The sequence below is a fragment of the Hypomesus transpacificus genome, chromosome 10 (assembly GCF_021917145.1).
Source record: "Hypomesus transpacificus isolate Combined female chromosome 10, fHypTra1, whole genome shotgun sequence".
NCBI lineage: Eukaryota > Metazoa > Chordata > Actinopteri > Osmeriformes > Osmeridae > Hypomesus > Hypomesus transpacificus.
The window spans coordinates 13,391,077-13,461,520 of NC_061069.1; the positions used below are offsets into that span (position 1 = coordinate 13,391,077).

At 48.0% G+C, this 70,444-nt stretch overlaps 4 protein-coding genes across 4 annotated transcripts in view; 2 read left to right on the top strand and 2 right to left on the bottom strand.

Moving 5' to 3' along the window:
• Positions 1–4,728: 4,728 nt before the first annotated feature.
• kcnn1a (potassium intermediate/small conductance calcium-activated channel, subfamily N, member 1a) lies at positions 4,729–33,201 on the bottom strand. The gene is made up of 9 exons (XM_047027895.1): positions 32,030–33,201; positions 17,954–18,400; positions 16,794–16,889; positions 16,145–16,563; positions 9,112–9,253; positions 7,823–7,933; positions 7,494–7,621; positions 5,312–5,381; positions 4,729–5,025 (listed from the first exon to the last, which is right to left on the bottom strand). Exons 1-9 carry the CDS (start codon positions 33,152–33,154, stop codon positions 4,729–4,731), a joined length of 2,835 nt encoding a protein of 944 aa, XP_046883851.1. The 5' UTR covers positions 33,155–33,201.
• A 15,157-nt stretch (positions 33,202–48,358) lies between these two features.
• Positions 48,359–51,388, bottom strand: si:rp71-39b20.4 (potassium voltage-gated channel subfamily V member 2). Its single transcript, XM_047027188.1, has 2 exons — positions 49,926–51,388; positions 48,359–48,655 (listed from the first exon to the last, which is right to left on the bottom strand). The coding sequence occupies exons 1-2, from the start codon at positions 51,231–51,233 to the stop codon at positions 48,359–48,361; spliced, it is 1,605 nt and encodes a 534-aa protein (XP_046883144.1). The 5' UTR covers positions 51,234–51,388.
• Positions 51,389–53,299: 1,911 nt separating this feature from the next.
• On the top strand, positions 53,300–54,665 carry rps28 (ribosomal protein S28). The gene is made up of 4 exons (XM_047027779.1): positions 53,300–53,375; positions 53,677–53,724; positions 54,110–54,235; positions 54,582–54,665. Exons 1-3 carry the CDS (start codon positions 53,337–53,339, stop codon positions 54,230–54,232), a joined length of 210 nt encoding a protein of 69 aa, XP_046883735.1. The 5' UTR covers positions 53,300–53,336; the 3' UTR covers positions 54,233–54,235; positions 54,582–54,665.
• Positions 54,666–63,979: 9,314 nt separating this feature from the next.
• angptl4 (angiopoietin-like 4) overlaps positions 63,980–70,444 on the top strand; it is an 8,510-nt gene continuing 2,045 nt past the window's right edge. The window contains exons 1-5 of the mRNA XM_047028441.1: positions 63,980–64,549; positions 66,421–66,531; positions 66,702–66,783; positions 68,263–68,379; positions 69,876–69,971. Of these exons, the coding sequence (XP_046884397.1) occupies positions 64,070–64,549; positions 66,421–66,531; positions 66,702–66,783; positions 68,263–68,379; positions 69,876–69,971 (886 nt within the window). The 5' untranslated portion in view covers positions 63,980–64,069. The remainder of the gene's footprint in view (positions 64,550–66,420; positions 66,532–66,701; positions 66,784–68,262; positions 68,380–69,875; positions 69,972–70,444) is intronic.

Here is a 70,444-nt window from a genome sequence, read left to right on the forward strand (position 1 = left end):
CGATCCGGGGATCTCAGCTAGGATTGAGGCCTGCCTCGCAGACATCTCCGCCTGGATGACTGAGCACCACCTCCAGCTGAACCTTGCCAAAACGGAACTTCTCATCATCCCGGCCAAACCCTCCATCTCCCATGACTTCTCAATCACCCTGGGATCTGCGACGGTGACCCCCTCATCCTCTGCCAGGAACCTTGGGGTTACCATGGATGACGAGCTCTCCCTCACGGCCCACATTGCTGCGGTCTCCCGGTCGTGTAGATTCTCCCTCTACAACATCCGGAAGATCAGGAGATACCTGTCTGAGCACTCCACCCAGCTGCTTGTCCAAGCACTTGTCCTCTCCAAGTTGGACTACTGCATCTCGCTGCTCGCCGGTCTCCCATCATGCGCAACCCGCCCTCTTCAGAGGATTCAGAACGCAGCGGCCCGTCTGGTCTACAATCTACCCAGACGCTCCCACGTTACCCCGCTCCTCATCTCCCTCCACTGGCTACCCATAACGGCCCGCATCAGATTCAAGACCCTGGTACTGACCTTCCGAGCAGTGAACGGGACTGCGCCCGACTACATCAAGTCTCTCCTGCAGCCTTACACCCCCACCCGCCACCTACGGTCTTCTTCAGACAACCGCCTGGTGGTCCCACCTCTCAAGACCGCCCGGTCCCAGCACAAGCTCTTCTCCTGCCTGGCACCCCAGTGGTGGAATCAACTCCCCACCTCCATCAGAGACACGGACTGTCTCTCCACCTTCAAGAGAAGGCTCAAGACACACTTGTTCCGGGAGTACAATGGTACTTAGGAATGGTTTGCTGAACCCAACGCTAGTTTCCTCAAGGTTTACAATGACTTTTGCTTAGACTGTTGCTCTTGTTGGTTAGTGGTAGCTGATTTAAACTGTTGTATTCTTTTTCTAGTTAATCCTATTTTTATTGCTTTCCTACAGGTACACCTGCACTTAGAGATTAATGTTGTGTAATTTTTAACTTGTTTAACTACATGCTCTTATGGTTTCTTCCCTTTAGCACTATTTTTTGGTTGTTCACAATATGTACTTCTTGTTTTTGACTACCCGCAATGCTGTGGGGCTATCTTGTTGTTATTATCAGTGACCTATGCACTTTGTGAAGCTCTCTCTTGGAAGTCGCTTTGGATAAAAGCGTCTGCTAAATGAATAAATGTAAATGTAAACCAACAAGAGCAACAAGTCTCTAAGCAAGAGTCATTGTGATCCTTGAGGAAACTAGCATTGGGTTCAGCAAACCATTCCTAAGTACCGTTGTACTCCCGGAACAAGTGCGTCTTGAGCCTTTTCTTGAAGGTGGAGAGACAGTCTGTGTCTCTGATGGAGGTGGGGAGTTGATTCCACCACTGGGGGGCCAGGCAGGAGAAGAGCTTGTGTTGGGACCGGGCGGTCTTGAGCGGTGGGATCGCCAGGCGGTTGTCTGAAGAAGACCGTAAGTGGCGGGTGGGGGTGTAGGGCTGCAGGTGAGACTTGATGTAGTCGGGTGCAGTCCCGTTCACTGCTCGGAAGGTCAGTATCAGGGTCTTGAATCTGATGCGGGCCGTGATGGGTAGCCAGTGGAGGGAAATGAGGAGCGGAGTAACGTGGGAGCGTCTGGGTAGATTGTAGACCAGGCGTGCCGCTGCGTTCTGAATCCTCTGAAGAGGGCGGGTTGCGCATGCTGGGAGACTGTCGAGCAGTGAGTTGCAGTAGTCCAACTTGGAGAGGACAAGTGCTTGGATAAGCAGCTGGGTGGAGTGCTCAGACAAGTATCTTCTGATCTTCCGGATGTTGTAAAGGGTGAATCTACATGACCGGGAGACCGCAGCAATGTGGGCCGTGAGGGAGAGCTCATCATCCATGATAACCCCCAAGGTTCCTGGCAGAGGATGAAGGGGTCACCGTCGCTGATCCCAGGGTGATTGAGAGGTTGAGGGAGATGGAGGGTTTGGCCGGGATGATGAGAAGTTCTGTTTTGGCGAGGTTCAGGTGGAGGTGGTGCTCGGTCATCCAGACGGAGATGTCTGCGAGGCAGGCCTCAATCCTAGCTGAGATCCCCGGATCGGTCGGGGGGAACGACAGGTACAGCTGCGTAGCAGTGGTAGGAGAAGCCATGGGAGGTGACGATTGGTCCAAGTGAGGTGGTGTACAGAGAGAAGAGGAGGGGGCCAAGGACGGAGCCCTGTGGGACACCAGTGGAGAGCTGGCGAGGGCCTGACAGTTTGCCTCCCCAGGAGACCTGGTAGGATCTTCCCGACAGGTAGGCTGAGATCCACTAGAGTGCAGTGCCAGTGATGCCCATCTCAGAAAGTCTGGAGATCTGGATCTGGTGGTTAACCGTGTCAAACGCTGCAGAAAGGTCCAGTAGAATGATGACGGATGACCTGGAAGCCGCTCTGGCAGACTGGAGGGCAGAGGTGACTGAAAGAAGGGCAGTCTCTGTGGAGTGGCCAGTCTTGAAACCCGATAGGTTGGGGTCAAGCAGGTTGTTCTGAGAGAGAAAGTAAGACCGTTGGTTAGATACAGCACGTTCAATTGTTTTTGAGAAGAACGGTAGCAGTGATACCGGTCTGTGGTTCTGGAGGACGGCAGGTTAAGGGAGGGTCTAGAACCTTAGGTTTGAACCACCACTGTCTAAAACCCCAGGTATGAACCACCACTGTCTAGAACCACAGGTAAGAACCACCACTGTCTAGAACCACAGGTATGAACCACCACCGCCTAGAACCTCAGGTATGAACCACCACTGAGGGGGTACATAGGTGGATATGCAGTATATATATACAGAAAGAGAGAGAGAGAGGTAAGTCTTCATTTCTTTATTTGTATTCTTCCAGGATACATTTTTTTTTATAGAGATTTTCTTCACGTAATTTTAAAACAGGGAATGCATCGTCATACAGCATCACATTACTGCAACTCTAGATCAGCAACTCTAGAAATCCTAGGTTCCTAATAAAAAACTAAATATCAGTAAAAAAAACAAAGAAAAAACAAACCAACAAATGTAGCATCAAATCTAAAAGTAAACTCCTCCAGCCATCAAGAGGGCTACACCATTGTCACAGCGCCCTGTTTCCACGGCACCCCGTTGTCACGGTGCCCCGGCCATGCAGGGGCGAGGCTCGTGGTGTCTCTCCTCAGTCCTGTACCTGAAGACAAGTGGAAGCTCCGGTTTGTAGTGGTGGAACGGCAGACTACAGATTTCATAGCTGTGTGTGTCTGTGTGTTTGTGTGTGTCTGTATGTTTGTGTGTGTTTTTGTGTGTGTGTGAACAAAAAGTTTAAGTGAACACATCCTTTTTTCCTCTATCGCTTGCTAGTCTTATACTGATTTCAGTATTTTTTGTGGTTGGTATAAATAGAAAAAGACAAAGAAATTTTGAAGACATTAATAGAGATACTGTGTCATGGAGGCAATGTTATGCATTACATTAAGACATTTTCTTTGACATTTTGGAGGAATGTATCTGAAAAAGGAATGCAATGCTCTTATTCAGAGTGTTAACATCGTAAAAAACTTGCTCTGAAATTAGTCATTAAATAACCCTCTACTATTTATACATTCAGGCACTGAAAAATCACGTCATTATGTAACTAAAAAAGATAGTTGCTCTCGTCGTTCCCTTGGTAAGAACAGGGAAACTGAAACTTTAAGTTGGCATTTGTGTTAATTCCTACTCAGTAGTAATGTCATGTGCACCCCCTTGTCCCTCTATAGTGTGACCTCCCTTCCTCCCCCTGCCTCACCCTCTCCCTGAAATGTATTTCTCTACTCAACAGACAGCTGAGTTCTTTGTGGCCATTTTGAAACCTTGAATATGGGGACACACACTGTCACACCAGTCCTGTAAAAAAGGACTCCAGCACAGAATCAGGTGTAATCTATCATACCTCAATCCTATTTGTCCCTCAATACCTCTCTTTCTCTCCCTCCATCCTCTCTTTCTCTCTCCATCACCTCTCTCTCCCTCCATAATCTCTTTCTCCATCACTTCTATCTCTTTATGTCCTTCCAGCTCCTACTCTCTCCTCTGGCCCTGATTCCCCCGCTTTCTCTCCATCTTCCTTCCTTTTCGCTCTTTCCCGCCTCTCTCCCTATTTCCATCTCTATCTTCCATCTTCTCTCTTCATCTGTATCCCACATGTTCACGTCCAGCTGCTTGCCTCCTTCTGTACTGGTATCTTTCTTTTCTTGCCCCTTCTTCTTTCACTCCATCTCTACGTTACCTCTATGTCTCTATCTTCCTCCACCGCATTAAGTGTCCCCAAATGTGATGTTCGTACTTTTCTCCAGACTGAAATCACAGAACTACACAAGGGCTTTTACAAAAAAAGCTAACTTGGACAGCCATACAATGGCCAAAACATAAACCATATCTCAACTTATCTCCGTTTAAGTCATTTTAAATCAGACACTCTAGGGTGAAGTGTGTCCTTGTTAGCTGTGCCTCCTGCTCCAGCCCAGGGTCCATCGGGGGGCAAGGGGGCAGAGGTCATATGATGAGAAGCTCCAAAGGCAGAGTCACAGGGGTGGTGGGAGAGATAGAGGGGGGGGGGTCTGGCCACTGTCGGAGGAGGTGTGAGGAGCGGTGGAGGGGGAAGGGGGGGGGGGCTAGCCACTGTCGGACTAGGTGTGAGGAGCGGTGGAGGGGGAGGGAGGGGGGGGGGGGGGGCTAGCCACTGTCAGAGGAGGTGTGAGGTGGCCGTGGAGGGGGAGGGGGGGGGCTAGCCACTGTCGGAGGAGGTGTGGGGAGCGGTGGAAGGGGACCGTCGCCGGCGGGCCGTGGAGGTCCAGGAGCGCTCGGAGCGCTCGGAACCCAGCGAGGCGGGCCGGAAGCGGTGCAGGAAGCTGTCCAGGAAGTCCTGCTGCTGCTGGGAGACGGCCTGGGAGATCAGGCAGGGCAGAGCTTGCAGGCTGCCTGTCACAGAGTCCAGCTTTTCTTCCAGAGTGCCGATGCGCTTGTCCAGCTCCTCACTCCTCTCCTGGAGCTCCGACACCAGATCGTACATCACATTCTGGGTCTAGTGGGGAAAGGTTAGAGTTAGTTCTTCATCTAGGATTGGATAGACAGACTCTTAACTCTTAACCCTAACCAGTCATGGGGATGGGAGGGTCTGGCAGGACAAAGCAAACATACATTAAAGCCAGAGCTTCAGAACCCCTTTAAAAAGACACCTGCAGTGCAAATGCCAGCCACATCAATGGCTACCATCCCTTTGAACAACCCCTATCATCATCACTCCCAGGCCCCCAGCCCCCCAGTTCCCCAGCCCCCCACTCACCCAGCCCTCCAACCCCTGTCCTTACCTTAGCCAGGTCTACCAAAGTGTTGGCCTGGTCATTCAGCTTCCTCTGCTCCATCTTCACACTGCGCAATCTGGGTGACAGAGAGGTGGAGGAGGAGGGGAAGAGGGAGGATAAAGGGAGGAAAAGGGGAGGAGGGAGGAGAGCAAATATCTGTAGTCAGGAGAGCTCTCTCTCTGAGGTGGGGCGGGCGAGAGAGAGCCTGCATGCACGTAGATCTGGTCATCGCCATAGCAACACATGCAAACACTAACAGAATCTATGAGTCAAATCAAACGGTTCAGTCTTAGAGTGGTGACATGCCCTTTGTGTGTCTGTGTCTCCATGTCTTTCTTAGACACATTCAGAAACACCAGTCAGGGAGACAGATCTCTATGGGTTTGCAATCAGGGACCTGTAGCTCTAAAAAACACAGATGTCTGGGCAGCAAATCATGATGCATCAGTGTGGGGGACTGAAACAGTTGTATCGGTCTTCGCTTATAATAACGTTAGTTACAGGAACAGTGTGGTTCTAGTTAGAGGAGCAGTGTGGTTCTAGTTACAGGAGCAGTGTGGTTCTAGTTAGAGGAGCAGTGTGGTTCAAGTTAGAGGAGCAGTGTGGTTCTAGTTAGAGGAGCAGTGTGGTTCTAGCTAGAGGAACAGTGTGGTTCTAGTTAGAGGAGCAGTGTGGTTCTAGTTAGAGGAACAGTGTGGTTCTAGTTAGAGGAGCAGTGAGGTTCTAGTTAGAGGAGCAGTGTGGTTCTAGTTAGAGGAGCAGTGTGGTTCTAGTTAGAGGAGCAGTGTGGTTCTAGTTAGAGGAGCAGTGTGGTTCTAGTTAGAGGAGCAGTGTGGTTCTAGTTAGAGGAGCAGTGTGGTTCTAGTTAGAGGAGCAGTGTGGTTCTAGTTAGAGGAGCAGTGTGGTTCTAGCTAGAGGAACAGTGTGGTTCTAGTTAGAGGAGCCGTGTGGTTCTAGTTAGAGGAACAGTGTGGTTCTAGTTAGAGGAGCAGTGAGGTTCTAGTTAGAGGAGCAGTGTGGTTCTAGTTAGAGGAGCAGTGTGGTTCTAGTTAGAGGAGCAGTGTGGTTCTAGCTAGAGGAACAGTGTGGTTCTAGTTAGAGGAGCAGTGTGGTTCTAGTTAGAGGAGCAGTGAGGTTCTAGTTAGAGGAGCAGTGTGGTTCTAGTTAGAGGAACAGTGTGGTTCTAGTTAGAGGAGCAGTGTGGTTCTAGTTAGAGGAACAGTGTGGTTGTTGTTAGAGATGGAGAGTGAAGGTCACCTAAACAGCCCAAAACAACAATAGGGAGACAGACATGTGGCCCAGACCGTGACCCTGGGCATGAGACTGCAATGCAGGATAATATAGCCAGGACACAAGCTATATTAATCAGAGATGGATGGACTGTGTTGGCCAGACCAGAACCTCTCACCAGACCAGAACCCTTAATCTGGATTCATTCAGAGCATGGGTGTAGATGGAGCACGGCCAGCATCCAGCATTTCATCAGGATTCATGCAGTCAAAGACATGGAAGTAAAGGGAGGAGGAGAGGAGGAGGAGAGGAAGAGGAGACAGAGGGAGGACATAGAAGACTCAACTTACTTCTGAGCTCTGCAGTGAGAGAGCAAAACAAAGACAGAACACAGTACAGGTTTAAACCCACAACATTCACGAACCACTCAACCATTACACCTTCCACCGTAAGCACAGGGAAGGGAGGAGGGGGGGGGGTAAGGTGGGGATAGAGGGTAAGAGTAGGGTAGAGGGAGGACAGGGGGAGGGAGGGGAAGGACAAGGGGGAGGGAGAGAAGGGAGGGGGATGGGATGGGAGGGGAGGGGGGTGAGGGAGGGAGGGAGGGAGGGGGGGGGGGGGATGGGAGGGAAGGGGGAGGACAAGGGGGAGGGAGGGGAGGGAGGGAGAGGAGGGATGGGATGGGAGGGGAGGGGGAGGACAAGGGGAAGAAAGGGGCAGGGCAGGGTAGGCTAGGGGTATTATAGTGCACTGTTGATAAAGTTTACAACAATGTGTTTGTGTATTATATAGAGAGGGAGAGAAAGTGTGTGTATCTTATCCTATTATAATTACAGGAAATAGTTGACAGAGGTAAAGGAAGTGACACTAGAAAAGTTTGTAATATTGAACAGTGCAGCTCATACAGCTGTAACAGCAGAGCCGGCTGCAGACTGAGGCAGTAGGGAAGGAGACTCACTGGTGGATAGCCTGGAGGAACTTGCGTTGATGTTTTCGCACCTTGGCGTGGTCGATCTTCTTTACCAGTTTGGTGTGTTTGTATATAAGCCAAGTTTCCCTGAGTACATTGGCAGCTGTGTTCTTGACCTGATGACAATAAAAGAGCCACTATGAACCAGGAACAACATTCTCATACACACAGACACACACGCGCACACACACAACATATTCACACATACAGACACACATGTCTATTCTGCTAATTCTCCCATCATTACTAAAATGGATCCACAGAACATTAGTGAGCTTCACTGTGACTATGCTGCCACCCATGAAAGGAACACCTACTCGTTTGCAGAGCTGAGTGTCCATCATGAAGTTGTGCACATGCTTCTCAGCCTTGGTCAGCTCCAGCTTCCTGGCTACCACGGCAACCACCAGGGCTGTACATCCAGCTCCCTGTTGGACACAGACATGGTTAGAACACTAGAATTTGTGTTCAGGGTTGAAGCTTGAACCCCAACCCTGTTCATATCTGCTCCCTTACCTGTGATGCTATCCCTGTTCATCCCTGCTCGCTTACCTGTGATGCTATCCCTGTTCATTCCTGCTCCCTTACCTGTGATGCTATCCCTGTTCATTCCTGCTCCCTTACCTGTGATGCTATCCCTGTTCATCCCTGCTCCCTTACCTGTGATGCTATCCCTGTTCATCCCTGCTCCCTTACCTGTGATGCTATCCCTGTTCATATCTGCTCCCTTACCTGTGATGCAATCCCTGTTCATCCCTGCTCCCTTACCTGTGATGTTATCCCTGTTCATCCCTGCTCCCTTACCTGTGATGCTATCCCTGTTCATCCCTGCTCCCTTACCTGTGATGCTATTCCTGTTCATCCCTGCTCCCTTACCTGTGATGCTATCCCTGTTCATCCCTGCTCCCTTACCTGTGATGCTATCCCTGTTCATCCCTGCTCCCTTACCTGTGATGCTATCCCTGCTCCCTTACCTGTGATGCTATCCCTGTTCATCCCTGCTCCCTTACCTGTGATGCTATCCCTGTTCATCCCTGCTCCCTTACCTGTGATGCTATCCCTGTTCATCCCTGCTCCCTTACCTGTGATGCTATCCCTGTTCATCCCTGCTCCCTTACCTGTGATGCTATCCCTGTTCATCCCTGCTCCCTTACCTGTGATGCTATCCCTGTTCATATCTGCTCCCTTACCTGTGATGCTATCCCTGTTCATCCCTGCTCCCTTACCTGTGATGCTATCCCTGTTCATCCCTGCTCCCTTACCTGTGATGCTATCCCTGTTCATCCCTGCTCCCTTACCTGTGATGCTATCCCTGTTCATCCCTGCTCCCTTACCTGTGATGCTATCCCTGTTCATCCCTGCTCCCTTACCTGTGATGCTATCCCTGTTCATCCCTGCTCCCTTACCTGTGATGCTATCCCTGTTCATCCCTGCTCCCTTACCTGTGATGCTATCCCTGTTCATCCCTGCTCCCTTACCTGTGATGCTATCCCTGTTCATCCCTGCTCCCTTACCTGTGATGCTATCCCTGTCTATCCCTGCTCCCTTTAGCTATGGATGTATGCAATTGGCTCCATGTGGCCAAGGTTTACGTTGAGATACTTACCATGATGCCGGTCAGTAGACACACCCCTTTCCCACAGTAGGTGTGAGGGACCATGTCTCCGTAGCCGATGGAAAGGAAGGTGATGGAGATGAGCCACATGGCTCCTAGGAAGTTACTGGTCACCTCCTGCTTGTCATGATACCTACAGGAAGGAAGAGAGAAACAGAGGGGAACAAACATCAGAGACACAGTACACCGTAACATGACCTTGCATGCTGGAGAGGGCCATGAACTAACACAGAAGGGTGGGAAAGAAAGAAGGAGGAATGAAATAAACATGTGCATAGTGTTTCACCTGTTTCAACATGCCTGGCTGAACAGCGCGCCTAGTGGAACCCAATCTACTGTGAGAACTAATGGGGAAATGCAATAGCAGGAGAGAAGAAGCACCAGATTCAGATCTACCTTTGATTTGTAGTTGTTTCTCAAGAGGGTGAATGAAGATACACATTCACTGGGCAAAGAAATATACATACTAGTGTAATGTAAACATGTCAATATCTATGACTGCATTACATATAGTCATTTAGCAGACGCTCTTATCCAGAGTGACTTACAGTAAGTACAGGGACATTCCCCCCGAGGCAAGTAGGGTGAAGTGCCTTGCCCAAGGACACAATGTAATTTGGCTCAGCCGGGAATCAAACCGACAACCTTCTGATTAATAGCCCGATTCCTTAACCGCTCAGCCATCTGACCCCCATGTATGTGTATGTATGTGATATCTATAAAATACAATTTGATTCTGTAGTGATGGTAATCCACTCCTCGGTCAAACATGTTTGTCCAGCAGCATGGAGCATGGATGACATGGCCCAGAAATGAAGCCTATTGAATTAGCATCAAATCCTCAGCATTCAAATTACAACATTATGGGACGAGACGGGAATGAATGAGAACTTGTGGTATGGCAACAGTAGCCCCACATGGCCATTCACGATTCATCCGATATTATCAGATTCAATGTTTGATTAACATTGTGTTTTTTAAACAAGAATTGCTGACTCACGTAAGCAGACATACCTCCAAACATGTTTGCTTTAAAGAGACAGTGGATTTGTCCCCTCATAAGAATTGGGCTTTGGAATGTGCATTATAACTTCAAATATGTTGTTTGCTGAAAATGTCTCTCAGCTTCCATCATCATCAACAACCAGGCTTGATAGACAAGCTTGTCAAAACCCAAATCAGTAAACCGCATATGTCAACATTGATGAGGATGCCGAGAGAGAGAGAGAGAGAGAGTACCCCTACCACAGCCCTCCTCCCTCATCAAAGCTGTCCTGATATGGAGGTGTCTTGGAGAGGACCAAACTGAAAAACTGTTTGATCTGTTATTCAGCTAATTAAAAGTTATTTCATCCAATCAGAAACAGTTAATGGCAACACTGCCCAGTGACCCAGCATGTGGAATACAAAATGGCTGCAACAACTGGGCCTAATTAAAGTTCAGACTGGATCACTGAGAGCAGAAGGTCAAACACAAAGACTAAACGTGTTTCATACTGAAGGTTTCTGAGAATAGCTTCTCCAAAACAGCTTCCTCTTCCTAAAGAAGTGACCATGCCCACAGCAGCCTCCTCATCTCTGCTGAAACCCTGATCTGACTCAGTTTTGTTCATGCTCCAAGTCAGGGAACTCCAAACAAGAGGTCTTGTTAACCCCGACTAAGTATGTTGATGCTCCTGGGCATGCAGAGAGGCAGTGCAGAACCATGCAGGCAGAACAAAGATGGCTGCGCCCTGCATGCTGAGAAGCCAGTATATTGAGAGCAAGGAGAGCGAGATCTAACCTTACAGACCCTGGACACATACTGCAGGAGAGCAGAGTGCATTGTGGGAGTTGTACTTTTGTACAGTGTGTAATTTGTTGGTGGATGGAATGGGGAAAGTTACAGACTTAGTGTCTCTGACGCACATGTCTCCTTCCTTTCTTGCCTGCCTCAGGTACCAGGGACAGGCCTGACTCTCCTGCCTGCCTCAGGTACCAGGGACAGGCCTGACTCTCCTGTCTGCCTCAGGTACCAGGGACAGGCCTGACTCTCCTGCCTGCCTCAGGTACCAGGGACAGGCCTGACTCTCCTGTCTGCCTCAGGTACCAGGGACAGGCCTGACTCTCCTGCCTGCCTCAGGTACCAGGGACAGGCCTGCCTCAGGTACCAGGACAGGCCTGCCTCAGGACAGGCTACACATTCCCAGGCTCAGACTGGAGGCACTCAGAAGGTTCTCAAAGGATTTTTCCAGATTAACTGTTCCCTCAAGGTGAGACGTAGAGCCCTGAGAGAAAGGCTTTTTTAAATAATTGTTTTACTGTACAAGTATATTATTTTCATCTTATACCAATATCTATGAAATTACACTGGTATTACGTTAAATTACAATGGAGTTAGGTATAGGGTTACACTGTGGTTTGGGATTCCACTGTGGCATCTTGGGTTAGGGTTCCACATCTAGACCAATTTGTTCACTTCTGGTAGAACATCCCTTAGTGAAGGCTTACTTTTCAAAAGCAGCATATGGTTGATGTCCGCTATATGTATTAGGCTGTCTTGACTAGTAACCCTAACCCTAGTCAAGCTCAGGAGAAACACACTGTAGAATCATATTTAATTATTTTGAAAGCTCTCAATATACCGTATTGAGTGTTGGCATGGAGAAGAGCTGGCACCACTTCCAACCTACACAAGATCACCTTTCACATCCCCAGACACAGCCAACACTAGAATAACCACTACAACACTACTGGCCATCGGAACTAGGAATCAAGTATTGTGACTACTGTAGAAATACCCTCCCAAGTCCTGCAATAGAAATACCCTCCCAAGTACAGCAATTAGGAATACCTTCCCAAGTACTGCAAAAAGATCAGTGTGTTATGTCTGTGTGTAGTAGCTTCAACAGCTAGGCTAAGTCCTGCTGCATTCTGTGGTTACTTTGCACCATGTCTGGTTCATACAGATCCTTCCTTGACTATTTAAATCCTGTTAGAAATAAGATCTGAGCCTTGATTTCTGCTGCCCTGTTCTGTGTATGCGCTCTATTTTGTAAGATATTTAGGATAAAAGTGTAAAATGAATGAAATGTGTTTATATTTTTACTGACTTCATATGTGTCCCCGTCTGGGTGATCATGGACAGACAGGTGAAACTCAGCCACAGCAACAGGTTAGGTTGAACAGGTGAGGATTAGCCGCAGCAAACAGGGTCTGGGATGTCTCCACTCTAAACTTCTGAACAATGACGTTGCACGTCGAACCAAAATGCAAAGCTAGAGCTTCAAATACATTCTAGTAAAAGTAGTTAATAGATTAAGCATGAACTAAACTAAACCAAGTATCTACTTGATGTTGGATCTCAGATAAGCACATGCAGTAAAGCTCAGAGCCCTGACATCCCAACCAATCTGATGACAGAACAGAGAGACCTCTCATAATGTCATGGAAATACAGGACAAATCCTGGTTAACCCTCTCTATCTACTGTGTGTCAGGGTTCCATCTGCTGGGGAGGGAAGGTCTCATCCCCCCACACCTGCTACAGGGTTAGGGTTGGGGAAGCCATAGATATACTGCTAGAGTCAGGTGAGAAACTACAGTCTCAAGTAGCCTTGAAGTATTTAATTTCAGCTGGAGAGGATGTGCGTTAGATAAAGGATAGAGAGAGAGAAGGGGGGGTGGAGGAGAGAGGGGGGAAAGAGAGAAGGGGAGAGAGAGATGGGGAGAGAGGGGGGAAAGAGAGAAGGGGAGAGAGAGATGGGGAGAGAGGGATGATGAGGATAGGAACAGGGTGGGGGGAAGGGAGCGAGGGGGAAGGCAGTAGAGTATACAATACACACATTTTTCTTACAGTGTTTATGTACATCTGTTTGGACTTGTATTGGTGCAGCACTAGCCTGCACTCTGCACACCCACTAGCTTAGATCTCAGCCAGCATGCCATGCCAGGAGGGTCAGGGGTTAGGGGTCAGGGGGTTAGGGGTCAAGGGGGTTAGGGTGTCAGGGTTAGGGTCAGAACCAGGGTCAGGGTGTTAGGGAGTTTAGAAAACAGCCAGCATGCCTGATGTTGACAGCAGCTGTCCCAGAGCATCAGGCACTGTTTGAAAACAAAACATTTGATGAACCACCCCTCCGGTCCTCCCACCAAATCACATGTAACCTCGCCCCCACCCAACAAGGTGACTTCCTGATGGATGGGGGCCCAGCCAATCACAGTATGTGCGATTCTGACATCACTGCACGCACAAACACAGCTGTCTGGTGACACAGTCTGCTTCACAGTCTCTCAGGGGTCAAGGATCAGGTTAGGGGTCAGTGTTAGGGTTCAGGGTCAGGTTATGGGTCAGTGTTAGGGGTCAAGGTCAGGTTAGGGGTCAGTGTTAGGGGTCAGGTTAGGGTAATGCCAGATGTTGTCCTTCCTGCATGTGCTTAAACAAATTAAGTCCAAAATATCCCAAACAATGTCAAAAACATAACTTGGACAAATGACTAGACATTTCTGAAAGCACTGCATGAATATGTATCTGAGATTCAACAGGCCCAGTTGAGATAAAATGAGAGTGGTTGGGAGTGTGTGAGAACACATTATTCAATCAGTCCGGCCAGAGACCTGATGGGATGATAGTGTGGTGGAGGACAAAGGAGAAAGAAGCTTTTGTTCCTCAGCAAATCTCTGAAGTAGATGCTAAGAGCAGCTACACTATGGATCTATAACAATTGCATCAGGCAGCAGAATGAAAACAGAGAATATCCCTCAGGCGTGCAGTCAAGGTGACTTGAAGGAGTTGCTCCATTTTAGCAGTCTCTTCCCTTGGTCCTTTTTCCCCCCCATCCCCTCCTCTTCCTCTTTCCTCTCCTCCTCCTCCCCTCCTCTTCTCTTCCTTCACCTCCTCTTCCCGCCCTTCCCCTCGTCTTCCTCCTGCTCCCCCTAGCCCCACCCTCCTCGTCCTCCCATTTCCCTCACACTCCCTTTCCCATCCTCCTCTTCCTCCCCAACCTCCTCCTTCTCTCCCCCAACCCTCCTACTCTATCGTAGCCCACCATAATGTTTCCTTGTCTCCTGGACTCACCATAGTGTCTCCTAGTCTCCTGGACTCACCATAGTGTCTCCTAGTCTCCTGGACTCACCATAGTGTCTCCTAGTCTCCTGGACTCACCATAGTGTCTCCTAGTCTCCTGGACTCACCATAGTGTCTCCTAGTCTCCTGGACTCACCATAGTGTCTCCTAGTCTCCTGGACTCACCATAGTGTCTCCTTGTCTCACCATAGTGTCTCCTAGCCTCACCATAGTGTCTCCTAGTCTCCTACCCACTCCCCCACCCTTCCCCCCTCCCTCCTCCTCAGCCTTTCTCACCCACCCCACCCCTCCATTCCCCCTCTCCCCTCCCCTCCTTCTGCCTCCTCCCCTGCCCCCTTGCAGCAGTAGTGGTACCAGCTCAGTGCAGAATGACAGGGTTCCATGGCTGGAGAGAGAACTCACATGGCATCCCTAGAGAGCAGCGTAGTGGGGAAATAGAAAGTAAAACAAAACATTATGCACACCACACGCACAAAAACACACACAGACCCACACACACATACCAATACATACACACATATTTACACCTACACACAAACTATTAGACGTTGATACCAACACACACAAACACACTCAAAAACATTTACACAAACCATTAGACACAAACTCAAACACACGTTTGGGTTTGGAGCTCACACTTTAGCTGGACTACCTTCCTGTCATGCATTGTGTGAGTGTGTGTGTGTGTGTGTGCGCGGTGTGTGAGGGTGCGGTGTGAGTGTGTGGCATAATTGTGGGTGTGCAGGGTGCGTGAGTGCGTGAGTGTGTGTGAGTGTCTAAGTGTGATTGGAACAGCAGCTGTACTGGCCTCAACACCAAACCCCTTCAACAAGCTCCTAGGATGTGTGGTTCCTATGATACTCTGCTTATCAGGCTCTACATTATTAACCTGGGAGATACACAGATACCTGCGGACCTTGTGAGGCCGGATTAGTTGAACTAAACACCACTAATACTCTTTATTTGGGCCTTTCAATTGCTGTGTAACTGCAGCAGTTCTGATTGCCCCAGATGAAGCAGTGCTCCGAGGCAGAGAGGAGCAGCCCTGAGCAGGCTGGTGTCTGAGGCAGAGAGGAGCAGCCCTGAGCAGGCTGGTGTCTGAGGCAGAGAGGAGCAGCCCTGAGCAGGCTGGTGTCTGAGTCAGAGAGGAGCAGCCCTGAGCAGGCTGGTGTCTGAGGCAGAGAGGAGCAGCCCTGAGCAGGCTGGTGTCTGAAGCGGAGAGGAGCAGCCCTGAGCAGGCTGGTGTCTGAGGCAGAGAGGAGCAGCCTTGAGCAGGCTGGTGTCTGAGGCAGAGAGGAGCAGCCCTGAGCAGGCTGGTGTCTGAGGCAGAGAGGAGCAGCCCTGAGCAGGCTGGTGTCTGAGGCAGAGATGAGCAGCCTGAGCAGGCTGGTGTCTGAAGCAGAGAGGAGCAGCCCTCAGCAGGCTGGTGTCTGAGGCAGAGATGAGCAGCCTGAGCAGGCTGGTGTCTGAGGCAGAGATGAGCAGCCCTGAGCAGGCTGGTGTGGGGGGGTTAGGGCGGGGTCGCAGTGGGGTTAGGGCAGTTAGTCAGGTGTTAAGACAGGGAGGGCGGGGTCGGAGGCAGCAGTAGGGGGAGGAGTAGCGGGGACTGTAACAAACTGGTGGGGAAGCTTCAAACCCCTGACCTTTGACCCCAACCCATCTGACCCTAACCCTGTGGACTGTCCTCCTACTCCTCCTCCTAACCCTCCTCCTCTTCCTCCTCCTCACCAAAAATAAACAGTTTTCACTCAAATAAACAAATAAACACAAACAAAATTGACCCAGGAGGCCTCCCCCACTGGAAGCTCTAACCCTGACCTCTACAGAGATAGGGGCTCCTTCGGCACACAGGAAGGTGTATGGGTGGCTTTGTGAGGGTGTGTGTGAGGCTGTGTGTGTGTGAGTGTGTATATAAGTGCGCATGCATGTGTGTGTATTTGTCCCTGGCCCCCTCCATCCTTACCTCTCACAGACGCGGACGGTCCAGGCAGCGATGATCCAGGAAGAGATGGAGAAGACCAGGAGCACCGTCCCAGGGCAGATGGTCATCAGCGTCTTCATCACGAAGCGTGTGTTGAAGTTAATCTTGTTGAGGGCCCCGATGCTGCGCGATGAGGCGTCAGTGAACAGCTTGCTGTGCAGCAGCATGACCCTGCCAATCAGATACAGCCGGAGGAACATGGGGATGGAGAGGATGATGTCCACGTCTGCGTCTGCCACGGAAGGGGTGTAGGTGAAGGCCAGGCGGGCCGTCCAGGTGAACACATACTGGCCAGGGATGGGGTGGATGGCACACACCAGCAGCTCCAGCACGATGAAGAAGATTCGCTCGTACGTCATGGCGATACGCCAGTCATCTGCTCCATTGTCCACCATGAACAGCTGGGGGTGAGGAGGGAGGGGAGGAGAAGTAGGGGAGGGGAGGATGAACAGGAGGAGGAAGCAAAAGAGAAGGAAGGGGTGAAGGAGTAAGACAAGATGGCTATACTATATTACTTCATACTACCCTCTGCATAAGGTGTATGTGACGAGGTGGGAAAGTGAGGAGACAAGGAGATGAGGATAATGTGGAAGGCAAGGAGATGAGAAGAAAAAATTGTGGACAGTCTCACCTGTATCTCTCGGGCGTGGTACATTATTATAAGACCAAGCAGTATAACAGTGGAAAGACTGATAAGGCATTTCAGTGCAAATGAGTACGAAGATTCCTGCAGACAGAAGACAAGACATACAAAACATTGTTTAGACACATGGTCAGTTGACATCTGGTCTTCCTTTATGCATCAGGGCAAAAAATAAACTGAAAGTTATTGGCAGTACCAATAATAACAAAACACTGACACTTTGACATGCTGGTGAATTGGTGACTTGTTGACTTGCGTTGTTTTGTCTTTCTACAAGAGGAGAGCCAAACAACATGTCCTCTATGAAGAGGAGAGGTGTATAAGATTTATAACATGTCCTCTATGAAGAGGAGGGGTGTACAACATGTCCTCTATGAAGAGGAGGGGTGTATAACATGTCCTCTATGTGGAGGTGAGGAAGTCTTGTGCCAGACAGAGCCTGTGGGTTTGTGTTTAGGGGCTGGATGTCTTGGCAACAAGGCACGGCTCAGTGCATGTCCCCTCTGTTGGGATGATAAATCAATTAATGTCCGAAGAGTAAAACCTGCTATGGAAATCATGGCTAAAATCGCATTCCCGAGAACTACAACAACAACTGGAATCATTGCTCATAATCATTCTCAGAGAGAGCAGCGGCCATAACTCAGGTTGTTGAGAGTGACAGGACATCTAATGGGTTGAAGATGTATTGATGTGTTTTGAGGGAAGAATGTGTGTGAGCTATCCAGAATATCAACCATTACATGGACCAGTCACACCTCTACACACACACATACCGTGACAGGCAGAGAGCAAATTAGGAGATGTATTTTTAGATAATTTAGATTGCTCTGCCCCCAGGTCTTTGCTAGTCAGTCTAATGGCTGACTGCTGAATGGAGGACCATGTAGAATAACATGGAGTCAACTAATGAACAAGGATATACAGTCACCAAGCGCTGTCTTTTCTCCTTCTCCTTCAACCCCCCCCTCCCCTCTGTCTCTGTCTCCTCCAACACTGAATGAGTCTACTGTGACTAGGTTGTCACGTTTGCAGAAACACTCTTTTATATCATCCATAACACCAGACACCCCCCTGCCCCTCTGTATTCCTACTGAACACCTGACACCCCCTGCCCCTTCTGCCCTCCTACTGAACAGTTCACTTACCTTAGTATAAACCCCCCAGGACAGCTCAGTCTCTGTTACCATGACGACAATCCCGAACATCCCGAAGATGAGTGCGTAGTCGCTCAGTCTCTTGCGCTTCTCGAATAGCGCCCTCCGGTGGCCCAGCTTGTAGCCAATGTCCTTGTTCTTCTTCTGGGGGGCCCCGCCCCCCTCCCTGACCAGGCTCTCATTGGACGCCTTGCTGGGGTCCTCACCGTTGCCCTTGGAGACCACCACCTCCAGGCCGGAGCTGTGCAGTGTCTGCAGGGGCTGTGTCTCGGCATCCAGCTCAGCCAGGTGACGCCCGGACGACGCCACGCTCCCCAGGGGTTTCACCACGCCGCCATTGTACTTACAGGTGTTCATGGCTATCTGGGGGAGGCGGCCACTGCTCTGGGACAGGGAGGGCTGGGACCCCGCATGGCTCTTCTGCTGCTCAGGAGCACCCTGGAGGGGTCAGGGGCAGATGTTAGACAGGTCAGGCTACGTAACTCAAAATAAAGAAAACCAAAGACACCATGTGGCAGTCCAGTCAGTTCACCTGTCCCTTGGTCTTGCAGGCGGTTACATTCCCCTAGTTCAAGGCACAGAAACAACTACAATGTGATGGGTTTTCATATTTGTAAACAATGTGCTGGCACTCAATTTGTCTTCTATGGAAGCCAGATCCCAAAGTAATCCTTCGAACTTTGTAACACTACCCCTCACAATCCAAAAGTACTACCACTTCACAAACAAAAATATTCAGTCATGCTTGATAAGACTAAGAACCCACACCCCTTACAATCCAAAATAACTAGGAGTCATCCTATGTTTGCACCTTAGCTCAGTTACCAGTCAGACCTTAAAGGGCCAGTGTGCTAAATTCATAGTGAAGGACTGAAATTCTGGAATCCTTCTAATCCATATCTTCAGGCTATCACAGGGTTAGGGCCAGGGTGAGGAACATAAAAAACTGGACAGCATGCACCACAACCTCTTCTACCCTACTCTCCCCCCACCCTCCTCTTTTCCTCCTCCTCTCCTATTCTCTCCTCTCTTCCTCTCCTTCTCCACCTCTCTTCCCCCTGTCCCCCTTCTCTTCTCTTCCCTTCTTCTTCCCTACCATTCCCAGCGCTTTGAGTGCCGCTGAGGTAGAAAAGTGCCTAACAGCATACCACCAGCAGCGTGCTCGAGTATTCCAGGTTGTACGTCATTTCAGAAGCAGTTTCTGGAAATCTACCCTGCTGTTGCACTTCCTTGGTGACTAGGTTCCAGCGGAGAGGTCCAGACAACCTTTAGCCCAGTGATCAATAGCATAACAAACCCAGACTGGAGAACACCATACATACAACCTTCGTTGATCTATCACACGGGATGAACTGCACTGTAAAAAAAACTATTAAATTACCACACTTTCTCTGTAAATTATACGTGTTTTTTTTCTTCTGAATTACAGAAAATACAGATAGAAAGACAACGGCAAACTGTAAATGTATATTTTTACATAAAAATTACAGCCAAATGTTGTTACTTAAAAATACACAAAAATATTTTTTTTCAAATATTAATAAAATGTTCACCAAAATGTTCTGTTAAAACACAATTTCACTTGATCAAAACTAACTATTTAAACAATTATTTTGCAGATATTTACTTTCATCCCACTGGACAAATAACTTAACATAATTTTTGGTTTAGACATAAGAACCTTGAATTTTGAACTGAGCTTGGGTAGTTGACGTGATGCAATCCAAGCATGCACCGTCAATATCAAAGACTACAAAAGCCTGCAAAAGCCTTTTTGGGGCTATCTCTTTGTTTATAACCATTGACACTTTTAGTAAAGGTCTCTCTTGGAAGTCGCTTTGGAAAAAAGTGTCTGCTAAATGTAAAGACTCAGAGTAGGACGAAGGAAAGTTAATTAGATAGTTGTGTAGCGGCAACGCTCCTGTTACCTAGAATGCCCCGCGGCAAACTGAAAAGCTACAAAGTTAAAGGGTTCATTGATTGCAGAACCGAATTTACCTTGTCACAGTTGAATAACGACAGTTCAGTGGGTAAAATGGACATAGAGTGAACCCCAAAGTCCATTGACACGTCTTTCCTATGCAAATCTCACCACAAATTCTTTTTGCTGTAAAAGGGTAGGTTTGGAAAAATCCCACCTTTTTTGGCTCTGGTCTGTACCTTTGTCACGCCCCCAAATTTGCTGCACGCTGCTCTGTGTACTTCCACAGAATTACAAAGAAGAACGTTTTTCAAGGATATTGAAAATGGTTATCGTAAATGCAGTGTTCCAGCCTGTACTGCTGACACTTTTCTTCCCAGGAACCAAACACTCGACGGGCTGTGATGTTTGTCTATGAGAAGATCCCTGTCCAGTTCGACCCTCAATTACACATTTGCTCGAACCATTTCACCGAGGACAATGTAAAGCAGGATTTGCTATGAAGCTGTTGCTGAAAAGAGGTGCTGTTCCGACCTTATGTTCATCACAGCCGCAAGCTGTAGTATGATGTTGTCGCCGCAAGCTGTAGTATGATGTTGTCGCTAACAGGTATTAGCAATGCTAACGTATCCTGCCTGTATCTAGCATCAGTAGAATGTGCAATGATTTAGTTTACTGGCAATGGGGCTAAGGTTATATGTTCTTGACTGTGTGATACGCAGATTTTCTATACATATGTGAGGTTGTCTCTTGCTGTGGTCAAGAGGTCACGCAGCGGGCTTGTGACAATACACACAGTATAGATTGGAGAATGTGCACTTTAAACTTTGGAAAGAGCAACATGCAGAAAATAGTACAAACAATGGACCTCATTCTCGAACATTTTCTGAAGTTTCTTCTGAAATGTTTCTTACGGGCTTTGTAAAAACAACTTAAGAAAAAGACATCCGCCAAATTCATGAACGCTTGAAAATGTGTTTCTACGCAGCAGAGAAATTCGAATTCTTGAGTTCAAAAATACAATTCTAAGCTTTTTTAGTAAGTATGACAAGCCGTTTTATCATTTAACCAATGAATTGTTGATATCGAGAATTCGAATTGTTTATATCCAGAATTGAATTCTTGATATCCAAAATTCAAATTCTTGATATCCAAAATGCAATTCTTGATATCCAGAATTCAAATTTTGGATATCCAAAATGCAATTCTTGATATCCAGAATTCAAATTTTGGATATCCAGAATTCAAATTTTGGATATCCAGAATTCGAATTTTGGATATCAAGAATTCATTGGTTAAATGATAAAACGGCTTTCCTTAGTCTGTAGAGTTTGTGAACGCAATCACCAACGATTTCTCATAACTTCATTAACACTTCAAACACAGAGAGTTCTTAAATGCGATTCCTTTGATCCTTGTGTTTTTTTAAGGAATCGCATTTGAGACAACTCTGGCCGATTTACGACTGATATTTCGAGTTCGGAAAGTCTTCTGAAGTTCAGAACAAATCCTAGATGAGAAAACTTTCATGAATGCCAAATGTTTTCCTAAATCCAATTCAGAAGAAATTCCTTCGTAAATTCTTAACTGCTTTCGAGAATGAGGCCCAATGAGTTATGACCACATCACCTGTGTGTTGTTTTCCCTGTGCATTAAGTCGTGGAATGTGTACCGTTTAAGGAAATGTTTTGGTGGTTACTATATTTGTACTGTCCAGCTCATGTATATAATGTCCATCGGAGAGACATGTTTCTCACTCATGCTAGCCACTCTATTGTGGATTGGTGGCATGATCCGACGTCATTGCTAATCGTTTGCCTCTGTCCGGTCTACCTGTTAAGAAATCTCATCTCTAACCCTAACCCTAACATGCATGTTTGTCCAGATCAAGTTTTCAGCAAGACAGCTAAATGAAGCCGAGTTAAATCACGATAGTTTGTTTGGTAAGCTGTTTGCTAAGCTGTAGTGCTAAAGTCGATCCTGTTTGCTTTGACAACAGAAGTGGAAACAACTAACGTAATAATTTTAAATGATATCTAGTTAATCTGTTGAAAACAGTGTTGTGTAGACACAATAGATTTATTTGTAAGTTTTTATTTTAAGTCTCCACCTTCATGTTTCAGTAAGTGTTGGCCATGTTGCGTCTTTGCTCCACAGCTTCACTCGTTGTGAACCAACCAATCAGTGCGTAGCTCATCTATATATATTCATGAACATACCATAAAAGGAAAAAACCTAGCGTTTTTCCCGAGACAAATTCACTGGAAGCATCAGGGGGCATAGAACAGCACCCGGGCCATTTTCAGCCCAACCAATGTTACATACCATATTCGGAGACCTTAAGGAACAGTGTGAAATACTCCAAAAACCCAGTCAATCACCCCTTTAAAGGTTTAAGCTTATTTATATAAGCATTGTTTGGAGTTTGGTTGTTGTGTTTGTTCTGTTTTGATATGTGTAATGTGATGGTCTGTAGTTTGGATAAATTAGGCCAAAGTGTTCACCCTGGGTGTGAATGTTGTCCAGTTAGATGGCGTCTAACCTGTCTAATGAAACAAACCTGCTGCGAGCAATATTCCTCTCCAATTCGTACAGCTAGCCGGTGCTACAGTTGTAAATATCTGGATACTGATGACAGCATCTGGATGCTGTATGTTGTGCACACGACTTGTTTTGAATGAACATGTTAAATCGTTATATCTTGTTTTGGCTTGATTGAATATTTTAATTTTTTGAAAATGCAGTATTTTTACATTGAAGTTTAATTAATAGTATTTAGTATTTAGTTGTATTTACCGGTAAAGAACAGCATGTTATGTAATATTACAGATATATCTTGTAAATTTGGTACTGGAACGTGTCATAACATGGGTTTATAATGTGAATGTACACAACGTACATATGTTTGTACAATTACAAAAAAAAATTCCCCCGCAAATCTGGTTTATTTAGGATAATAGTACACATTTAAAATTAGAAATGCTGTTTTTTTACAGAGAAGTTCAATTCAAAAAAGTCATATTTACCGGCAAAGAACAGCCTATTACAGATATATCTTGTACATTTGGTACAGGAAAATCACAATTATTTCACGGTTAATTAATGTAAACAAATAAAAAATGTTGTGGGTTTAATCTGGCGTTCCAGCTGCAAGATTGTTCCTGTTTTTTTACCTTTTTCATACAGTGTAATAAACAGCTCTGGTTTGCAGAGTGAGGAAGGGAGGAAGAGAGAAAGGGAGACATGCTAGAGACAGAGGGAGACAAAGAAGGTAAGAGAAAGGGAGGGAGGAAGACAGATAGATAAAGACACACAGAGAGTAGAGGAGAAACAAAGAGAGTAAAACATGGAGATGCTGTATGGAGACTTGAAGACTGTTTCCCTCTGCCTTCATAACATCTAGAATGACACATCTCTACCTTTTTTCTAATTTGGAGGAACAGGTGCAAATCGTTAGACTGATAATCAGCCTTACAGTCCAAGACAGTTCCCAGCAGGTGCCAGAGCTGCGAGTCCAAAAGGGACATCAGACATGAAAGGAGACATATCTCCTACTGTGTCTCTGTGAGGTAGTGTGGCTCAAACGTCCAGGAAGGTGGAAGGCAAGCAGACTCGGTGGACTCAGGAGATTTGCATAAATTGAGGATTTAATAAAGATGTTCTTCATTCCACAAACCAACAGAAACAGAAGCAAAAAAAAACAAAATACTTGGGGTTTAAAGCTGGTTTAAATCATAATGAACCAAAACAAAATTACCTGGTTGTGGCAGCACAACCTTCCCCCCAGTAAAACAACCCTTCACTGGCTTTATAGGGTGGGTCCCCTACCCCTAGCCCTCTTCAGACCGCCCAAACCAAGATGCGGGTGATCTCACTCATCCGATGCAACAGAGACATACATGAATACCCACAGTACCCCCCCCCCACACACACACACTTAGTTCAACCCATGAACCATAAAATCAGGAAGTGCTGGGCGGCCCCCTCCCAAACCGGAGTCCTGAATGGTGGATCTAAACAAAGAACCGTGAGTGTGCAGAAATGAAACAAACATTTGTTCATTCTGTATCCTGCAACATAAATAAAAGGTATCATTACTAATCAAAGATTGTGGCTGTTTGACAATAACTGAAACCAAATACTCCCACCTAAACCAAGTAGAGTACGTACAAATGTAACTGGTAAGACTCACCAGACCTCATGGCCCTAACGTGACAAGTGGTGAGAACAGGCGTGTTCTCACCCACTTTGTCACAGTCTCCTACCTACCTCCTATCCTGTCTCCTTAACCTGTCTCCAACCTTAAGCATAGCCAGGCCTAGCCATCTCAACACAGGCTGGTCCATCTCCATCAATATCTCCCTCTGTCCCTTTTCCTTCTCTGGGCCCATTAGTTACTTTAAATTCCATATCAGGCATACTGCCCTCTGTTCTACTGCACGAAACACAATATATTAAAAATGACAGGACATTACCTTTCCTGTCTGTATTTAAAATATTTTTCACTTAAGAGCAGAAGGGAAGTATAGGTTTAGGGTTAACCCTAAGGGCAGTATCAAGAAAGAGAGAAGGAGGAGGACACGGCTGTTACCAGGGAAGAAGGAAGAGTTAACACAAAGAAGGCCAGGGCTTCCATTAGGGGTTAAAACTCAGAGGCACTTTCAGCTGAACAACAACATGCACCACTTAAATATACTTTCACACACACACGCACCACGGAAATACTCTCACACACAGATGGATGCACACAAATACAAACACACAGATGCATGCTGTAGCGACTACATGGGACAAACTAAGTAGCTGAGAGGTTTGGTTGCTTCGAAGGCTGATGCACAATTAAAAAGAAAAGATTTGCAGAGATCCAAGAAATGTGTTGACCTGGCTTTTATTGCTGAAAAGTATATAAGTATTTGAATGTTCAGAAATCATGGTCAAAAGTAATAACAGCGATCTGGAAAAATGTTGTGATCAACATTTTTTTGCGGTAAACAAAAAGTAAGCGACCCATTCAGCCCCTCTTCCTTCATACAAGCCTACAAGTGCACAGGAGCTTTAACACTAATTGAGTCACCACCCATGCCCACCTGACTATCACACCGCAACCATACAATAATGAACAATAATACAAATAAGTCATTCCTGGCTCCTACACATGCAAACACACACACACACACACAGATGCACACAAACATGTTATTGTAGTATTGTTAGAATGAGAATCCCAAAAAACGTATAGAATGTAGATAGATGGTAAATAGATATACAGATATTTATTTTTCTTTAACTAGAAACAGACCCATTTTTTTCATTTTCCCATTGACATGATAATGGTGTACTTCAGATTCACCCTCCCACTCTCACATGCACACACACGTGCACACACACATACAACAAACACCCATCGTATACATACACATGTCCACACACACACACATCGTATACACACACACACAAAAAAAGCTATTTACGACCCCTGGAACCCACTGGCTGGGAAGCGGCTGGAAGCGCCCAGAAGCATCACAATCAGCTACGACTGGCTGAAGGCTGTTCACACCAGACGTGCATTTCCCCACGCCAGTCTCCAAGCCTTTCCTCTAAAGTCTTGGCAGCACAGATCCAACAGCCGCCCCAACAGCATCCTAGCATTTATCCTTCTTTATGTTGTCATACAACTCCATAAACTTTTCAACCTCCAGAATTAATGTAATTTCGTCCATCTCCTTGAAATTCTCAAACTGATTTTCTATACCGACCTTGTGTGTGTTGTGTGCATGCGTGTGTGTTGTGTGCACGCGTTTGTTTTGTTTGCATGTGTGTGTGTTGTGTGCACGCATGTGCACATGTGTGTTGTGTGCACGCGTGTGTTCCAAATTGGAATGTGTGGCCGGTCCAATTTGATAACATGGGTGCCGAAAGAATAAAGGCGGCACTTCCAGGCGCTTCGCAGCTAATTGCAGCGCATCGCAGCCAGTGTGTCCCAGGCGTTACATTTTTTTCCAATTGCTCACACAAAAAAAATTCTAATAACACACAGTTAGTGAAACCTGACACTCAAGGAGCAAAACAGCAGCCCAGATCTGCACAACTATAAGCACATTCTCAGCCTCACAGTATTAGCTAAATACTACACACAGTGTTTTGCAAGTCACTAAACACACTTTGCTACATTCGACACAGAAATATAAGATTATATCACTTACGTAAGTGTAATTTTTCATTCTACAGAAGCCTTAGTGCTTTTGTGGACTCCAGCATGGCCCTGACCAAATCAATACTGTTGTCTGCCAGAAGCTAAACACAGAACTGAGATACATTATAGACCTGACATAACTTGGCGACCAACACAGAAAAATGACCAACTTAATGAATGTGGATCATTTGTAAAACAAAGCGTCTCTGAGGGAGCTGTGCTGAGTCATAATTGCAGGTTACACACAAAGGTTGAACACAGACGCCATAAACAACAACCTGTCCCCAGAAGAACAGCATCTGCCACCCGGACACTGTGGGGCCTGATGCAGGGAAACACCCGGACACTGTGGGGCCTGATGCAGGGGAACACCCTGACACTGTGGGGCCTGATGCAGGGAAACACCCTGACACTGTGGGGCCTGATGCAGGGAAACACCCTGACACTGTGGGGCCTGATGCAGGGAAACACCCTGACACTGTGGGGCCTGATGCAGGGAAACACCCTGACACTGTGGGGCCTGATGCAGGGAAACACCCTGACACTGTGGGGCCTGATGCAGGGAAACACCCTGACACTGTGGGGCCTGATGCAGGGAAACACCCTGACACTGTGGGGCCTGATGCAGGGAAACACCCTGACACTGTGGGGCCTGATGCAGGGAAACACACTGACACTGTGGGGCCTGATGCAGGGAAACACCCTGACACTGTGGGGCCTGATGCAGGGAAACACCCTGACACTGTGGGGCCTGATGCAGGGAAACACCCTGACACTGTGGGGCCTGATGCAGGGAAACACACTGAGGCTGAGTGAGGCTGTTTGAAGCTGTGTGAGGCTGTGTGAGGCTGTTTGAAGCTGTGTGAGGCTGAGTGAGGCCGTTTGAAGCTGTGTGAGGCTGTGTGAGGCTGTTTGAAGCTGTGTGAGGCTGAGTGAGGCCGTTTGAAGCTGTGTGAGGCTGTGTGAGGCTGTGTGAGGCTGTTTGAGGCTGTTTGAAGCTGTGTGAGGCTGTTTGAAGCTGTGTGAGGCTGAGTGAGGCTGTGTGAGGCCGTTTGAAGCTGCGTGAGGCTGAGTGAGGCTGTTTGAAGCTGTGTGAGGCTTAGTGAGGCTGTGTGAGGCTGTGTAAGGCTGTGTAGAGCAGTGTGATGTGTGTGAGGCAGTGTGAGGTAGTCCTCCCCAACAGTGAGGCTGAGTGAGGGTAGTGTGTGAGGCTGAGTAAGGCTGTTTGAAGCTGTGTGAGGCTGTTTGAAGCTGTGTGAGGCTGAGTGAGGCTGTTTGAAGCTGTGTGAGGCTGTGTGAGGCTGAGTGAGGCTGTTTGAAGCTGTGTGAGGCTGTGTGAGGCTGTTTGAAGCTGTGTGAGGCTGTTTGAGGCTGTTTGAAGCTGTGTGAGGCTGTTTGAAGCTGTGTGAGGCTGAGTGAGGCTGTGTGAGGCCGTTTGAAGCTGCGTGAGGCTGAGTGAGGCTGTTTGAAGCTGTGTGAGGCTTAGTGAGGCTGTGTGAGGCTGTGTAAGGCTGTGTAGAGCAGTGTGATGTGTGTGAGGCAGTGTGAGGTAGTCCTCCCCAACAGTGAGGCTGAGTGAGGGTAGTGTGTGAGGCTGTTTGAAGAAGTGTGAGGCTGTATGATGGTGTGTGAGGCTGCTTGAGACTGTATGAGTCTGTAAGGCAGTATGATCAGTGCGAGGCTGAGTGAGGCAGTGTGAGGCTGTTTGAGGCAGTGCGAGGCTGAGTGAGGCAGTGTGAGGCTATTTGAGGCAGTGCGAGGCTGAGTGAGGCAGTGTGAGGCTATTTGAGGCAGTGTGAGGCTGTTTGGGGCTGTGCAGCAGACTGAGTAGCAGGCTCGGGGCAGCAGAGGAAACTCCAGCTCTCTGTGTTTAACTGAACTGGAAGGAACCCATTCTGCTTGTGTTGAGCCTTTAGATGACACAGCCAGTGTGTGTGTTCTTGTGTAAGTGCAGTGTGTGTGTGTATTTTCTGTGTCTATGCATGTGTTCTGAATGCATCTTCTGCATGAGGATGTCATTCACATCAGAACCAGAAGCGGTTTACCTCGGCAGCCCTCAGTTCACACAAGCACAAAGACAGCCTCCACTCTCCATAGCAACAAACACGGAACAGAAATCTATTTCAGTGCAAAAGTGGAGCTCTTAATGCACTGGACTGAAACCTGGGGCAAAACACACATCAATTATTAAGCTTCCTTTTTGGTCACACTTAAGGACATCTTGTAGCAGTGTCCAACTGTACTTATTTCCACCTGTACTAGGGCTAGGACAAGGTTAGGGCTAGGTCAGAGCTAGGGCAGGGGCAAGGGCTGGTGATCATGCTATGGCCAATCTTCTGTGTTTGCCAAGCGACATCAGAAAGCAGCTGCTCAACAACCCTAGCCCCAACTAGCCTCAGCACTAGCTGTCCCTACATTCAGAGGGAAACATCCAGATGGAAGTACTGACAGCACAATGGCAGCATGGGAGCTTTAAGTGCACAATATCACACCGGCGTCAACACAGCCTCTAGAGTTTCAGGCTATGGGGCAGGACATTGTAATTGTATACACATTATCAGTCTTCACTGTCACAAGTGTTTTGTTTAAGGGATTACTGACAGGCCAGTAAACACATTAAGATGCTGCCAGGAAGCTACACAGAAGCATGAACAGATCACACTTTGCCGTTATAACCATGTTACAACCATGTTACAACCATGTTACGACCATGTTACGACCATGTCTGCTGTTTTTAATCATATTTTTAACCATTTATACAACCATTTCTTTAACCCTGTCTATAAACATGTATCTAAGCATGTCTATAACTACATATACAAGCATTTCTATAACCATGTATATTAGAGATGTTTTCAAAGCAGAATGCATAATTCTGATGAGCACAGATAATACTTGTAATTATAATTATTCAATTTTAAGATTATTGCTGATATTTGGATCGGGATGATTTCCTGCACTGTCACAGTTTCTGCAATTCTTTGTCAGAAAAGCAAACAACACATGCCAAACAGTTGCAGAGGTCTTTCCCAAGCTAGGTGGGGACAGCTAGGTGGGGACAGCTAGGTGGGGACAGCTAGGTGGGGACAGCTAGGTGGGGACAGCTAGGTGAGGACAGCTAGGTGGGGACAGCTAGGTGAGGACAGCTAGGTGGGGACAGCTAGGTGAGGACAGCTAGGTGGGGACAGCTAGGTGGGGACAGCTAGGTGAGGACAGCTAGGTGAGGACAGGTAGGTGGGGTTAGGTAGGTGGGGTTAGGTAGGTGGGGACAGCTAGGTGCAGTGGCGCCTTAATGCACGGGCTTAACCCCGGGGCGTCGACCAATCAGGGGCCTCTTAATAATAATACAAAATAATAATGATGATAAACGTCCGTATTCGCGGCCCTAACAACGTTGTCACCGGCAGTATTTTTCAGATGGAATCGCGATTCATACAGTAGCTACCATCTGCTAACTGAAAATATGCCCCCAAACGCAGCTTTTAGTCTCAGTCAAGAGCCCTGCGTGGAGAAGCTGAATTGTTACAAGCAAGCTAGCCTAGCGACTGTTGCTACAAGCAAGCTAGCTTAGCTGCTGTTGCTAGCCAAAATACACTGAGGGGATTGTTTGAATGCGCCGGAAATTTAAAACTTTTCTTTTGACATACATTTTAGGCTGTGGCATTGAAGACAGCGACGCACCACACAAGCTTGAGTTTAAATACATTATTTAATGTGACATTGCTTACTGTACATGCAAGTCTTGAATTGCTTAAATGTATAGCGTTAATGATGTTAGCACACCATGGCACAATACAATACTTGCTGTGCAGCAATGCACGTTGTATCCATGAATTTCAGCCTAAACCGTGCAACGGAACTTAAATAAAAATACAAGCAACTCAGTTGCTACCAAGACGAAACTTTAGACATTTGGGTTAGCAAAAAAAAGAAAAAAGTCCATAGCCCAGGGGCCCCAAGTGCTATTAAGACGCCCCTGGCTAGGTGGGGTTAGGTAGGTGGGGTTAGATAGGTGGGGTTAGATAGGTGGGGTTAGGTAGGTGGGGTTAGATAGGTGGGGTTAGGTAGGTGGGGTTAGATAGGTGGGGTTAGGTAGGTGAGGTTAGATAGGTGGGGTTAGATAGGTGGGGTTAGGTAGGTGGGGTTAGATAGGTGGGGTTAGGTAGGTGGGTTTAGATAGGTGGGGTTAGATAGGTGGGGTTAGGTAGGTGGGGTTAGATAGGTGGGGTTAGGTAGGTGGGGTTAGATAGGTGGGGTTAGGTAGGTGAGGTTAGATAGGTGGGGTTAGATAGGTGGGGTTAGGTAGGTGGGGTTAGGTAGGTGGGGTTAGATAGGTGGGGTTAGGTAGGTGGGGTTAGGTAGGTGGGGTTAGGTAGGTGGGGTTAGGTAGGTGGGGTTAGATAGGTGGGGTTAGGTAGGTGGGGTTAGATAGGTGGGGTTAGGTAGGTGGGGTTAGGTAGGTGGGGTTAGGTAGGTGGGGTTAGATAGGTGGGGTTAGGTAGGTGGGGTTAGGTAGGTGGGGTTAGATAGGTGGGGGTTAGGTAGGTGGGGTTAGGTAGGTGGGGTTAGGTAGGTGGGGTTAGGTAGGTGGGGTTAGATAGGTGGGGTTAGGTAGGTGGGGTTAGATAGGTGGGGTTAGATAGGTGGGGGTTAGGTAGGTGGGGTTAGGTAGGTGGGGTTAGATAGGTGGGGTTAGGTAGGTGAGGTTAGATAGGTGGGGTTAGATAGGTGGGGTTAGATAGGTGAGGTTAGATAGGTGGGGTTAGGTAGGTGAGGTTAGATAGGTGGGGTTAGGTAGGTGAGGTTAGATAGGTGGGGTTAGGTAGGTGGGGGTTAGGTAGGTGAGGTTAGCTAGGTGGGGGTTAGGTAGGTGAGGTTAGATAGGTGGGGTTAGGTAGGTGGGGTTGGGTTGGGTAGGTGGGGTTGGGTAGGTGGGGTTAGGTAGGTGAGGTTAGATAGGTGGGGTTAGGTAGGTGGGGTTGGGTTGGGTAGGTGGGGTTGGGTAGGTGGGGTTAGGTAGGTGGGGTTAGATAGGTGAGGTTAGATAGGTGGGGTTGGCTAGGTGGGGACAGGTAGGTGGGGACAGCTAAGTGGGGACGGGTAGGTAGGGCTGGGGTTAGCAGCAGCTTGCTGTGGGCTTTAGCACACGGACAAACACATCTGCTGCTTTACTGCTTTTACAAACACAAAGGCGTCCGGTATTCTATCTTTATTGCATCTTTGCAATAACGTCTTAGATTTGCTGTAACATCTTAGATTTGCTGTTAGATTCTTGATTTGCGATAACGTCTATTTTCTAAAACGTCCTAGATTTGCTGTAAATACTAGATTTGCTGTGTGATCATAGCAGTCATCCTAAGGCAGGGAACACCTAGATACAGGGTTTACAGTGTAGGCTTACAGGGTTTACAGTGTAGGCTTGCTGTTAGTCACACCAAAGTACACACAGAACTTAGTAATAGTGACATGGTCACTCCTGAATCAACCTGTTCATATCTATATTAGATAAGACCTGATTGTGTCTAAGTGTGACACTTTGAGACAGGGGAAAGTAACTCCATCTTTTTTATAGAACAAAAATATAAACATTTTCCAAAATACAAGATATAAGTAAGTGTGTGAATGTGTGTGTGAGATGTCCCTGAAATACTAAAAGAAAACAGAAGAAAGCGTGGGGTTGCATTGAGGTTTGGTCTGTGCCTTCAGAAGCAGCAAAACCCTAACTAGCAGAAGCAGAACTGGATACTCTCAACCGACGATACGTTCCATGCCTGTGAAATTGCGTGCGCAAACACAGAGAAACACACACCCAAGCAGCCCCGTCACATACCTGCTGGTACAGAAAACCCTGTGACAGGCGTGGCTGTATGGAACAGGAATGTTGGAAGGTTATACTGTTCTGCATAATAGACCGTCACTAACCGTATATTCACGTATTGCATAATCTGATTACCTTATGGTGGTCGATGCGGATCCTTTCCTCGCCTTTATGCGGGCTCTCAGGCCACAAGTGATAACCGGAGCCGTAGTTGGGGCTGCTGCCGCTGCTGCACGTCGCAGACAAGCTCCCCGCGTGCGTCCGCGTCTTCACACGGGGGTCCGCTGAGAGGGGCTGGCTCGTGCTCCCCGGCTTAAAGCGCTCTTGTTGCTCACAGTGCCGCGGGCGCGGGGGACATATCCCCGGTGAGGTGTGCTGCTGCTGTTGCTGTTGCAGCGCTGGAGCCAGGCTGCTCCTACATGGCTCCCCGGAGCCGCTGGCGCAGGAGCTGATCGGCAAGCTGCTTCCCACGAGCTGCAGCTGCTGCGCTCGTAGCTGTGGAAGGTGTTGCTGCTGCAGCGGGTCCACGGGCTGGGACTCGAATGCGCGGAGATTAGCCGGGGTTGACTCACATGCATTTATAGCGCGCCCTTTCTGCCAGTTAGTAGGGCTCGCCTCGGGGGAGGGGTCCCCGTGCTGAAGTCTAAAATGACTCTGCTGCTGCCTCTGGTCGTGGTGCCCGCCACCTCCTCGTCCTCCCCTGCAGTGTTCCACGATGTTCGCCTGTTGGTAATTGGCACTGCTTTGGAAATGATCCCTGCTGTTCGATTCCTGCAAAAACAGCAGAGAGGTCGACGGCGGCGGAGGCAAAGATGGGGAGGGCTGCGGCGGGAGAGGAGTGAGGGGATGGCGCTGAAGAGAAACGCTGGCTTCCTCGGAAAAACTGCAGTGGCAGCTCTGAAAAACAGGCTGCGACGGCTGAGAGCTGGTCGCGGCCCAAAGGTTCTGTTGCAGGTGTGGGTGCTGCCCGGTGGGTCCGCCGCTCTGCTGTGAAGGTCGCTCGGGGATGTTGTAGCTCGCGAGAGGCAGCGGGTCTCCGTGTTGCGGCGGACAAGCAGTGATACCTCTCCGTGAAGGCTGGCTCACACACGGCAGCTCCTGGTTGTTCTGGCAGTTCGTGGCAGTGCTGGAGCGTTCTCTATGAGACGAGGGTGGGGGCGGCAGAATGTAGACTGGGTTAGGGTCTCGGTTCTGCGCGCTATCTCTCTCTTCGTTTGGTGTAAGTTGCTGATGGACAGCCCCCGCGTACCGATGCCGCATCCCCCTAATTGACGCGTTCTGCTGTGGTTGTGCGTTTGCCTGGTAAAACTCCGACACCCGCTCATCGCGATCAGTCCCAGCAGAATACAGCCTTGAATCATTGGTAGGTTTGGCCAGGTCCACGTCACGGCATGTCCAGAACGGCGGCTTCTTTACACCACGGGTCCATATTATGCACGGTTCACGCGCAGTGAATAGGCGTAGCTTATATCCAATAGGAGATGTGTTAAACACAGAGAATCAACATTACTTATAATGAAATTCAGCTATAAATTAAATTCGCTCAATCTTTGCAAGATCTCTCACTCACGTCACCAGGCATCATGAATGCGCCCACAGTAATCAAGCATTAATCACATACAGGTGCACATCTCTGGTGGTCAGGGGGGAGAGGAGGCCCGAGCATGTCTGCGTCTCTGCACTGTTCCTCTGGAGCACCAAGCTGATTAACTAACTCTTAACAAGAACGTGGCAGCCATGATAGGGTTAGCTGAGCTACACCTATCATATCCGCATTCAGTCTACATGCAGCTTACATTCAGTTTGGTGTAAAAACCGTCACCAGACCGCCAGGTGCGAAATTGTTTAGCTTGGCACTAGGTCAGCCATAAATATTTAATAAAAAGCAAACCCACTTATCACCAAACACAAGTGTAACATCATGGTTACTGTACACAAGCCTAACATCTTGGTTTCTGTACACAAGCCTAACATCATGGTTACTGAACACAAGCCTAACATCATGGTTACTGTACACAAGCCTAACATCATGGTTACTGTACACAAGCCTAACATCATGGTTACTGAACACAAGCCTAACATCATGGTTACTGAACACAAGCCTAACATCATGGGTTACTTTTCATAAACCAAGGGTGAGGGGGACAGGGGGGCACAGGGACAGGTGGGGCAGGGGTCAGGGTGGCATTGGGGGCAGGGATATAGGGGCAGAGAGGGCGGGGGGGGCAGGGGGTGAGATGAAGAGAGGGTGAAGGGTAAAGAAATACACATGATGTAAGTTAAAACACACCAACCACTGGAAATCTTGTTTTTTAGTAAGTCAAAGTATTGTATTGGTCTTTTGCACAGAAATCACACAAGGTAACACTGGGCATTAGCACTGCAGCACTTGAACACCCTGTTTTATGGGGACCGCTGCAGCGCTGGAACACCCTGTTTTATGTTGAGCGCTGCAGGGATGGAACACCCTGTTTTATGTGGAGTGCTGCAGCACTGGAACACCCTGTTTTATGGGGAGCGCTGCAGGGCTGGCCGCACCAGAACCCTGATCAGTTTCATTAAGTAATTGGTCACTATGACCTGTGTGAGTTCCTTGGCTAGATGGAGTTTCATTTGCTGGTTTGGGAAACAATGTTATTGCTGCCTCATAAATATTTAAATCTAACTTTACTACTCTTACACAAGCACTATGGTGCACACTGCCACGCTTACACACACATGCACAGACACTGTTTCACACTCTGACCCCCATACACACACCACTCGACTTCCATCCTTTCTCTTGCAGATAATTGGCATTGCAATGTAATGCCTCTTAGATTAAGCTGGCTAGGCTGTGTGCAGTCAGAAGTGTTTTGAGCTGGTGATAAGCTAGCAAGTGACATGATCGCTTGTCATATGCTAGCTTGCAGCTAACTGGTGATATGTAGACTAGTAGACTAGACTAAATGACTAAATGTAAATGTAGTAGGTGATATGCTAACATGCGATTTGCTAGCAATGAATTGTAGGTAGGCAAGAACTTTATTCATACCAAGGGGACATTTTGGCATTGCTGCAGGCAAGAACCAATACAAGATACAAATACACAGCAGGCCTGTACACAAAACCAATAGAGATATACAAAATACAGATACAGAATTATGCAAAATGCCAAATATCCAATCTAAAATGTAAATATATGCAGGGCTGTCCACACAATTTAAGCACTATAAACACAGGGTTAATTCATGCTGTTATACACTCATGTACATAAAAGTTTAACGTAGAGACAGTAATACATATAAATACAAAACCAAAACAATTGCTAACGCATGACGTGTCGAAGTTAATACTGCTAATGCACAGTATGAACCAGGAAAGAAAGTGTAGGACAAAAAAGAGTATGAGGAAGAGACAGATGGACAACAAATGTGTATATTTTTGGTGGTAGAGCATTTGACTTACAATCAAGAGGTTGTATACACAGTAATCAGTGTGACAACACATAATTCATCCACATCGCTTTGTCGATCATATCCACACCTCTACGACGATCAATTCCCTGCTAAGATAATCAGATCCATAAAGTAAGGGGTGTTGGAAGTCTGTGTGTGTGGCATGTGTGTGTGTGTGTGGCATGTGTGTGTCTGTCTGTGTGTGTGGCATGTGTGTGTGTGTGTGGCATGTGTGTCACACACAGGCCCCGGGAGTCAGATGGCTGAGCGGTGAGGGAGCGGGGCTAGTAATCAGAAGGTTGCCGGATCGATTCCCCACCGTGTAAAATGACTTTGTGTCCTTGGGCTAGCACTTCACCCTACTTGCCTCGGGGGGAATGTCCCTGTACTTGCTGTAAGTTGCTCTGGATAAGAGCGTCTGCTAAATGTAAATGTGCGTGTGTCTGAAGGCAGAATATGGAGAAGAGAAGCTCATCACAAGGCTCAGGTTGTGACTCAGCTCGGTCCAAAACCTTTCATTTTTATTTCTATTAAATAATTAAATTGGTTTTACCTCATTCTGAAACTGATATTAAAGCAGAAGTCCAAGTTCAAGTTCAAGTCTTTTATTTGTCAGGTACACAGAACAACACAAGGTTAGACTGGGCACTGAAATTCTTAAGACAAGACAACGCAAGCACCTGGCATAACATAACATATAAGTACACGGAACAAATGTACATCTATGCTAAGCTTAATTAAGTGAAACTTCCTAAATATACAGATGGCAATAAATAAACGACTATACTAACCCTAACACTAATACTTCCTAAATTACAGATAACAATAAATAGTATGCTATACTAACCCTAATGCACAAAAAACCTGTTTCAACCCTATAACCCAGGGGTGTCAAACTCATTTCGCATCGTGGGCCACATACGGCCTAGGGAGATGTCAAGTGGGCCGGACCATTAAAATTATACCATACTCTGCTATAAATAACCAAAATATCATGTCTTTCTTCTGTGTTATCTAGTTTAATTGATATAAAGACCGCTTGATATAAACCGCTTTAACAAGTAATGATCTCTTCGGTGGTGTAGTTGGTTAAAGTGTTGTACGACTACATATTGTTAATGCGAATCTGGGATCCCAAGTTCGCGCCCCAGTCCAGTGAATCTCGTACGATATTCTTTAACTTTTACTGTGAGAAAATGACATAATTCTAAAGGCCTACGGATGTATCACAACATTTTAATGTGTGAGCACTAATATCAGATCAAAATGAACACATGTAGCCTTAATTAAATATTGAATAACGTAGGGTAGTCTACCGTCGGAGACAACCACTACGCCTCATTCAGCCAGTTTAAACGGCTGCTAGATGACGCTGTTCATTTTCAAAGCGCCGATAGTTCGGCTCTTTGGGCCGGCACAATCCGGAAGAAACCACCAAAGCTTCACAAGGCATCGTTCGCCCATCCCTAGTAGAGACCAAGGTATTAACAACGTCGTAACAAGCAGCAGATGGCGCATTGATACCGTCTGCTGTTTTCAGTCTGTCTCAGTGATGCGGCTTGTCTTCTACTCTGATGGAAAGAGTGCCCCCCTTAGCGGATAATCCATGAATTGCAGCGAATTAAAAATATTAATTCCATGTCTTTTATGCATTTTTTCCACTTTCAAATTATCCTGCGGGCCTGATCGAACCTCCTTGGGGGCCGGTTCCGGCCCGCGGGCCGTATGTTTGACACCCCCTATATAACTTATAGTAGGTTATAGTATAACCTATTCTAACCTAAGTGGAGTACAGTGCAAAAGTGCAAATTTGCAGATCAGTGACTATGTCAATGGCCAAACAGGAGCCTGGTGGCGAGGTACAGTGAGGTACAGTAGTGCAATGTTACTGAAAGAGCAACCAGTAGCTGAAAGTGACAGTGTATAAGTCGAGTGTATTCCTGCAGCTGCACTTGATGGAACCACTGAACAACATTATAATTTACCTGGAAACTCCTGCTGGGCCGGCTCTGGGAATTACTCCTGGATAAATATTACGTAAACAGCATTATAGCGGCATTAGTTTCTTGTTCTGATCATTGATACCTTTTTCTTCCCTAAGGTTTCAGCAGTGCTTGTTTCACATTTTCCTGTAAGAGGGCATAATTTTTATGTGGAATTTGTGTTTTTTAGTAAACATGATTCAATGTGTTAGACTTGCTTGCAAGCTTCTCGAGCTGATTGGAACAACAGAAGATGTAGATCAAGACACAAGGAGCTCTATGACCTTGTGACGTTCCTAAACTGGTGCGGGGATTCCTGGAGCTATTTTTAGATCTGGGCGGAGGAGAGTGCGGGGTGGAAGAGATAGGGAGGAGGGGGAGAGAGAAGGAGGAGGGGGAGAGAGAGGGAGGAGGGGGAGAGAGAAGGAGGAGGGGGAGAGAGAGGGAGGAGGGGTTCCCATGCAGACAAAGCAGCCTGCTGTTGTAATCGTGACCAAGCAACCAGAACAGAAGGGAAATGGAGAATGAACAACCAGTGCTATTTTATCTCTCCCTCACTACTACAGAGTACATAACCTTCCCCAAAGCTGTAAGCCTTACTGTAAAATATTACTGATTTGGGAGAAAATGATGGCCAGAGTAAGCTAGTTCATGTGAGCGGAAACTGGGCTATTATAAGTGAATTATTTATAGAATATTTATAGACGAATTGGACATTTTGACAAATGAATGTCCAGATGAGAACAGATTTTCTCTTCATGTTCCACTGCATGGTACCTCTGCTCCAGTCCTCTGGTCAGAAACCAGGCTCCACCACCTCAATTGTACACTGTGTTTATATGTCAGTCAAATATAATAACCAAACATTTCATCCACATTTTTTATGCTGCACAGAGAACATTTAAAATTCCAATTTTGACAAGTAGGTATGGAGAGATGAAGAGGGTGTTGGGGTTGATGAGAGACTGGGTGTTGGAGGTGAGGAGAGATAACGAGATGGGGGAGAGTGAGGCTGGGAGAGAGAGGCTGGGAGAGAGAGAGACAGAGAGAGACAGAGAGAGAGAGAGAGAGAGAGAGAGAGAGAGAGAGAGAGAGAGAGAGAGAGAGAGAGAGAGAGAGAGAAAGAGAGAGAGAGGAGGTTGTGGGAGGTATTTCTCACCAGCAGGTTATTTATAGCTGCTGTCGTGTGTGTCGAGGCTTTCCGGTGCTCTGCAGGTTTCCCTGTCACCTGGGGTCAGGCTGGGGGAGGGGTGGGGGAGGGAGGGAGTGGGGGGAGAGAGAGGAGAGCCTGTAACAGAGTCTGTAGTTGGGAGAGAGGGAGGAGAGAGGAGAGAAAGAGGAGAGAGAGAGAGAGGAGAGAGAGAGGAGACAGGGAGGAGAGCCTGTAACAGAGTCTATAGTTGGGGTCTGTTACAGCTGGAGGATGTGTGTCGCCATGGTGACATGAGGACAGCTCTCTCACAATCAGTCTAAACATAAAATTCACCCTGGCCTATACCCAGTCTGCCTCTGCCCCTCCTCTACCTCTACACAGGACTGCCTCAGCCTGACTCTGCCTCTCCTCTGACTCACTCCATCTCTTATGTTCTGGTCCACTCTGGGCCTGCCTCTGCCTCTCCTCTGCCCCTCCTCTGCCTTCACTTTGCCTCTTCTCTGCCCCTCTTCTGCCTCTTCTCTGCCTCTACTCTGCTCCTCTTCTGCTTCTACTCTGCCCCTCTTCTGCCTCTACTCTGCCCCTCTTCTGCCTCTACTCTGCTCCTCTTCTGCCTCTACTCTGCCCCTCTTCTGCCTCTACTCTGTCTCTACTCTGGCCCTCCTCTGCCTCAATGCAAGGTGGAGAGTGGAGGACAAGGTCATAGAGAGATAAATAAAAGGTGGATGTAAATAAAGTGTGCAGTGTAGCCTGATAAAAACAGCTGTGCTGCCCTCTGCTGGCCAGAATGAGGTGGGACATTAAGACCCTGGAACAGTGAACCTCAGTCCCACCGAGCATACGCACGCTGGAACAGTCCCAGTAGAGAAAGGGAAAGCGATGCACACACATAGATACACACATACACACATATGCACACACACACATACAATCACAAACAAATGCACACACATCTCCTATTCAGCTAATAAAGCTAACCCTTTCCTGCTAATCCATCTTGATGGTGAGTTTACGATGGGAGCTGGAGGCTGGGGGAGGCTGGGGGAGGCAACTTCTGACCCATAAGCTTGTAAATCTCTAATGGACCTTTTAAGGTGCTATTCTTTTCATTTGTTAAAACCATATGCGCTTTCATACTGTATACTGTACTCCCTTGGGAGAGGAGAGGAGGGAAGAGGACGTAAGAGGAGAGAAGAGAAGGGAGGAGAGGAGAGAAGAGGAAAAATTGTCTGTCTGCCTGACAATCTGCTCTTTGCTTTTCTGTCTGCCTGTCTCTCTGTCTACCTGCATACCTGTCTGTTTGTGTGTGTGTGTGTATATCTGTCAAGACAAGGAGGTTGTTTCCATGGCAGCAGCATCTGTGTGCTGTAGGGCCCACCAGAGGCTGACTGTCTCTTCCAATCAGCTTCAACCTGCAGCAATGCAGGCTGGGTAACAGCACCATGTTAGACTAACCACACCACGGTTGTGTGTGTGTGTGTGAGCTGCCTACACATCATTATTCCTTTTCATATGTCGATGAGGTCACCAACCAATGTTTTAAAGTTTGAAGTAGGCCTGGGCGATATGGGTAAAAAAATATCGATATAGATATTTATATTTACATTCGATAACGATAATTAAAGGATAGACCACAGATCTGTAGTAGTAGCTAAATAAATGTCCTCCTTAACTTTTTCCATACACTCGGCATAAAGTTTAGGCAGAGCGGTGTGAGAGAAATGTTTGCGGCCAGGGAGCACGTACCCGGATTCAAGTAACTTAAGCTTTTTAAAACCTTGCTTTTTATCAATAGCCTACCTATCAATACCTTGACGCAAACTCACACTTTCTGAACATTCCAACGAGTGATTTTGCTTCAGGTGGTAAAAAAAGTTTCATATATATTAGTATTATAATTGGACCAATACGCTGTTCTTATTGGTCCAGAGACTAAATCCGCAAAACCGTTTGCGGACGGACCTTGCATGCGGTTGCCTTGGAGATGTTGACAACATGGCGTCTGCTCCAGATTCGTCGTGTTTGATTTGGGTTTTTCTTACGTGTTGTTATATTATATAAAAAAACGAATATGGACTTTCGACAGATCTACCAACACCTTTGTAAGCAGAGATTTGTTAAAACGTTTGTTAACCGAGACCGTAGGTCAAGGTCAACAAGAAGTCCACATATGCAGTTTGTCGTATTACCAGACTTGGTAGCTAGCCACCTGTTTGTTTACTACACCAATTTGCACGGAACATTGCTCTGCTCTTTGTCGGATTTCAAAAATCCAAACAACTTCCAAATAACTGAAGAAGACAAACCCTTTTTATCAATAATTTCTTCATTGGAAGTTGCTCCTGGCTATTGCTGCCGATGTTGTCGGCAAAAATACTTATTTTCCGCCGTTAACATTAGCTACTCCACCCGAGGTGCTCAGTATATTTTAGTGAGCGTAGGCTACCATTTCTCCGCAACTTCCTGCCGCATCACAGAAATTAAATGGACTGCTGTTCCTAATAATTCTCTATCAACATTATCGATGTTATTGAAAATGACTTAATGTTACGATATCTTTATCGAGGGAAGTCGTTACTTCGATAGATATTTTTATCGATTTATCGCCCAGCCCTAGTTTGAAGTGGATGAGGCTGGAAACTAAGTGTTATGTTGGACCAACTGGCTACTGGGGTGTGGACCCAAATGCACAACTTCACTGAAGGTCAAGTTGACTGGTTTATTGAATTGAGGTGAAGGAGAGCGAAGGAGATCCGGTGGGGCAGGCAGGTGTGGCAGGCAGGCTGATGAACCGGAGGATGTGGTCTGTAGCAGGCAGAGAGGAAACAAGGTTTTAGGACGGACTAGATATAGTACCATGTACTGGGAGCCGATACTACCTTCTGGACGAAGCGTTGAACTGGCGATGAGTGACAGGAAAACCGGGGTTGAAATACTGTGGTGCTGATGAGGGGATGGGTTGCAGGTGTGTCAATTACACAGGAGGGATGGAGTATGGCATGAAACCTGGAGCCGGCACAGAAATCCAGAAAACAGAAATCCCGGCCCGGATTAGGCCGGGGAAATAACACTAAGGCCGAATCCCAATACTCTGTCTTATCCCTACCTCTTACTCCTACCCCTTAGTTTACCCCTAGCCCTTGTCCCTCGAAACTGAGGGGTAAGCAGAAAACATACCGCTATGAAATTAGACACCACTTGGTTACGGTTACGTCATCTAGCACGTATCGATATCTCCAAAGCAAGTAGTGTTATGCACTGATATCAAACGAAATTCGCTGCTAATGGAGTTTAGTTAAAACTGTAGACATGCATGGAGTCCATTCAAGGCTAATCAGAGAAATGTGCAAATCAGCAATGTAACGTTTGTGTTACAATTCGTATGTGTGTGAAGGGGTATATCCATCTTGTTCATCAAGGCTCTGGTTTGTAACAATCAGAAGAATCACCTCATGATGTTCACAATCTTTATTACCCAGCAACACCTGACCTACAGCCATGTTTCTACATCTTTCATCAGTGATCCAGCTGTTGGTCGTTGTCGAAATGTGTTGTCAGTTTCTCAAAATACATTGTTTTTATAACTGTAAATTAAATGTTCTTTAACAATTGAAAGTATTGATACTGTTCATCAGTTCACAGGCCATTCAAAAACAGCAACCCACTGTTGTGAATTCAACAATCTAGTCAACCATTTGGACACTTCAAATTTCAGACAGTATTTACGTTTTAAAAAGATGGAGCCTACTTGTGCTATCTAACTTGATTTGATCAATTTAACAATATCTTTCTCTAACCTTCTCTCACTAGCAGTATATCTCTTAACAGTATCTCCAACAGTATTTCTCTAACTGAACCTCTAACAGCGTATCTCTCTAACAGTCTCTCTAACAGTCTCTCACTCTAAAAGTATATCTCTAACAGTATCTCTAACAGTCTCTCTAACAGAACCTCTAACAGTATCTCCAACTCAGATCGTTCAGGTTGCATCCAAACTCACAGCAGATCTCTTCTATTTTCACACTACGACGAGTCCTTGGGTAGGAGGAAGTAAAGGATGAAGAGGGGGAGGAAGAGGATGTGTGTCCTTGAAGGTCAGAGGGCAGAACAGGAGCCCCTTGGGCCTCTTTTGGCTCCTCCTCCATCATTTCCTTCTTCCTCCTCTCTGAGTGGTCCAGGCCAAACTCCTCCTCCACACTCAGCCAGTCTAGGATGGATCCTGTCACAGCAGCAATGTGAATTATCAGACAGTAGAATAGGTGTCGACTAGTGGCCTCCTGTGGACCCACCATGGTGTCCCTGGTCTCCCCTGGTCTAGTCTGGTTTCCCCTGGCCTCATCTGGTCTGGTCTGGTCTCGTCTGGTCTCCCCTGGTTTCCACTGGTCTCTGTGCTAGTCATCCTCCTCTTCCCTCCCTCCCTCCCTCCCTCCCTCTCTACCTGTCAGCGTCTACCTGTCTCCCTCCCTGTCTCCCTGTCTACCTGTCTACCTGTCTACCTCCCTGTCTACCTGTCTACCTCCCTGTCTACCTGTCTCCCTGTCTGTCTAATTGTCTGTCTCCCTGTCTGTCTCCCTGTCTGTCTACCTGTCTCCCTGTCTGTCTAACTGTCTGTCTCCCTGTCTGTCTCCCTGTCTGTCTCCCTGTCTGTCTAACTGTCTGTCTCCCTGTCTGTCTCCCTGTCTGTCTCCCTGTCTGTCTCCCTGTCTACCGGTCTACCTGTCTCCCTGTCTGTCTCCCTGTCTGTCTAACTGTCTGTCTCCCTGTCTACCTGTCTCCCTGTCTGTCTCCCTGTCTGTCTCCCTGTCTGTCTCCCTGTCTACCTGTCTACCTGTCTCCCTGTCTGTCTCCCTGTCTGTCTCCCTGTCTGTCTAACTGTCTGTCTAACTGTCTGTCTCCCTGTCTGTCTCCCTGTCTGTCTCCCTGTCTGTCTAACTGTCTGTCTCCCTGTCTGTCTCCCTGTCTGTCTCCCTGTCTGTCTAACTGTCTGTCTTCCTGTCTGTCTGTCTGTCTGTCTGTCTTCCTGTCTCCCTGTCTTCCTGTCTCCCTGTCTTTCTCGACTCACCATGAGGGTCAGCAGGTGTGCGATGGGAGAACTCCAGCAGACTCCTCCTGAAGCGAGGGTTCCCGCAGGAGGAGAGAACAGCTCGTACCAGGCTTTTCCCACACATCTTCACCCTGGACTCCTGCCCCAGCACGCTCCACAGCCCCACCCCCAGCACCACACACACCAACCACGCTCCTCCCTGCATGCTGCCAGACACACAGAGCTCGGTGAGGGAGAGAAGTAGGCTCAGGGGCTCTCAGCTGGGGCTTATATATGGTGGCTCAGGGCCCCACTGGCCTTGCAGGGGACAGGCATGTCCTGGTCTGGAGGCTGCACCAATCACAGAGCCCTTTCAAGGCTGCAGCCCAGGTGAAGATAAAGAGCTGTCAGCTAAGTGATCTACTGTAGGAAAGTAGACTCCTACTCCAGCTCCTCTTCTTCATCCCCTTCCTCTTCCTCCTTTCCCACTCCACCTCCTCCTTGAGTTGTTGAGGGGTGAAGCTCTCTGGGAGCATAACTGGCTGCATGCTGACTAAGCTACCCATAGCGGGTTTCTGTCTCATTAGTGACTCTGATTCTGGAAAGCTGTTTCATTTACATTTAGTCATTTGGCAGACACTCTTGATGACTCTATTTGTTATGAGAATAGTCCACATGATAACCAACTTTCTCAATGAAGTTGCCATTAGATTACAGTAAAGCCAGAGCGATGTATCACTGTTTGACTACAGGTGATGCTGCTAATGTGACTAACGCAGTCTGCATATAACCTTGGAGACGTGCGTTGCTGCTCAGCATCCTGTGTACGTCATCCATCTGCGGGCCGGGTGGAGCAGGTCCAGATAAGGAGCATGCTCACACCAAGGACATGTCGGCATTCCACACGTTGTCAGTCCCAGGGTGCAGCTGCTGCAACCTGGAGCTGCTGTCCTAGTTGCCACAAGAATGTTTCATCCAAAACATTGAAGATTTAGAATTAAAATGGGTATAGCTCAGTGGTAGAGCATGGGGATGGGTACAGCTCAGTGGTAGAGCATGGGGATGGGGATAGCTCAGTGGTAGAGCATGGGGATGGGTATAGCTCAGTGGTAGAGCATGGGGATTGGGATAGCTCAGTGGTAGAGCATGGGGATGGGTATAGCTCAGTGGTAGAGCATGGGAATGGGATAGCTCAGTGGTAGAACATTGAGATCAACTCCTCCGACCCCTTTATTTTGCTTTGCATGAAAGTGTTTGCTAAATTACAGTAATACATTATTTTTATCTCATGATGTGGTTTCTGACAGGGAGTCAGTCTGCCACTTCTGTTGAACCCTGTAGAACCTGTAGAGATCCATGTTACTGTAAGTCGTCCGGCTTTTAGGAACCCTAAATGTTTCTGTCCGACCTCTGGAAAGGGTTCCAGATTAAACAAATGGTTTCTTGTATTGTTACTTGTGGTTCTGTGTTCTTGTACCCCGCTCCTCATCTCTCTCCACTGGCTACCCATCACGGCCCGTATCAGATTCAAGACCCTGGTACTGACCTTCCGAGCAGTAAACGGGACTGCACCTGACTACATCAAGTCTCTCTTGCAGCCTTACACCCCCACCCGTCACCTACGGTCTTCTTCAGACAACCGCCTGGTGGTCCCACCGCTCAAGACCGCCCGGTCCCAACATAAGCTTTTCTCCTGCCTGACCCCCCAATGGTGGAACCAGCTCCCCACCTCCATCAGGGACACTGACTGTCTCCCCGCCTTCAAGAAAAGGCTCAAGACGCACTTGTTCCGGGAGTACAACGGCACTTAGGAATGCTTGATGATACCTGATGTTAGTTTCCTCCAGGATCACAATGACTCTTATTGAGAGACTTGTTGCTCTTGTAGGTTAGTTATAACGAAGTTAACTCTTGAACTCTTGTACTCGCTGTGAAATATTTTTACTGTTGATTGTTCTTCTATAGGTACAGTCTTGCACTTTTTGGGGTTCATGTTGTTTTAATTTGTAACTTGTTTAACTGCATGCTCTTATGGGTCTTCCCTTTGGTACTTGTTTAGTTTTTCACAATGTATGCTTCATGTTTTGGCTGCTTGCAATGTTTGGGACTACCTCGTTGTTATGATCAGTGACCTATGCTCTTTTGTAAAGCTCTCTCTTGGAAGTCGCTTTGGAGAAAAGCGTCTGCTAAATGCATAAATGTAAATGTAAAATGTATTGTCATTTGTATTTTGTGGACACATGACACCGCCAGTACCTGTGTGAAGTAGACCCATCTCAACAGGAAGTCTCAGTATAAACATTCAGTACAAATAGGTTTATCTTTAATGTGCAAGTTAGTTTCAGTTATATTTCTACACACAAATATGACAAGAGAAACATGAAAGTACATGTCTATATAGGTCAGCAGGGACGTAAACAGGATGTTCACACTGGGCTCCTCCATCTTCTTCCTGTCATGTTGGGATTGTTTGTTGGTAACACTTACGTGGTTAATACTCCTTAAACTGTCCAAGAATTCAAGACACAAAAACATTTGCTGGCTTTCTTTAACCATCCTGTAAAAACCTCTGCTAAAAGTAAAACATAGGCTACGTCAATCACTTTATTGTTTTAAGGTTTGGTTTTACACCCATTTCAAAGTAGGTTAGTGTCAGCATTTGTAGATCTTGGAGCTGTTTTTGCCTTTATTTAGTCGGAGAAGTGTGACTTCTCTATGAATATTACAGCTGATCCACAGTGGTGCCATTCATTGTGTAATGCGCACTGCACATTTAAAAATATATAGAATAGACATATCCACAGGGATGGACAGGTTTCAGTAGTTAGTTAGTTTAGTAGTTCAACAGTATATACATATTTTGAATACCTGATAGATACCGATACATGATTTTGTCATTTTTATTTGATAGGTTTGATGGAAGTAGCTATATATTTTGTATCAAAATACTTAAGTGTTTTGTATTTTGTCATTAAAAAACACTGTAAAATACATTGTGACAAGACTACATGATAACATCTAAAAATAGTGCACAGTGCCAGTCATGCAGTCAGTGATATGTTTTTCTCAGTAGCTTTGGTACCTACATTTCTCAGTAGCTTTGGTACCTACATTTCTCAGTAGCTTTGGTACCTACATTTTTCAGTAGCTTTGGTACCTACATTTCTCAGATCACAATTGAAATTCTCAAAAGTACTTGTTCAATTTCCACATCATCAAGTCACTTATGCACATCATAAAAGCCTTATTTTTCATTCTTTTGACCAAATTGCCAATGCTCTGGTACATTCATGAAAATGATTATGTAGCCTACAATTGTCTGCTGTTACCTTCATTATCATTACTTATGTCCTGTTTATAAAAATGTAATATATTGGTTCTCTGTTAAATACTCTTAACCCCATGTTACACCGTAACATTTGTTACGCCGTAGTACAGAGTGGACCCCAACTCAGCACAATATGTTTCAGAAACCGCATCTGTCAACCGCAGAAGCGCACGTCCTTGGATCCTAAGATGGACACTAGCAAACGTATAATTTTGCACAGTGCCCGGTTTACAAGCTAATCGTTTCCCCCCAAAAAACACTATAAACTTGGACATACAGACATGAATAGCATTATAGTATAGATGCTGCATCTGATTGGTGCCCAGACTTGTTGAGATCAGTGGTTGGAGTTGGGTTAATGCCCCTTGACAAATTCTGTTGCTACCTTCTGATTGCATTTCTGGCTACATTTAAAATCTAAAGATATTGATCATTTATTAACTGTTGACAAAGTGCTAAAATGTTTGTTTTCGACTTCTAAATAGGTATCCAATGATTGATAAATAAATAATGTATTGCTAAATGTTTGTACCCTAACTGAAGTAGCTGTCTAGTAGGATCATGATGTTGCATGCCATTGCGTGAATGACTGCCTGACACATAATATTTGATTATATTTGTGATTAACAGTCAATTGATTAATTACTTAGAAATGAGTTGCTATGAATAAAGGTGCCATCCATTTTCCTCGAATGAATGACTGGTTCAAAGTAGGCCCTTCTTTACCAAACACCAGGTAACTCAACTAAGGTACAATTATGAGTCATTAACAAACTGTTAGTTAAACATGAAACTGTTGGTATTACTCTAACTTTAAACTAACCTTCATCTGGGCAATCACAGGGATATGTGAATATTTGATCTGCTGGGTGCAAATAGGCAGAGGGAGGGGAAAGGATGGAGAGTGACAGAGAGGGAGGGGAAAGGAGGGAGGATGACAGAGAGGGAGGGGAAAGGAGGGAGGATGACAGAGAGGGAGGGGAAAGGAGGGAGGATGACAGAGAGGGAGGGGAAAGGAGGGAGGATGACAGAGAGGGAGGGGAAAGGAGGGAGGATGACAGAGAGGGAGGGGAAAGGAGGGAGGATGACAGAGAGGGAGGGGAAAGGAGGGAGGATGACAGAGAGGGAGGGGAAAGGAGGGAGGATGACAGAGAGGGAGGGGAAAGGAGGGAGGATGACAGAGAGGGAGGGGAAAGGAGGGAGGATGACAGAGAGGGAGGGGAAAGGAGGGAGGATGACAGAGAGGGAGGGGAAAGGAGGGAGGATGACAGAGAGGGAGGGGAAAGGAGGGAGGATGACAGAGAGGGAGGGGAAAGGAGGGAGGATGACAGAGAGGGAGGGGAAAGGAGGGAGGATGACAGAGGGAGTCTGGGTGATTCTCCCGTGTGATGAGGGCAGCCCTCACCCATAGCGTGCTCTGCAATGTAAAGCTGCAGCGAGGGCTTAACTTTGTTGACTCCAAGCCCAGGCTCAGAATAGCTGGGGGCAGATGGGGTCTCCCTGCCACGGGCCAGGGGGTGGGGCCGGGCCGGGCCTGCAGCTTACCCTCTCGCAGGGTTGCCGGGAGCAACGTCCTCGTCAGAATCGTCAGGCTGCGGCTCGAAGCAGTTGTCGAACTTCCTGCGCAGCCGGCGGCGGAGCTGCAAGCTGCGCTGCACATTGGTCTGGGTGTACTCCTGGGCCTTCAGCTTGGCATAGTAGTCAGAGAACTTGTTGAACAGGATGGAGATTGGCATGCCATTCAGGATGATGCCGAAGGAGATGCAGCCGAACGCCACACAGCGGCCCAGATAGGAGATGGGAACCACATCCCCGTAGCCCACTGTGGAGATGCTCACCTGCAGGCACACAGGAAGCTGTTATCAGGCAGACAGGAAGTTGTTATCAGGCAGACAGAAAGTTTTTATCAGGCAGACAGGAAGCTGTTATCAGGCAGACAGGAATCTGGCAGGGAGGGCAAAGGTCAGTGGTTAGAGCACTTGACAGTAGATTAAGAGGTTGACAGTAGATTAAGAAGTTGCAGGTTCAAATCCCCCTCTACTGTGTAAGATGCTAGTGTTGCGAGTGTCTCACTCTCTTGTGTCTATATACCATGCTCATCACATCAGAATAGGAGGAAGCCTAACACTTCCACATCCCTCTGGCGGAGCCATTCCTCACTGAATTATCTCTCTCTCTCCCTCCCTCTCTCTCTCTCTCTCTCTCTCTCTCCCTCTCTCTCTCTCTCTCTCTCTCTCTCTCTCTCTCCCTGTCTCTCTCTCTCCCTCTCCCTCCCTCCCTCCCTCCCTCCTTCCCTCCTTCCCTCCTTCCCTCCCTCCCTCCCTCCCTCCCTCCCTTCCTCCCTTCCTCTCTCTCTCTCTCTCTCTCTCTCTCTCTCTCCCTCCCCCCCTCCCTCCCTCCCTCTCCCTCTCTCTCTCTCTCTCTGTTCTGTGGGTGTCTGTGAAACCTTATGTGAAACTGCTTGTAAACACATTTTGATTGATTAATCCACAGCGCTAATCATCTCCTGTATAACTGATGTAACAGGAAAACCAGCCAACCAGTATTAACTATCAGGACCAACATCAAAAAACTTTCCCTGATCCAGAGGACATTTCCCACATTACTTTTCTTACATTCACAAGTTGAAATCATGCTTTAAAGGAAAAGCATTACACGGAATTACACGGAATTACACAGGATTACACACATACAAGCTAACAGCTGCCAGCAGCGGATCAAGCCTAATGTTGTTCTGTGAGGAGAGGACACAGAGCAGACAACATGAATGCTGCCCCATGTTGAAAGAATCAAATATATTAAATGAAATCTGTTGGATTATGTTGTTATCATACTGAACATCAAAACAAAAGATTGCAACAATTAAGTTTTGTAACCCCATCACATCTGATCATGTGCCCTTCTCTCTGCCTCTCTTTCTGCCTCAGATGAGAACATATAATGGTCTTCTGAAGTGTCAAAGTAAGTATTAATTTCTAAATGTTTCAAAACAGTCATAAGGGACAGCTGTTGGGACAAACATGGTTCCTACAAATGCATGGAACACAATAATAGCATCCAATGTTCCATTGGAACACATATCCTCCTCCTTCCCTGCTGGAGACTCACCGCCGCCCACCACCAGGCGTCTGGGATGCTGCTGAAGGGAGTGCCTGGCTGGTCCACCTCCACAGAGTGCATCAGCGCAGAGAAAGTGAAGATCCCCATTGCGATGAACAGAAAGAGGCAGCACACCTGCTCGGAGCACTGCCGGATGGTGAAACCGAATGCCCGCATGCCAGTGGAGTGACGCGCCAACTTCAGGATGCGGAAGATGCGCATGAGCTTCACCACCTTGAGCACCTTGCTGACCTTGCTGACCCGGGCCATGGTCTTCAGGTCCTCCTGCGCACTCAGGTCTTCCGCGTCTGAGAAAGTCTCAAACACAATCTGCAGGAAGTAGGGCATTACGGCCACCAGGTCCACGAAGTTGAGGGCGCTCTTCAGGAAGTGTTTGATATCGCAGGTGGTGAGTAGGCGCAGAAAGTACTCCAGAGTGAAGAACAGGATGGAGCAGATCTCCACACACTCCATATAGGTCTTGCCGTAGACGGTGTAGGTCTTCAGCTCTTTAACGGTGTTCAGGGTCATGGCCACAATGGAGATGAGCACGAACAGGCTGGAGAACACAGCGAAGCCCTTGGCCGCAAGGGAGGAGTACGGGTTCTCCATCAGGTCCCACAGTGCCTTGCGGAAGCCGCCCAGGAACATGGTCTTGAAGCCCTCTTCGTCGTGCTGCGGCTGAATCTCTGCTATCAGCTCCTGGTTCACCTTCAGTTGGTCCTTGATCTCATCCACCTTTTCCTCAAACAGGATGCGGCAGCAACGAGGTGTGTCTTTCATGCGCAGCCCCCAGAAGGTCATCTCCTCCTCAAAGTTGAGGGGACACAGGCTCTCCATCACCCACATGACGTTGCTACAGTAGAAGTGGAAGATGTAGTGGAAGAAAGTGGGGTCTCGGTCGAAGAAAAACTCATTTTTGATAACAGAGTAGTCGTCGCAGAGCGTGAGACGCTGGACGGGGTCTGTACAGAGCACCAGCGTGCCGATGCGAGTTTTGGGGTAGCACAGAACGAGGTGTTTGGGGATGAGGAACACCTTCCCGCCCACGTTGATGTTGACGATAGTGGACTGCCGGTTCCTCTTCTCCCACTCCTCCCTGTGCAGGGTACGTTTGTCCTTGGCAATGTCTGGAGCCTCCGGGCCATCCAGGTTGTCCATGGACGTCCATGCTTTGACTGAGCTGTCCTGAGCGAAGGGGAAGCTACTCTCCTTCTCATCGATGCTCTGAGAGAAACTGTCATTTAGCTTCACGCTCGCAAAAAGACTGGATCTGCGCTTTTTTAGTTTCTTCAGGTTCCTCCCCTGGAGATTCATGTTGAGTACGTCTGCTCAGCTGCTCTGGGTCAGCTAGCAGACAAGAGATCAGGTCACTGTCACTTTAAACAGAGAGAAATGCTGCAAAATATGCCTCAGCGTTTTGTCAATTGAAAAAGTCACTAACACTTGAAAAATAAATACAAATCCATCATGATAAATGACTTCTATGAAAGATTCAGCGGTGATCGGGAGCGAGAGGTCTGTTGTGTCTCCCTGGGCATGGAGACCATCAGGAGAGATCCATCCTCCTCACTGATTCTTTAATCCCATTGCTGTTCTTTCCGTCGAAACGGGAGTTAAAAATACTGTTGGTGGAGATTAGAGTTGTGATTTAAGGCTTTGGTTCTGAGAGGAGGAAAGGCAGAGGAGGGCAGGTCGTTACAGGCTAACAGGTAGCCTACTAGCTGAGCGCTGCACACCAAGGTAGCTACCATGGTCTGTACTGATGAACAGTAGCCTAAATGTATACTAGAAGTATCTGAACTATCTAAACCAGAGGAGAGTATTTGTCCCTAATCTGATTAAAGAGTGTTTACAGAAAGATCAAAGACTTTCTCTTACAGATAGACCTATGTATTTTAAGAAAGCAATTTTGAAGTCATTGGAGATGTTTTGTTGAATGAAAGGTGATGTTTACATCTATGTAATGGACCAATTATTTTAAAGTTTTAATTTTATATTATTAGGACATCTGAATGTGTATTAAAGCATGTTAGTGTATGATCCCCCACTAAATTATTTAGGAGTCGTTAACAGGTTTGTCTAGGGGCATACTGGTCTGGGGGCTGGATAAGGTTAGCAACAAACGCTGCGGATTCCAGTTTCTAAATTGTGTTACCATGGCGACGTTGCACCCTCATAGATAGTTGGATTACGACGAACAGAGATGGGACGTTAACTAATGTGATGTTAGCTAATGTGAACAAGGCAGGGAGAGGGGAATGAATCAATGCCGATTGGTCTGAGTGGAGTGAATGCTTGACCTGTCCCTCTCGGTGAAAAGCCGTTGTATGGGGAAAGGTGAGTAGGGCGGCCTAGTGTATTGTTTCTGCTTAGGCCTATGTGTTGGTGGTCGGACAAAGTTGATTATACCTGCTGTTGTGATTTTGATTTTGAAATGGTTTAATGGGCATGTCTACCATTGTACACACAACAATTGAGTACATTGCAAAGTTTGGAACAAAAGTAGGGCCAGCCACGGGCCGGGGATCGCTAACTGGTTTAAAGAACATTACATTTACATAACATTTACATTTAGTCATTTAGCAGACACTTGTATCCAAAGCGACTTACAAGAGAGAGCTTTACAAAAAGTGCATAGGATCATAAACAACGAGATAACCACAAAAACATTGCGGGTAGCCAAAACATGAAGCATATAGCCTACATTGTGAAAAGCAAATCCACATAGACTAATAATGTAAAAATACATGTTTTAAAGAATTCTAAAAACAATTACATAGACATTTCGGTATGCAATATTGAACATTTATTTATTTACTGATTTATTTACTAATAATTACCAAAAATCGCATTTTGTCTCACTGTTTTAAGCTATTTAAATGGCCCACCAAGAACTTCCAGGAACTCTTTGAGGCCACGTGAAGCACTAAAGTTTAGTGCTTCGTGCATCGTTTAGTGTCTAAACGATCAAGCATTTTGGACTTCCGTTGACGCGACTTTCTCTTCACATGGCTCTGGGCTAGGTCTATGGATTCTATCACATAAATACAAACCGGAAATTAAAAAGGACGAAATATAATACGCATTTATCTTAATATACTAATGATTGCCTTCCATGAAAATGTACTCTTCACTGTTGTGTCATCACAGGATTCAGAAATGGTTAATTCCTCCCACCCCCATGTCTCTTAATGGAATTCCCTGAGATACTACTTTTAAATTTGTATTCACATATTTATTAAATATGCTTATACTATAGGCCTATAGTAGTTAATAAAAAGAAAAAATGTCAAACGGTAAAACAAACAGAACAAGTATAGGCTAATAGAGGTAAATAAAATGTTCTAGATTTTTTTTTTAAATATATATATCGCATGCGCGTTTCACACGACTTCCTTTCCGGTTCAACCTGACAACATGGATGCCAGCCGCGTGCAGCCGATCAAGCTTGCAAGAGTAAGAAAAAGCTATATTTTGTGATGTACTGGCCAGAAATTATATTGAAAAGCTTTGAATATACATGGGAGTTTATGGTCCTGTTTTCAAAAAGCTCATGCAAGGTGTATCGGTAGATTTGTACATGGTATTTTCGGCCTGGTCTTTTCATCATGGCGGTGTACGCGTCTAATAAATGTAACATACCCTAAAAGCTACAAAGCTAGCTTTTTAAGAAGACGGCTATGATTCAGCCGTATAAACGTTATGCTGCTACAACTGATCGTGTTTGAAACGTTCAGTTTTATTCTTGTTTTTCCAGGTCACCAAGGTGCTCGGAAGAACGGGATCCCAGGGACAGTGTACCCAGGTATGTTGGGTTCGCTTATTCTTCAGCTAGCCTAAGCTAGCTAGCCCACACTCGAGAATATGATTGACTAGCCGGTTTAGCATGGGGGCCCGCTGATGAAACGCATTGGGTGGACGTTACGACCTACAGATTAAGCGTATTTCAACGCTGTCGTGTCATTGAAACTTAATACATATGGTCAGCAGCATGCTAGTTTTAGCTGGCCGTGTGGGTGTCTTTGGTAGCTAACTGACAAGTCATCAACATCCGTCCGAAAGGCCTACTTTCCCATGCTACAGTGTAGTAATTAAATAACCGGGATACTCAGTGTAATAATTGTCGTTAAGAAACAACTTTAGCTTGTAAGTGTAGATAGCTGTGCTTAGGACGTGCTGTGTTTGCGCAGGTCCGAGTGGAGTTCATGGATGACAGCAACCGCTCCATCATCAGGAACGTAAAGGGTCCCGTGCGGGAGGGCGACGTGCTGACCTTGCTGGAGTCTGAGAGAGAAGCCAGGAGGCTCCGATAGAAGGTACCAGAACCTGCCCATTGTCTAGCAATCTTAATGGGGTTTGGCTGTAGCTTAGTTACTGCAGATAATGAAGGTTAATATCCCACCCTGTAAATCGTTTTTACACACCTCACACAATCTGCACTCTTCACCCCGCCTTACACTTACTTCATACCCCACTGTGCACACTCCAGACCTAGTATTCCTGCATGTGGAAATTGTCCTGGTCTCATCAGAAATCGTCACTATCATATATCTGGTTATTGTTGGTGTTGAATTGGTAAGCGTATCAAACTAACTGGGCTGTTCCAGGTATCTTCAGGTTCTTGTGCTGAGATGCTAATGTCCCCCCTCCTCCCTCCTGCAGGGTGAAGATGCCTGCCCACAGGGCCACCTGTCCTGTGTGCCATGCCCTCCTGTTCAGATTTTGAAATAAAAACATGATAAAAGACCCCATGTTGGAATGTTTTTTTTAACACGGTTTGACAGTTATTCTGTACGCCTTAAAATGTGACCTCAGTCCAGTTAGGGTTAGTTGGGTGGGAAGAGCAACAGAAGATGAAGAGTAACTAAGTAATAAAGAAATTAGACTCCAGAAGAATGTGTAGAAAAACCATGGAAATGGTATACCAAGTCTCTGATGTGTGAATGTCAGGAAGTATTCTAAAAAGTTACATAACAGAGGACGTGTTCTATGAAGTTCCACTCCTAACCCCAAGCAGGACAGTGAGTGTGTATCTGTCTGGCTCAACCTGAGAGCTCCTTCTCCAGCTGTGGTCCCACGCACCCCTGACCTGGTACTGAGCATGATGACCTGCTCCACAATCAGATAACTGAGTTTTACAACACTGGTGCTGTGTCTGAAATCACTCATTCACAACCCCTATACAGTGGACAGGGAGCAGTTTTAGACAGCCTGGGTAAAGGACTTAGTATGGTATTTGATTAGTCTTGCAGATCTGATTGCTTAATAGACAAGTAATACATTCTTCTGTTTCTCAAGCAACATGCTACATACAGTACGTGCATGCAGACCTAACTAGACCAGGGCCCTGTTCCATAAAGGCCTCTTCAAAAAGCTGGGATTAAAGTTCCAAATCTGACTTGAACCTAACAAGTCAGTCCAGGCTGAAGTGCTTCCATAAAGACCAATTCTAGTTCACGCAGTTGGACTATTTGTACTATGACAGCTCCCTCATCCACCATCTCATCAAATAAAATGACGCTATGATTGACATGAACGATATGTAGATTGAGGTCCTTTTTATAGACCTTAACTTCATTTATTACAAAAACCATAGGCCCATTAAACACATCTACGTTGACTTTTTTCTAAATTGTTTTAGATAAACAGCCTACAATTAACCAATTGTAACTTTTTAACATGGAGGATAGAGGCACGGATTTAGGTTTGTTTTTCTAATTGCACATTATTTATGTAGCTAAAACCATTCTATTAGGGTAATGTAGATTGAGACATATTTTACGTAGCATCACCCTAAACTTTTGATTTCACAAACTTACCATATAAGTAAAATGTAGGCTATGTAGGTTGGTATCTGCCCTGGACCAGGTTAGTTTTTCAGCATATGTTGCCATAGTAACTGAGTTTGAGTTACATTAAACTGGCTTAATGGAACCAAATCAACTGGAAATGAGTCAGACTAACTGACACAAGCCTGGCTTATTCGGTAAACTGGCTTTATGGAACAGGCCTCTGCTGGGGAGATGTCGGCTGTCCGGACTGAAACCTGGCCTTAGATCCCGGATGCTGCCCCCTTAATGCAGGTTCATGTTACATCCATGTCTCAACATGGGAGCTACAGATCGCTGGGTCAATGATGAATCACGCAATCTCACATTGCAAGGCTACTGAGGTGCAGGCCTGAGATCTACTGAGGTGCAGGCCTGAGATCTACTGAGGTGCAGGCCTGAGATCTACTGAGGTATAGGCCTGAGATCTACTGAGGTACATGCCTGAGTTCTACTGAGGTACAGGCCTGAGTTCTACTGAGATACAGTCCTGAGATCTACTGAGGTTCAAGCCTGAGTTCTACTGAGGTACAGGCCTGAGTTCTACTGAGATACAGTCCTGAGATCTACTGAGGTACAGGCCTGAGTTCTGAGAATCCACGAAACTGTTGCCAAGTTTCTGTATTGGTCCATGTGGCCCAGCAGAGGGCATTGTTGGTCCACTGTTGTAGCTAGTTGTAACTAGCTCCATTTTCCTGATTGGCAGGATAACACGTCCTTCTGCAGGGGAAACTGCATTCACATTTCTTGTGAACATTTCCTCACATTTTGACTTTTTTTTTATTTAGCAGACACTTTTATCCGAAATGACATAGACACAATATTTGTATTTTATACTAATATTTGTATTTTATATTGTAATATTTGTATTTTATATTGTAATTTGGCAACTTATATTTTATTTTATGCCCACTTTTATTTTATTTTAGTGTATTCCACTTATTACTGCTAGTTTTAGTATAGTTAGACCACATATTTAAATTTAAGATTCCTATATGTTTATTGTATGCACCTTCCTGCCAAAGCAAATTCCTTGTCAGTGCAAACTTTCATGGCGGATAAATCCCATTCTGATTCTGATTCTGATACAATAGTGCACATAGAAAGTACAGCAGTATAAATTCAAGGATCAGAAGTGCAGAGTTCTTATAGTAATTTGATGGTCAGAGTCCAGGAATGGTCTGATTGACCAGGGTTATGGTTAAATACCACATCTCAGCTACCAGGGTTATGGTTAGTAACCACATCTCAGCTACCAGGGTTAGGGTTAGGTACCACATGTCAGTTACCAGACACAGTGTAAGGTAACCACATCTCAGCTACGAATATAATGTCTAAAGTGCAACATCAACTACAACCAGTTTAGCTGCTTGGAGACTTATGAAACCTGGAGCTGGCTGCAGATGTTGTCTGTGTGAAAGACATGTTTTTATAGATGTGCTGGATAGTTAGCCGTGCCCCTGAGCCGCCGGCTGAGCAGTTTCAGCCTGGGACATTCCTGCAGCCTGCCTTGGGGTTAGGCTTGGGTTAGGGTTAGCCTAGGGTTAGGGTTAGCCTAGGGTTAAGGTTAGCCTAGGGTTAGGGTTAGGGTTAGCCTAGGGTTAGGGTTAGCCTAGGGTTAGGGTTAGCCTAGGGTTAGGGTTAGGGTTAGCCTAGGGTTAGGGTTAGCCTAGGGTTAGGGTTAGCCTAGGGTTAGGGTTAGCCTAGGGTTAGGGTTAGCCTAACCCTAACCTGCCCAGAGAGACCCCCAGGAGGTCTTGTTTATTCCCCAGGAGACTGTAAACACTGTGTTTATGTACTTCTTCATGCTAGTTCTGTGTTTATGTACTTCTTCCTGCTAGTTCTGTGTTTATGTACTTCTTCATGCTAGTTCTGTGTTTATGTACTTCTTCATGCTAGTTCTGTGTTTATGTACTTCTTCATGCTAGTTCTGTGTTTATGTACTTCTTCATGCTAGTTCTGTGTATACGTGGTACTTCATGCTAGTTCTGTGTATATGTGGTACTTCATGCTAGTTCTGTGTATATGTGGTACTTCATGCCAGTAATGTGTATTTGTAGTATTACTTTCATTCCAGATTCCAGACATGCCGACCAACAGGCTCCTCAACTGAACTGTAAATAAGGAGTCAGATTACCGTCTCTGCAAAACCACCCAGACCATGTTTACCATTTACTCACACACACACCCAGATCATGTTTACTGTTGACCTCTACAGTCTTCCTCACAAACACACATAGTCCCGGCCCCTGGAGCAGCCTGATTACCACCAAGCTCTCCTGAAACAGGAAAGCAGAAATCAGGTTCTGAGTGATTGGTTCAAAAACATCTGACTTCTAGGACTGATCTGGAAAGATCTCTCTGATCCAGAACAGAGCTGGTGGCATGATGAGAACCCCCCCCCCCCCCCCTCGTGTGTGTGTAGCAGTGATCAGGGCTGTGCTGCAGGATGTGTGTGTGTGTGTAGCAGTGATCAGGGCTGTGCTGCAGGATGGGTGTGTGTGTGTGTAGCAGTGATCAGGGCTGTGCTGCAGGATGGGTGTGTGTGTGTGTAGCCGTGATCAGGGCTGTGCTGCAGGATGTGTGTGTGTGTGTAGCAGTGATCAGGGCTGTGCTGCAGGATGTGTGTGTGTGTGTGTGTGTGTAGCAGTGATCAGGGCTGTGCTGCAGGATGGGTGTGTGTGTGTGTGTAGCAGTGATCAGGGCTGTGCTGCAGGATGTGTGTGTGTGTGTAGCAGTGATCAGGGCTGTGCTGCAGGATGTGTGTGTGTGTGTGTGTGTGTAGCAGTGATCAGGGCTGTGCTGCAGGATGTGTGTGTGTGTGTGTGTGTGTGTGTGTGTGTGTAGCAGTGATCAGGGCTGTGCTGCAGGATGTGTGTGTGTGTGTGTAGCAGTGATCAGGGCTGGGCTGCAGGATGTGTGTGTGTGTGTGTGTGTGTGTAGCAGTGATCAGGGCTGGGCTGCAGGATGTGTGTGTGTGTGTGTGTGTGTGTGTGTGTGTGTGTGTGTGTGTAGCAGTGATCAGGGCTGTGCTGCAGGATGTGTGTGTGTGTGTGTAGCAGTGATCAGGGCTGGGCTGCAGGATGTGTGTGTGTGTGTGTGTAGCAGTGATCAGGGCTGTGCTGCAGGATGTGTGTGTGTGTGTGTGTAGCAGTGATCAGGGCTGGGCTGCAGGATGTGTGTGTGTGTGTGTGTGTGTGTGTGTGTGTGTAGCAGTGATCAGGGCTGTGCTGCAGGATGTGTGTGTGTGTGTGTAGCAGTGATCAGGGCTGGGCTGCAGGATGTGTGTGTGTGTGTGTGTAGCAGTGATCAGGGCTGTGCTGCAGGATCTGTGTGTGTGTGTGTGTGTGTGTGTAGCAGTGATCAGGGCTGGGCTGCAGGATGTGTGTGGGCTCTCTGGAGGATTTACTGTGTTGTCCTCCAGGGGGCCCCTTTCCCATGTCTGACCATGACCCTGCAGGCAGGCCCCTGCTCTCTCTGGGGTTACTATGGATCACTCTGCTGACTGGACCTCCTCTCTCCTCTACTCTCTACGGCACAGTCATGTATCCGCTCTTCTTCTTCTCTCCTCCCAAGGTCTGGGTTAGTTAATCTTCCAAGTTAACATTTGCACTTCCTGTGTAGAGAGCTGGGATGATGATTTACGTCCTCCTTCCTGCCGTGTATACATTGGGTAACCTTGATCATACGTGAAACCTTGAACCAGATGCTGTAAAGATGTCTCCAGTGGGAATATATATGTTGGGAACAACTAATATTAGACCGGAGAGGAATTCCCAGGCTAGCCATTACAAACATGCTTTCCCATCATCCTTCTGCTTGTGTTGGTGGTGTGTGCCCTGAGAGAGGAGGGATCTGGGAGGAGAGCTCTCATGTGTGAGGGAGGTGTGTGTGAGGGATGTGTGTAGGAACATTTGCTAAAGCAATTATCAACAAAAACAACAGGCCTGTTTAGGCTAGAATCAGACTAGAATCAGGACTAATCCAGGTTGAGAGAGGTTGTGTTTCATCTGTGTGTGTATGTATGTATGTATGTATGTATGTATGTATGTATGTATGTATGTATGTATGTATGTATGTATGTATGTATGTATGTATGTATGTATGTATGTATGTATGAGTGGGCAGACTGTACACACAGCAGCAGGGTGTGTGTCTATGTGAGTGAGTAGGCAGACTGTACACCAAAACCCATTGACATTGTATGACTATGTTTAGCTTGTGTTCTGCTCCTCTCTCCTACCAACCGTCTCTGGAGGAGGGGATCCCTCTCTGAATTGCTCCTCCCAAGGTTTCTTCCATTTTTTCTCCTGTTGGGAGTTTTTCTGGGAGTTTTCCCTTGTCTTCCTTGAGGGTTTAGGTTGGTTGAGGGGCAGTTCTATGGGCGTATGTGAAGCCCTCTGTGACATGCTTGCGTGTAAAAAGGGCTATACAAATAGATTTGATTTGATTACACACAGCAGCAGGGTGTGTGTGTGAGTGAGTAGGCAGACTGTACACACAGCAGCAGTGTGTGTGTGTGTGTGTGTGTGTGTGTGTGTGTGTGTGTGTGTGTGTGTGTGTGTGTGTGTGAGTGAGTGAGTAGGCAGACTGTACACACAGCAGCAGTGTGTGTGTGTGTGAGTGAGTGAGTAGGCAGACTGTACACACAGCAGCAGTGTGTGTGTGTGTGTGAGTGAGTGAATGAGTGAGTGAGTAGGCAGACTGTACACACAGCAGCAGTGTGTGTGTGTGTGTGAGTGAGTAGGCAGACTGTACACACAGCAGCAGTGTGTGTGTGTGTGTGTGTGTGTGTGTGTGTGTGTGTGTGTGTGTGTGTGTGAGTGAGTGAGTAGGCAGACTGTACACACAGCAGCAGTGTGTGTGTGTGTGTGTGTGTGTGTGTGTGTGTGTGTGTGTGTGTGTGTGTGTGTGTGTGTGTGTGTGAGTGAGTAGGCAGACTGTACACACAGCAGCAGTGTGTGTGTGTGTGTGAGTGAGTAGGCAGACTGTACACACAGCAGCAGTGTGTGTGTGTGTGAGTGAGTGAGTAGGCAGACTGTACACACAGCAGCAGGGTCCCTGAGGAAGGTGAGTGTACATTCTGTCCTCCCAGAGCAGCCATACGAGAGCCTTGACTGCAAATGGCTGTGGACGTCATTTTCCTAATGTAATATAGATTAAAGTTCCCTGTCTCACCACTAGATGTCAGAGGTGTAATTCACCACGTTCCCCCTACCACCCAGCATTGTCCAACACTCATGAGGGGAACAGGGGCGGAACACAAGAGTCTACTGAAGTGTACTCTGTTCTACGATACCCCACTGTTCTCCTGTGGTGTGTAATATGCTTTAGCTGCTTCGTGGAGAGGACCTGTCTAACCCTAACCTGTCTAACCCTAACCTGCCTAACCCTAACCTGTCTAACCCTAACCTGCCTAACCCTAACCTGCCTAACCCTAACCTGTCTAACCCTAACCTGCCTAACCCTAACCTGCCTAACCCTAACCCTAACCTGTCTAACCCTAACCTGCCTAACCCTAACCTGCCTAACCCTAACCTGTCTAACCCTAACCTGTCTAACCCTAACCTGCCTAACCCTAACCTGTCTAACCCTAACCTGTCTAACCCTAACCTGTCTAACCCTAACCTGCCTAACCCTAACCTGCCTAACCCTAACCTGTCTAACCCTAACCCTCTTGAGGTTTTTGTTTCCACTCCTCTGCTCATCCACACATGAACACATTCAGCCATCCACTCATTCATGTATTCAACCATGCACAACTCCACTCATATACTCCTCCACTCACTGAGCCATCCAGCTCTCATACACATAACACCTTGGTGGATCGTCTCCATGGAAACCAAAGTTTACCAGTCGCTTCCTACATGGTTAGGAGCACATGCATATGGTCCCTCCCTCCCTCTTTACATCTCACTTGCTCCCTCACTCTACATCTCTCTCCCTATCTCCCCCTCCCTCCCTCCTCCTGTACATCTTTCTCCCTCCCTTCCTCTCTCCCTCCCTCTCTCCCCCTCCCTCCATCTTTACATCTCACTCGCTCCCTCACTCTACATCTCTTTCCCTCCCTCTCTCCCTTCTCTCCCTCCCACCCTCTGTCTTTTTCCCCTCCATCCCCTTTTTTCCTCCATCCCTTCCTTTCACCCTCTACCTCTCTCTCCATCTCTTCCTCCATCTTTCACTCACTCTCCTCCTCCCTCCACCTCTCTTTCCATCCATCTTTTCCTCCGTCTCTACAGATGTTTAATGTTTAGAATCTGGGTAAAAGGTCGTCTTGCTGACCAGGGGGAGGGGCCATATGAGAAATGAGGGAGCAGCTGTGGGTGTGATTCTGCTCAGTTAATCAGACCGTTCCCCTCCTCTCTTCTCCTTTTTACTCTCCTCTCTTTTCCCCTCCTCTCCTTTCCTCTCCATTCACCTCCTCTCCTCTTTTCTCTCCTCCCCATTCCTCTCCATTCACCTCCTCTCCTCTCTCCTTTTCTCTCCTCCCTTATTCTCCTCCCCTCCTCTCTCCTCTCCTGAGTTCAGGTTTGTTGGTTGGGGTTCATGGCTGGAGGTTGGGGGTTAGGGTTAGGTTCCTACCTATCCAAGCCCTCAAAGCTATGAAAGCATCACTGGTGTCCTGGCATCCTAAAATTCTGTGTCCCTCTCTTCCTCTCTCACTATGTCCCTGAAGCATGTATCTGCATTCCTTCCATTTAAACTCAACCAGCAGGAAGTGTGAGCCGTGTGGTACGTGAGCAAGCTGGAGGGATGATGCTGTTCCTGGCTGCCTCACCACTGCCTCACTACTGTTTCACCACTGCCTCACCACTGCCTCACCACCGCCTCACCACTGCCTCACCACCGCCTCACCACTGCCTCACCACCGCCTCACCACCGCCTCACCACTGCCTCACCACTGCCTCACCAGTGCCTCACCACCACCTCTGTTTTCCACCTGAACAGAACCCATGTGCTCTTAGGGTGAGCAGCTGAAACGGATCAGTACAGAAGCAATATTTCTACTTGAGCTCCAAGTTTCAGCAGTTAAAAACCTTCTCACAATGTGAGAGGCGTAAGGCAGATGAAGCAGCCAGGGGCAGCAGCTCAGAGAAGAACAGCTGCTTGTTCTGAGTCTCCCCTGAACTCTTACCTTTCACCCACTTAGCCAGCGCTGCGGTCAGTAGATGGTTAACTCCTGGATGCTGCTGGGCTCTGGCTGTAATTCTGTATCCTCCCCTCCCTCTCTTCCTCCCCTCCTCCCTCTCTCTTTCTCCCCTCCTCTCTTCCTCCCTTTGTCCCCCTCTCTTCCTTCCATCCTCTCTTCCTTTCTTCCTTCCCCCTCTTCTTCTTCCTCCTCCACTCCCCCATCTCCCTTCTCCGCCTCCTTTCCTGCCCCTTATTCTCCCTTGTTCTCCCTCTCCTCCCCCTTCCCCCTCCTCAACCTCTGTTTCCCCTCTACCCCTCCTTCCCTCTCTTCTTGAGGGTGCAGTCTGGGGAAGTGGACAGCAGGATAATGTTGGCTTTCTGTGAACTTTGCTCTACTTCTCACAGTACTACGGAAGGTCCAAGAGGACCACCTCGGGAGCCCCCCCCCCCACACACACACACATACTCCTGACATCTTCAGGGGGCCTGTGACTTCACCCAGTCACTCTTTGATGCTTGGCTTTCTTACCCCTGCCTGCCTCTCTCTTCCTGTCACTCCCCCTTTCCCGCCTCTCCCTGCCTGCCTCTCTCCCTGCCTCAAGCCCCTTCCTGCCTCTCTCCCTACCTGCCTCTCTCCTTTCCTCTCCACCCAGCCTGCCTCTCTCTCCCAGCCTGCCTCTCTACCTGCTTCTCCCCCAGCCTGCCTCTCTCTCTTTCTATACCTCTCTCCCCTGTCTCACTCTGCCTGCCTCTCTCTCTCCCCCTGCCTGTGTGTGTGAACTGTGTTGAGACAGTACAGTACAATATGTAGTACATAGATGGAAAAAGTACACACATCCCTCACTCAAGTAGAAGTACAGATACTCATGTTTATACTCGATCCACCAGAAGAACATTTAGAACCAAGAGGAACACTGCCGGGTTGTGTTCTCTGGTTGTGATGGCAACAGGCAGCATTGTTACATCATGAGGCTCCTCCCACCCTGAAGGGGTTAACAGCAACATGAGAGCCCCTCCCTCTCCCTCAGCGTCAGGCCAATCAGAGCGCCTGCAGGGCTGCAGTGCAGGGCTGCAGTGCAGGACTGAGACGGTATAAAGGAGCGGAGCGTGCTCAGACAGGCACGAGCAGCAGCTCTGAAATCAGACCTCGCTCTGTTGCTCTCTCAACACCATCTCACACACAGAACAGACATGAAGACCAGCCTTGCCTGCCTTACCCTGCTCCTGGCCGTCATCCTGGCTGTGTCAGGGTTCCCCATGGAGAGGAAGGGGGGCGCAGGGGGCCGGGGGAAGGAGCGAGCGGTGCAGTATGCGGCCTGGGAGGACGTCAACGTGATCGCCCACGGGCTGCTGCAGCTGGGCCAGGGGCTTAAGGAGCACGTGGACAAGACCAAGATGCAGATGAGAGACATCTCAGCCCACATGAAGGCCCTGGATGCCTCGGTGTCGCGGCTGGGGGAGGAGGGCCAGAAGCTGCGGGAGAAGGGGGAGCAGCTGCAAGCACGGGTGCAGGGTCTGGAGCAGCGGGGGCAGGAGGAGGAGGGGCAGGAGGAAAGGAGGAGGGTGGAGGAGAGGATGAGACGCCTGGAGGAGAAGGTGGACGGGATGATGCAGGGGGAGGGGCTGACAGACATCGCCCCGGGCAACGGCAACTACACTGAAGCTCTGCAGGTAGGAAGAACCCTAACCCTCGGTAACCCTGGAGACCAAACCCTAACCCTCGGTAACCCTGGAGACCAAACCAAAACCCTCGGTAACCCTGGAGACCAAACCAAAACCCTTGGTAACCCTGGAGACCTAGCTGTAACCCAATAGATCCTATAGACCTAGCCCTAACTAGCTGTGTGTGCTGTAATCAATCAACATGCAGTTGCTGTGTAGATGGATGATGTGTGGATGGATGATGTGTGGATGAAAGGATGATGTGTGGAGAGATGATGTGTGGATGAAAGGATGATGTGTGGATGGAGGGAGGATGTGTGGATGGATGATGTGTGGATGGATGGATGATGTATGGATGAGGTCTGAGAGTGAGGCAGATGACTATTTCAAACAATAGACAGTTGAGTTATGGAAATGTGCTGCTGTTGTCTGGAGCTCCTATTGGTCAGGTCATGGGGCTGTGAATGCTAATACATGCTTAGTATTGTACGCTAGCTATTTTGCACAGTACTGCTTACTAGCCATCTTCAGTACGCAGAACTGCATGATATTTATCTTACACAGTACTGTATGTTAGTTACTGTAAACAGTACTGTATGCTAGCTACTTTACAAAATACTGTATGCTAGTTACCTTAGGTACACAGAACTGTATGCTAGCTACCTTACAAGTATTGTATGCTAGCTATCAAAGTTACAAATGACTGTATGCTGGCTTTCGATCTTACAGAGTCCTGTATACTAGTTACCATACACGGAACTGTATGCAAGCTACCTTACAGGAGGGCAGCAAGGTTAGGCCAAGGAGAGACTGGTAGAGAGAGAGGGGTAGGGGGAGGGACAGGGTAGGGGAGGGTATGGGGTAAGGCAGGGGGCTGGAAAGGGGGTGGGGCAGGGGGGAGGGCAGGGGCGTGCATTGTGTGGGGGTATGGGGTATACGTGCAGAGCAGCACAGAAGAATGGAAGATAAAAGAACAGTAGCATCTGAGTAGAGAATGTGTGAATTATGTTTTACAGCTGCTTAATACGAGCTGACCCAGTTAAGATGGAGACCTGACTTACAATGCTCCAGAAGATCCTGGCGGTCGAGGAACACTCTTATGTAACAGCTGTGCTGGTTGGGCTCAGAGCAGGGAGGGAGAGCAGGGGGAGAGCAGGGAGGGAGAGCAGGGGGAGGGCAGGGGGAGGGCTAGGAGGGAGAGCAGGGGGAGGGCAGGGAGGGAGAGCAGGGGGAGGGCTAGGAGGGAGAGCAGGGAGGGAGAGCAGGGGGGAGAGCAGGGGGAGGGCAAAGAGGGAGAGCAGGGGGAGGGCAGGGAAAGGGCAGGGGGAGAGAGCAGGGGGGAGAGCAGGGGGAGGGCAGGGAAAGGGCAGGGGGAGAGAGCAGGGGGAGGGCTAGGAGGGAGAGCAGGGGGAGGGCAGGGGGAGGGCAGGGAGGGAGAGCAGGGGGAGGGCAGGGAGGGAGAGCAGGGGGAGGGCTAGGAGGGAGAGCAGGGGGAGGGCAGGGGGAGGGCAGGGGGATGGCAGGGAGGGAGAACAGGGGGAGGGCAGGGAGGGAGAGCAGGGGGAGGGCAGGGAGGGAGAGCAGGGGGAGGGCTAGGAGGGAGAGCAGGGGGAGGGCAAGGAGGGAGAGCAGCGAGGGAGGGCAGGGTAGATGTAGCTGGGAGGATCTGGCCTCTGTAACTTGCTACAGGGTATTTTGTGGTTGTCAGGACAAGCATATTAGCATTGAGGGAGCTGTGTATCATGCAGAGCTGTTCTGTGTCCTATAGGCTGTCTAACTTAGAAGAGGTCATTCATAAAGGGTGTGTGTTGCAGGAGACTTTAACACAGGTCTGTATGTATATGTGTTGCAGTAGGCATTAACATGTGTGTGTGTTGCAGTGGATGCTGGAGAACCAAAACAAGCGCATAGACGACCTGGTGGATCGTACCCGCCTGCAGCAGGAGAAGCTGGACAAGCAGACCATCCGCATCAGAACCCTGCAGAACCAGGTCAGCTGGTCCTAGCTTTCTCACCCTCTAATCTTCATCCTCTCATCTTCATCCTCTCACCCTCTCATCTTCATCCTCTCATCGTCATCCTTTCCGCCTCTCATCCTCTCACCCTCTCCCCCTCTCACGTTCTACCCCTCTCACCCTCACCCCCTCTCATCCCCTCATAGATCCAGGTTACGAGAGAGAGAGCGTTGAAGCCAGAGGACAAGGTTCAGCCTGGCACCGTGGAGCAGCGGGACACCCCCAACAGTGAGTAACACTCAGGTTCCCGTTAATCCCCGTTAATCACACTGACTTTAAGATCCTGAGACAAGGACTGGTGAACCATCTGCTCTATGAGCTGTAAGCGCTTTACCTCCTCCCCAAGTACAGTTAGACTTACACACGCCTACACACGCCTACACACGTACTTACACACACCCACACATACCTACACCCACCTACACACACTCCTCCCCTTTCCCCCATCTCCCTTCCTCTCCTCCCCCTCCTCACCTCACCTCCTTTCCTCTCCTCCCCCTCCTCCCCTTACCTCCTCTCCCCCCCCCCTCCTCCTCTCCCCCTCCTCTCTCCCTCCTCTCTCCCTCCTCTCTCCCCCCCCCTCCTCCTCTCTCCCTCCTCTCTCCCTCCTCTCCTCCCCACGACAGCCCAGAGGGCAGCTGGGAAGGATTACACTGAGCTGGGGGACGGGGGAGGAGGAGAGAAGGGGAGAAGAGGATGGGAAGGGGAGAACAATTCATTCCCCTCCTTTCCTCCTTCCTCCCCTCCCTCAGTCCCCCGTCTCCCCTTCCTCACTTCCATTGATCAATACAAATACCAGTACTGATATATATATATGACATTAATAAATGAATATGAACGTTCATAGTCACGTCAATAGAATCATTGGTTCATCATTTGAACCAATTAGTGTATACACACACATATCCACACATACATCCACCCACACACTCACTCACACACACACACAGCAGCAGCCCATGCAGGCATCAGTCCCTGAGCATGCGGCGAGCATGCGGCGGCCATGCGGCGGCCATGCCTGGGGGACACGTGAGGGAGGAGACAGGATATGAGGAGGAGGGGGAAGATGGAGGTGGGAGGAGGGGAGGAAGGGGGGAGTAGAGGAATTTGAGGGGTTTGATGTGTAATCAATAGTCCTGGCAGCTGGGGGGGAGATGGGAACTGGGGGAAAGTTCATGTTTACTACGACCCTCCCCTCCACTGACACACAGAAGCTCCCAAGGAGGCATCACTCCCTGAGCATGTGGTTCCCATGCAGACATCACTCCCTGAGCATGTGGTTCCCATGAGGGAGCCATGCCTAGACTTTCACGTGAGAAGTGTGATGTGTTATTAGCTGGAGAGCGGTGGGGGTTGGGAACTAGGGGAAAGTTCACATTTACTACGAACCCCCCCCCCCCCCGCCACCCTACCCCCCCCCCTTCCTACACACATACTAACCCTACCCACCCACCCACCCTACCCCAACCCACCCCTCGGACACACACAAGTTGTCTCTAAGAAGCTGCCTTCAACACCAGCCCAGTTCCCTCATCATCATTAAGAGGGAAACCTGATCTCCAGTCAGCAGCAGGACAAAACCATGTTGTTGTTTTCAAACTATGAAAATTGAATAACTTTTTTCTGACTGTGAGTGTTCAGACCACTGGCCCTGATGGAGCTGGCATGTAGCAGTGTGCTTAGCGTGTTGTTGTGTTGTTCTTGAAGAGCTGGCATCGGACTGCCATGAGGTGTTCCTGAGGGGGGGCAGCAGCAGTGGGGTGTACACCCTCCAGCCCCCCCACGCCAACCAGCCCTTCCAGGTCTACTGCCACATGACCTCTGGTGAGTTCCGGCTCCCCGGCCCACCCTAGCCCACACTACCCCCCAGCCTACACTACCCCCCCCCCCCCAGCCCACACTAACCCACCCTAGCCCACACTAACCCCCCCCCCCCCAGCCCACACTAACCCCCGTAGCCCACACTAACCCCCCCCCAGCCTACACTACCCCCCCCAGCCCACACTAACCCACCCTAGCCCACACTAACCCCCCCCCCAGCCCACACTAACCCCCATAGCCCACACTAACCCCCGCCCAGCCCACACTAACCCCCCCTGCCACACTAACCCCCTAGCCCACACTAACCCCTCGTAGGCCACACAACCCACCCTAGCCCACACTAACTCCCCCTAGCCCACACTAACCCACCCTAACCCCTCGTAGCCCACACTAACCCACACTAACCCCTCGTAGCCCACACTAACCCACACTAACCCCTCGTAGCCCACACTAACCCACCCCAGCCCACACTACCCCCCCCCCAGCACACACTAACCCACCCCAGCCCACACTACCCCCCCTCAGCCCACACTAACTCCCCCTAGCCCACACTAACCCACCCTAACCCCTCGTAGCCCACACTAACCCACCCTAACCCCTCGTAGCCCACACTAACCCACCACACTAACCCACCCTAACCCCTCGTAGCCCACACTAACCCACACTAACCCCTCGTAGCCCACACTAACCCACACTAACCCCTCGTAGCCCACACTAACCCACACTAACCCCTCGTAGCCCACACTAACCCACCCCAGCCCACACTACACCCCCCCCAGCCCACACTAACCCACCCCAGCCCACACTACCCCCCCCCTCAGCCCACACTACCCCACCCTAGCCCACACTAACTCCCCCTAGCCCACACTAACCCACCCTAACCCCTCGTAGCCCACACTAACCCACATTAACCCACCCTAACCCCTCGTAGCCCACACTAACCCACCCTAGCCCACCCTAACCCCCCCAGCCCACACTAACCCACCCTAGCCCACACTACCCCCCAGCCCACACTAACCCACCCTAGCCCACACTAACTCCCCCTAGCCCACACTAACCCACCCTAACCCCTCGTAGCCCACACTAACCCACACTAACCCACCCTAACCCCTCGAAGCCCACACTAACCCACCCTAGCCCACACTACCCCCCTAGCCCACACTAACCCACCCTAGCCCACACTACCCCCCTAGCCCACACTAACCCACCCTAGCCCACACTAACTCCTTCTAGCCTGCACTAACCCCCCCTATCCCACACTAACCCCCCTTAGCCCATACAAACCCCACCCTACCCCACACTAACCTCCCTTAGCCCACACAAACCCCAGCCTAGCCCACACTAACCCCACCCTAGCCCACATTAACCCCACTCTAGGCCACACTAACCCCCCCTAACCCACACTGACCTCACCTTAACCCCATCCTAGTCTAGGACACCCCAGACCAGACCTCTGTGACTAAGCTAGAGAACACATTCTCTTCCCCCCCCCCCACTAGATGGAGGCTGGACGGTGGTCCAGAACAGGCAGGATGGCTCATTTGACTTCGACCAGCTGTGGTCGGCCTACCAGACAGGGTTTGGGAGTCTGAATGGTAAGCATATCCTCCTGTCCATCATCATCATCATCATCATCACTGGGCCGAGAGGCCCTCCCTCTCTCTCTCTCTCCCTCCCTCTCTCTCTCTCTCTCTCTCTCTCTCTCTCTCTCTCTCTCTCTCTCTCTCTCTCTCTCCCCCTCCCTCTCTCTCTCTCTCTACGTCTTTCTACCCTCTATCCCTCTTCTCTCTTTTTCTTCTCTCTCAAACACACACTGAGCTACAGTCCTGGCCCATCCCAGCTCCTGAGTGTCCCAGGGAGGTAGATGAGGAGCACCAGTTTGACAGTAATGCTGGGATGTACAGCTCAGGATGGTGAGAGGGAGGGAGGGCGGAGGCTGGTGTGAGCTGGCCTGGCAGGTCCATCATGTAATCCCCACACAGATCTCCTCTTTTTGGTGGATTAGGACACCCAGAGTGACAGAATCCCATGTCTGTCTCTCAAACCCATTAGTAGATTACCAGTCCTG

Excerpts from the sequence above, each read along its gene's own strand:
- si:rp71-39b20.4 (XM_047027188.1), bottom strand. The coding sequence starts at position 51,233 with ATGAATCTCCAGGGGAGGAACCTGAAGAAACTAAAAAAGCGCAGATCC. Across the intron at positions 48,656-49,925 it reads ACGCCTGGTGGTGGGCGGCG|GTGAGCATCTCCACAGTGGG; the intron begins GTGAGTCTCCAG and ends GTGTGCCTGCAG.
- rps28 (XM_047027779.1), top strand. The coding sequence starts at position 53,337 with ATGGATGCCAGCCGCGTGCAGCCGATCAAGCTTGCAAGA. Across the intron at positions 53,376-53,676 it reads AGCCGATCAAGCTTGCAAGA|GTCACCAAGGTGCTCGGAAG; the intron begins GTAAGAAAAAGC and ends TTGTTTTTCCAG. Across the intron at positions 53,725-54,109 it reads CCCAGGGACAGTGTACCCAG|GTCCGAGTGGAGTTCATGGA; the intron begins GTATGTTGGGTT and ends GTGTTTGCGCAG.
- kcnn1a (XM_047027895.1), bottom strand. The coding sequence starts at position 33,154 with ATGCGGCATCGGTACGCGGGGGCTGTCCATCAGCAACTTACACCAAAC. Across the intron at positions 18,401-32,029 it reads TCCGCATCGACCACCATAAG|GGTGCTCCTGAGCAGCAGAA; the intron begins GTAATCAGATTA and ends TGACCCCTCCAG. Across the intron at positions 5,382-7,493 it reads TTCCTCCAGGCTATCCACCA|ATTGCGCAGTGTGAAGATGG; the intron begins GTGAGTCTCCTT and ends TCTGTCACCCAG.